At 43.3% G+C, this 72,089-nt stretch overlaps 1 long non-coding RNA gene across 1 annotated transcript; it reads right to left on the bottom strand.

The window, feature by feature from the left end:
* Nucleotides 1–48,823: 48,823 nt before the first annotated feature.
* LOC122459339 lies at nt 48,824–71,383 on the bottom strand. Its single transcript, XR_006279953.1, has 4 exons — nt 70,976–71,383; nt 53,513–53,597; nt 52,489–52,612; nt 48,824–49,521 (listed from the first exon to the last, which is right to left on the bottom strand). It is a non-coding gene; the product is annotated as an uncharacterized LOC122459339 (long non-coding RNA).
* Nucleotides 71,384–72,089: the final 706 nt, after the last annotated feature.

The raw sequence follows: 72,089 nt of genomic DNA, 5'->3' as shown, positions 1-72,089 counted from the left end.
TTAACAGTTTGTAAGTGACTGTAATTACCATGAAAGGTGATGGATGTACATTACTGGAGAAAAGTCCCCCCCGATATCAACAGCATGGGAACAGCATAGGAAACAATGGTGGAAGCGTCCACTACATCATTGAGCTAACGTGCATTCCTACTCTGCGCTTAACAGAGCATGTGCACAGGATATGATCTAAACATACATCCTATTATTTATTCATTATAATAACTTCATATTATTTTCCATGCAAATGCATTCACTTCAATGGAAGCAGATGGGATACAACAGACAGTGTTTGAAAGACAAACAAATCATCTCTAGGGAAATTCTTTCTTCTTCTGTCTTTGTTTAGATGACTTAGATTCTGTCTTTTTAATATGTCTAACCCTTCCAGCCCAGTTCTTGACCTGTCTTTATACCAGTTCAGTTACACAAGAGATCAGACTCAATGATCACAATGGTCCCTTCTGGTCTTGCAATATATGAAATCTATGAAATAGCTGTATGTATGCACATATGTACAATATAACCAACTACATTGTTGAATTGTTAAATTGAAACAGTATACAACTGCATCATTAATTTAAAAAGCTTCCACACCAAGGGTTAAATCCTCCCCTAAGACCCTCAGTACAGACATCAGAAAAAAACAAAAACAAAACAGAACCAACTGACTTATCCTGGTTACAGGACATAAATGTCAACCTTCTGGGCATTCTCATGCTCCAAACAGAGATTTGTTCAAGCTGCATATCAGGCATGCATTCAGGCAAACAATCCACAAAGGTGGAGCACGACTTGGTCAGAAAGAAGGGGGCTTGTTTATTATTTGTATTGTCATCCTGACGCATCCAGTTTAGATTCTAGTGTCCCAAAGCTGCCTGAAATAAAGAGCAGACAAATACCTTCTGTAGGATAACTGATATGCAGCAGCCTCCTCAAATGCACACTGTAATTAGATAGGTTTACTGTAGCTTTATTCACCAGAGCTGGCAGGAAAATGAGATTTTTTTCCCCACCAAAAAATGCCATTTTATCAAAACCGAAATATTTCATGAAACAGAATTGTTGTTTTCCAGCCAGCCCTATTATTCACTATTAGTTGGTGGTGAGTAAGTGCATGACTACTGAAACGGGGATTTTCAAATGACTTGGCATTGGCCTAGCTCTGCTCCCACTGAACTCAATGGGAGTGTTACCACTGACTTCAAATAGGAACAGAATTAGGCCAATGCTGAGTGCTCCTGAAAATCCTAACCCTACCAAGTTACTATACATGACTGGAAGAGAAAATTATAGAGCAGAGCACCTATGGACAATATACATATTGACACAACCCCTACCATAGAAGGTATGAACAGGGGAAGGAGCATGGCTGAAACACCCCTATGAATCCCCCACTACCAAATGGTCCCTTAGGTCACTGATGCAGCTGGGCATAACTTAGAGGAACGCCAAGGCTACTCTAAATCATGCCATGGACCAAATTGAAAATGATGGTGGACAATCAGCTAAACATGAGCATCCAGTGTGATGCTGTGGCCAAAAGGGCTAATGTGATCCTGAGATGCGTAAACAGGAGAAGTTTGAGTAGGAGAACAGAGGTTATTTTACCTCTCTTTTGGTACTGATGTGACTGCTGGAATATTGTGTCCAGTTCTGATGCCCAAAATTCAAGAAGGATGTTGAAAAATTGGAGAGAGTTCAAAGAAGAGCCACGAGAATGATTAAAGGATTAGAAAACACACATTCCAGTTATAAAGTCAAGGAGTTCAATCTATTTAGCTTAAAGAGACAGTTAAGAGGTAACTTGATTACAGTCTATAAGCACCTACATAAGGAACAAATATTTAGCAATGGGCTATTCAATCTAGCAGAGAGAGGTATAACACAATCCAATGGCTGGACGTTGAAGCTAGACAAATTAGGACTGAAAATAAGGAATACATTTTGACCAGTGAGAGTAATTGACCATTGGAACAATTTACCAAGGATCAATTGGATTCTCCATCACTGACGATGTTTGAATCAAAATTGGATTTTTTTTCTGAAAAGATCTGTTCTAGGAATTATTTTGGGAAATTCTGTGGTCTGTGCTATACAGGGGGTCAGACTAGGTGATCACAGTGGTTCCTTCTGGCCTCCAGCCAAGCACAGGTTCAGAAGCCACCTTTGCCCACCATTGGCCCTTGAGTCCTGTGCCAAGCATAGCTCAGCCAGACTTGAGGATTGGGCCAATATGAGTGCAAGTCTCTCTTGAGCCACTCCCCCCCACACCACCTCCCCCTCCCCACGAGTGCGCAGCATCCCCACTTTTCTTTTACAATAGCTGCTTTGCTTTTTCTGCTCTCCTAAGAAATGCCTAAAAAGCTCTCACAGATGAGAGCTGCACAAGACAACACCAAGAACGTTGCACAGAGCTCAGAAGATGAGGCAGCATGTGGCATAGTCTGTATTTTTCCAGAATATGAAGGGGTGTTCCTTTTAGCATCTGATTTAAGCCAGACAAACCACTTAACACCATGAGCAGGAACATAGCTGTGCAAGTTTCAGTGAACTACATGAGATTTGTACAACTGACTTCTTGTCTAGGACACTGAGTATTTCCCCACTCATCATCATCATCATCATCATCTCCTCTTGTTCATTCTGGCTTTATCAAAAATTCTCAGATATATGGAAAAATATCCGAGGACTAGGCAAGAGTTCTGCCTACTTAAACATAAGGGGCTTCACTACCAGGACTTTAAGAGACCAGATCGTTGGGCTTAACATTCAGGCCCTGAGACTGTTTTACTACAAGGATTCACTCAGAAACAGACTTTCTTCTGGTCACAAGCCATTCTCTGATTTTCTGCCCATAAACATTTAAAGGCAAATATTTGTTCCTACAAAATTGGGTAAATGCAAATCAGATACCTGTGTGTCAAGACAGCTGAGGTTCATAAGGAAATGCCACTTTGAATGTAAAAAGGGGGCAATTTGGTGGTGCATTTTTTGCAAACACACAAATTTGGAGGCCATAGATAAAAAAATGGTGTTTGGTGACAGAAATTGTCAAGGACAGTAAAGACCGGGGAAACAGTCAAATGATAGTGAGCTGCCTGTATTAGTAAATGGTATCAAGAAGATCATCATTGATATTATAAACACAACTACAAAAGAAAGCAAAGAAGTAGAATATACTGGTAAAGCCTTCCTGAGATTTCATACACAAGAGAAGATGCGGAACCTACAGATCTGGAAGAGCTGTATTTATCAGACTGATTTTGGATTGCTTATTAAAAGTGAATTGAAATAGATCAAGAGAAATGGCAATTCAGAACAATAAATCAAGTGAAATAATAGAACAGCGGAGGTGCAAAGGTGGTATATTTGCTTTGCACAGAATAATTTATGAATGCACCAAGATATGTTGCTTGAATAATAAACTTTCAAGAATTATGATTTTTTTCTATTAGCACAATTTTGGTTCAACTGAATTCAGGGCACATCACTCACACGCTCCTTAAAGGAACAAGTTCTGCCTCCTTTCAAGAATCTTTCTTTGCTATTCTGCATGTTAAGATTTTGTCACACAGTGCATCCGATGAAGTGAGCTGTAGCTCACGAAAGCTTATGCTCAAATAAATTTGTTAGTCTTTAAGGTGCCACAAGTCCTCCTTTTCTTTTTGCGAATACAGACTAACACGACTGCTACTCTGAAACCTGTCACACAGTTGAAAGCCTAGTATCTTATGTTTGTTTGTTGGCAGGTTTGGAACTGTGCTGGGAACAGTAGATGGTTTGAAATATGCATGTATCACTGCTACTGTTTGTGAAGAAGACCTATTTTGCTTCTTGATACTGAAAATGATATCTTTGGCCTCTGTGTTCTTCTGCATAAAAAAGCTTGAAAGCAAACAGATAAATTAGAAACCTGTACCTATTTGGCAACAGCAGCTGGGAGTCATTCTCTTCCCTTTTATGTGGCACCACTGGGGATGCATAAGAGAGAGAGAGAAAAAAAGCAGGATTGTGGAAAAACAGGCTGGGGAACCATAAGAAAACCTGTCCCAATTTCACAGATCCCTGGCCAGATGAATGGCAGAAGAACTCCATTTGCCCCCATCACACACATTCTCCTTCCATTTGGATTTTGAGAATGACACATTTATTTGTAGGCCTGGCTTGACATGAGTAATTGGACATGGGTGAGGCCTCATTTCTTGGGAGACAGGATTAGGGGAGGTAAATGGATCTGCAGGTGGGAAACAGAATGTCTGTGCTAACTAAGATAAAGGGGAACTCCCAGGGAACCATTTACAACAGATAATATAACAACAGATAAGATCATCCTGAAACATAAGATGAGGTAAAGAGTAAGTCGTGCATGGACAGTGTGTGCTGTACAGTGACTAAGCCAATCCTGACACGTATGATGCAATGTATAGTAAATCCAGTGTAATGTGTAAATGTATATAAAGAAAGAGGTTTGCTGTGCAATTTTGGGTGTGTGGTATGCCCTATATCCTATGCTTCAATCTGATCAACTCAATGTAGCTTTGCTGTATGCCAAATAAAGGAACCTGAGTGACAAGACTGGAGTCGAACTGAGTTCTTGGGGAACCAAGTGGAAGAGGGAACCCCAACAATTTATTCTTACAGAAAAGCTGTAAGAATTTCTGACTAACTATATGCCAGTTTTTACTTGGACTATGCACCCACACAGGGGAGTAAGGGGAAGAAAGATCTTCCTCACCCAACTACCTGAACCTTGGTTCAATGCACAGGAGTTAGTATGCATAAGAGTTACTCCCCTCCCAGAGCAGTGGGCAGGGGATGCGTGGGGCTTCAGATCCACCCCACAGCCCTCAAGATGCCAGCCAGTCAGTACCACTAAGCCAACACAGGTTTGCTATAATTTGCTGCTGGTACATACCAACAGTAAAATTATTACACCTCATTTCTGCCTCCCCTCCATCCCCTGGAATAAGAAAGGGAATTGTGAGTCAATGTACAATGTCTGCTGGGCCTATCTTTGGGTGGCTGAGCTCACACAGCTCCCTTTTCAGGACTTTAGCCCTAAAGGCCTGATTTTGCCATCCTTACTGACTATGATTACTACCTCACTCTGCAAGTAATTCAATTCAAATAATTAGGACAATCCACAGAGTAAGATACTACTCAACATGAGCAAAGTTAGCATGATCAGGCCCTAAAATAATTACACTGAATTGATTACAGGGTGGGGTTCTGGGCACCGCCAAAATTTCTACAAACCTGCCACCCCTGAAACCAGAAACTCCAAACAGAAGACAAATGTCATTTATGTTGAAGTAGAGATCACATGCTACAGTAGAGATGAACAAGCCAAGATTTGCAGATCAGAGTCCATTCAAGATCAGTGAAGGCTGGTTGAGTAGCACTCCACAGAATCCAGCTCCCCAGAATTTAAAAAGCATCTCAAAAAGTCAATTTGATAAATTCCTCTCAGCCTTTCCATCAGAGGGGTAATGAAAACAAGAAGGATAACTGACTCTGAGAATTAACAAGTAGCCCACTGCCATGTTAGAAATTTCTTTTAATTGAATCAATCAGTCTTTACTTTTAAGTTATATACCGATTCCTGTACATCTTAATAGCTATTGTTGGCTTGGGGCTGGGACAAGAGACAAATCCATGAGACCCAGGATCCGTTAACATGAAGAGCTGGTGGAGGGGAATAGGGCGGGAAAGATGACAATAACTAAGTCACCTTTCTTGTGAGTTTCTAATGTTCAATTTCCAGTTTCCTTCTCCATTCATTTGCGTTTGTGCAGAATACTCATACTTTTTGTTCAATATCTGGAATCTCCTGCGATCGTTTCTTGAACTTACATAATAGACACCCATGTATCAGGATGAAGAGAATGGTATAAATAAATACCAACACAGACAGAGAAGAACTGAGAAGCCAGATATGTTTAAATGATACATGACACCTTCCCTTGCCCTAACATATCCTTCATTTTATCTTCTGCTCACCAATAGATTCTCCCCTAAAACCTCCCTCAGAGAAACATGATGGAGGCTCTTCATACTAAATCCAAGCTACTGCATCTCTGCTCTGGCATTAAAATCCTTGGAGATTCAGCAGCTTGGCTGTGAGTAATGTATTCTAACTGAATATACCCATGAACAGAGGAGACCTTTACCATTTTTACATTACTAATAACAGTTTGAATAAGTTTTTGAAATCTTTGACTGTATTTTTTGAAAGTGTCCTCTGCCTTGCAGAAGACAAACATGGCATTTTGATAGGCTGCACTGGAGCAGTTCCCACAGCTCTTGAAACATGTGATTACAATTATGAATAATTATTGTCGCAAGGTACATTCATTTTGGTACCCAAAGTTCTCGTAGTCAGACTGGAAAAATATCTGCAAGGGATTATTAGATCTATTCTTCACATTTTGGTTATGAAAAAAGACCTCGACTGTTGCATACGTTAAAATATAGACATTTCCCATTACGCCTCTTCAAATTGATATTATCTGTTCCATTTCCTAATAGCAACAAAGTTTGACATTGGGTTTCATGCACACGCATATTACAATGTATAGTTTTAAAAAGAAACACAATATTGAAATCTTTTTCAAAGACTAGGCCATGAGCACAAACCATCCTGCCTCTCTCTTTCAGTAGTATGATTGCTACTAAATACGTAAGGAATATTTTGTACTTATAGAGAACCTTATATCTGAGACACTTGAAGCACTTTACTAGCAGTAACCCTCACTTGTGTGAATAATTATAACCATTCCACAGTCTGATAAACCGAGGCAGAGATGTCAAGGTCACATAGCAAGTTAGAGTTGGAGCCAAGAACAGAAACTGGGCTTGATCCCACAAGGTGCTGAGCACTCTAGCCCAATCCATCAGAAGACTTGTGCACATGCTTAACTGTGAACATTACTTCACATGTTTTACTTTACGCATGTGCTTTAGTGTTTAGTTGGATTCGGTTACAGTGCTCAGCACCTTGCAGGATTAAGCTCCGAGTCCCAATTCCTTGTTTTCTACTCGTAAAACAATTCTCCTGTACTTTGCATATTGTATAAATTTTGCATCAACAGTTCCCAAGCTGTGGTCTACAGAGCCCTTGCTGGTGGTCTGTGAAGAGTTAGCTAGTCATATGGCACAGGCCCCTGCTTCTTGTTTGCAGCTGCTTCTACAGGAGGTCACTGATATGTAGGAGGAAGAGAACAACAGGAGCCTACCTAATGGACTGGAGCCACCAGCATGACTGAAACTGGTAGCCAGTATCAGAAGAGGAATGTACAGCACAACAGAGTAAGGGAACTCAGTAGCAGGAAAGAAGAGAAGTAGTAGTAGCAGAGAAAGAGAAGAGGAGGACAGTGAAGCAAAGAGGAGTGGAGAAGCATGAGGAACAGAACGGATGGAAGTGGGAAAATTAAATTAAGAACAATTTAGTGATCAACTGTTTTCAACAGGCGCTAAAGATTTATTGGATTATTCGGGATAATTAAAATACATAAATTCTTGTAAGCACCTGTTGTAGTTGCCACCTGGAAGCACCTGTTGTAGTTGCCGCCTGGACGTTGCATGATCATGATTGGGAGAGGAACTTGGCAGCAGCATCGCAGGGAGGGTGGTCCATGAGGCAATCTCTTTAAGAAGATGTGCTCCATGCTATGAATTGGTTGAGAACCTCCAATGCTACACTGCTATGGTCACTATTTACCATGATGATTTAAAAATTACTATAAATAAAGCTTTCCATAATACTCTGGGCCAGATTTTACTCTGGCAAACGGACATCCTCAGATAGGACTAACCTGGTCTTTATTACAGTGAGGTCCTGTAACATCAGCTCTTCAATGTGTCCATTATTATTTGCGATCAAAGCCAAGTCCATGTTAACCTGACCTTTTGCTTCAGTTCTCCACCCTGTATAATGAACCCTGCTGTCAAAAGCATTGTCCACAACCCCATGAGTAGATGGCACAAAACAAATCTTCAAGCCTTTTTTGGCTTCTGCAAACCTTGTTGCCTAAATAACTTATTCACCTGTCAAGTCAATGATGTTCTCCATTAAGATGTACTCTGCCCACTTACCGATTGCTTTCTTAGTATAATGTAATCTACAGGGGAAAAAAACAACTGTTCAAATGAAAATGCCACAGCCCGAAAAGCACAGTCAGTTTTTTAGAAAAACAACATCTAACAACATTTAGTTACCAACTGCAGCACGATCTGAAAAACAATTTTAGTCATTTTTACATCTTCCCTGTTTCTTGTTTTTCTGATTTATAGAAAGGGGATCAGTTTCCTCCAGAAAAATGTGGCAACAGATACAGTGGCATTTTGTTCAGATACTTTATTAGCAATGTAAACATTTAAATTGGATTCCCAGTGACTGCATACTAAACGCTCACCTCAGTTAAACTTTGTTTTTTCTAGAGGAGTATCATTTTAGCTGTCATATTTTTGTGGCAAACATTATAAACTAACAACAAAGTGTAGTACTTCTGTGTCTAAAGCAGTTATCAGAAATGAGTTTTCCTGCTGAATGACAATCTTCTGCTGACACATAATTAAAAAATCAGTACATAACCCTATGATATTTCATCTGTAGCCTCCATTTGCAAGAGTTATGGTGCTCGAGTTTATCTTGGCTGAGCTGAGGATCCTGTGCTTTTCCACTTCCAGAAGAAAATATACAAAGATGTGTTCCTCACTTACATAAAGGAGGGGGTGCAATCACTGGAATGCTGCTCATTCAAAGCTACAGCTGTGTGAATAACTGATTTTTCCATTTGCTGGAAGTTATGAAAAAATTTTAAAAAATTGTTTCAGGTCAACCTAAAACTATTTTTTGAAATTTTCAGCAAACAGAAGAATCAAAAAAATTGTTTTGAGTCAAACAAAATGTTTGTTCAATCCAGAATGAGGCTGTAACGATGCTGCCTCTGGCAGGACACAACTCAGAGTACCAATTCAGGACAAATTGTTTAGAGCAGGGCAGTTACAGGCCAAGGCTAGGTTTCTCCACCTTTAAGGCACAACAAACCAGACTTGGTTTTACTCCACTGGCTAACCATAAGTCATACAAGCAATTCCCTTGGACACTCCAATTCCCCAGTATCACCACCAGTGCCACTCATTATGGGGATGAATGGTTATGAAAACCAATACCCCAATAAAAGAAAAAAAGGTTCTCACGATTCCAAAGGACCAAGCCCCAAACCCAGATCAATATACAAGTTAGATCTTACCCACAAATCACACTGTTGCCAATCCTTTAGAATCTAAAATCTGAAGGTTTATTCATAAAAAGAAAGATATAAATGAGAGCTAAAATTGGTTAAATGGAGTCAATTACATACAGTAATGGCAAAGTTCTTGGTTCAGGCTTGTAGCAGTGATGGAATAAACTGCAGGCATAATAAAAGTCTCTAGAGTACATCCACAGCTAGGATGGGTCATTCAGTCCTTTGTTCAGAGCTTCAGTTTGTAGCAAAAAGAAAAGGAGTACTTGTGGCACCTTAGAGACTAACAAATTTATTAGAGCATAAGCTTTCGTGAGCTACAGCTCACTTCGTCTCACGAAAGCTTATGGTCTAATAAATTTGTTAGTCTCTAAGGTGCCACAAGTACTCCTTTTCTTTTTGCGAATACAGACTAACACGGCTGCTACTCTGAAACCTGTCAGTTTGTAGCAAGATTCCTCCAGAGGTCAGAAGCAGGACTGAAGACAAGATGGAGGGATTTTTAGGGCCTTTCATATTCTCTGCCCATGGAAGGACCCCTCTTTGTTCTTATTGTGGAAAATTGCAGCAGCAAGATGGAGCTTGGAGTCACATGGGCAAGTCACATGTCCATGCATGACTCAGTGTGCAGACTGACTGCCATTGTTTACATGTTAGTTTGAATGTTCCCAGGAAAGCTCAGATGTGGATTGGTGTCTCCCAAAGTTCATTGTCAGTTAAGCGTTTTTTGATTGGGCACTTACTGAGAATAGTCCTTTCTCAAGAAGCTGACCAAATGCTTCACTGAGACTATTTGGAATCAAATACATTTGAGATACAAGTACATAGCCCATATTCATAACTTCAAATACAAAAATGATACATACGTACAGCTAGCATAATTATAACCAGGAAATCATAACCTTTCATAGACACCTCGCACAACAACCTTTATACAATATTTGCAGCCACTATAAGATGTTGGTTGCAACAATGATCTATACAGTCACAGATCATGTCAATAAAGTCATACACCCCCCAACGCAAAATTGATGCAGAAAGGGATGACACAGACATCACTGACTGCATCCCAAGAGCTCCTCATCCTTGGTTCTGCTTACTACCGCTAATATGGGGTTAGAAGCCGTACCAGTGTCTAAGAGAAATGGTTTATCAAAGTCATGTTCAATAACATGTCTTTACAAACTCAAGGTAAAACTTGGTTAGAACAATAGTGGATTGGATCTGCTCTTTCAGCATGGTTCTTGTATGTTGAGCGTTGTGTGGGAGCAGTTTTAATGTAGGAAGGACTGGATCAGGAATTCCATCCTGTCGTGTTTCTCAGCAAGAAGATGTCTGAGAGGGAAAAACACTGGGAAATCACCGAAAAGGAATGTTACGCCATTGTCTACGCTCTGGAAAAGCTATGCTTGGGGATGTTTGGGGATGACGTTTCCACATGCAAACCGACCATGCTGCACCAAAGTGGCTTCATACTGTCAAGGACAATAACAAAAACTTCTTCAGTGGAGTTTAGCTCTCCAAGATTTTGATTTTGAAATACAACACATTTCAGGAGCTTCTAACAAAGTGGCTGATGCACTTTCCCGTGAATGTTTCCCAGAATCAACTGGTTAAAATCATCCTTGAAATGTGGAAAATATTGATAGTTTTTATATAACCAGTAGTATATCTAGAGGTGCATGTGTCTTATTAACTTTGTTTTCCCCTAGAGCTCCAGGAAGAAATCACAGCCAGTGTGGAGCAGGCGGTCCAGCACCATCTGTGATTTGGGGGGCATGTCATAAACATACAGCTAAAGGTAGCATAAAATCCCTCCTCTGCCTGTAAGGGGTTAAGAAGCTCAAATAACCTGGTTGGCACCTGACCAAAAGGACCAATAAGGAAAGAAGATCCTTTCAAATCTGTGGGGGGAGGTTTTTTGTTTATGCTCTCTTTCTTCTTCTCTCCAGGACAGAGAGGGACCAGGGCAGAAAAAAAAAACCCATCTCCTAAAAATGTACCTGAAATAAGCATCCAAGATTACAAAAATTGTAAGGAATAGCAAGGAAATGCGTTAGCTTATCTTTTGTTTTAGCTTGTGAATTTTCCCTATGCTAAGAGGGAGGTTTATTCCTGTTTTTGTAACTTTGAAGTTTTGCCTAGAGCGGAATCCTCTGTGTTTTTAAATCTTATTACCCTGTAAAATTACCTTCCATCCTGATTTTACAGAGGTGCTTCTTTTATTTTTTTCTTTATTATAAAGTTCTGTTTTAAGAACCTGATTGGTTTTTAGTGTCCTAAAAACCCATGGGTCTGGTCTGTGCTCACCTTGTTTACCTATTTGGTTGGCATATTATTCTTAAGCTTCCCCAGGAAAGGGGGTAAAGAGGCTTGGGGGAATATTTTGGGGAAACAGGAACTCCAAGTGGTCCTTTCCCTAAATGTTTGTCTAACTCACTTGGTGGTGGCAGTGATACCACCCAAGGACAAGGAAGAATTTGTACCTTGGGGAAGTTTTTAACCTAAGCTGATAGAAATAAGTTTAGGGGGTCTTTCATGCGGGTCCCCACATCTGTACCCTAGAGTTCATAACTTCATTAAGTTAAGTGTTTCTTGATTGGGCACTTACTGAGAATAGTCCTTTCCCAAGAAGCTGATCAAATGCTTCCCTGAGGCTACTTGGAATCAAATACATTTGAGATACAAGTATATAGCCCATATTCATAACTTCAAATACAAAAATGATACTCACATACAGCTAGCATAATTATAACCAGCTAATCATAACCTCTTCATAGATACCTCACACGACAACCTTGGTACAATATTTGCTGCCACTGTATGATCTTGGTTGCAACAATGATCTATACCAGGGATGGGCAAACTATCCAGTCCCTCAGGGCTTTGGATCTGGCCTGCGGATTTGCTCCCCCTACCCCCTGCTCCATGGTGCCGTGGGCCCTGCACCACTCCGGAAGCGGCCGGCACCACGTCCCTGCAGCCCCTGGGGGCGTGGGGGCAGACGGTTCCATGTGCTGCTCTTGCCTGTGGGTACCTCCCCCGAAGCTCCCTCTGCGCTCCCTCTCCCAGGGGCCGCAGGGACATGGTGCCGGACATTTCCTGGAGCCGCTGGGGCTGGGGCTGGCAGGGAGCCTGCCCTGGCCCTAGTGCGCGCCACTGCCACCCCAGAGCCGCTCCAGGTAAGCGGCGCCGGGCCAGAGCCCACACCCTGAACTCCTCCTGCACCCTGCACCCCAACTCCCTGCCCAGAGCTGCCTGCCACACCCTGCACCCCAAGACCCTGCCCTGAGCCCGTCCGCACCCTGCACCTCTCCTGCACCCCAACCCCTGCCCTGAGCTCCCTGCCACATCCTGTACCCCTCCTGCACTGCCCTGAGCCCCCTGCTGCACCTTGCACCCCTCCTGCACCCCATCATCCTGGCCTGCGCCCCCTCCCACACTGTGCACCCCCTCCTGCACCCCAACCCTCTTCCCTGAGCCCCTTTGTACACCCCACACTCCTCCTGTGCCCCAACCCCTTGCCCTGAGCCCCTTCCCACACTCCCTCCTACACCCCAACCCCATGCCCCAGCCCTACATTCATGGCCCTGTAAGCAATTTCCCCATCCTGATGTGGACCTCGGGCCAAAAAGTTTGCCCACCCCTTATCTATATGGTCACAGTTCATGTCAATAACGTCACAGGCATTTCAATTTCAAGCATTTTTTTTAAACTTTCAGTTTTAAACATTGCAGACCAGCAGCACGAAGGGGAAGAATGGTGGCTGCTCAAAGGACCCCCTCCGAGATGCTGTTCCAGTAGGATCCTGCATTCTGAGGCCGGCCTATTGGGACATCACAACCAGAAGGAACATCCCCACCGCTCCCCAGCAGCACCAGCCACCGAGGGATAGTCCCCCCACCTTACAGTAGCTGCCGACTGAGAGCCCTCCTGTTCTCCAGCAATACCAGCTGCCAATGGAGAGCCCCCCCCGCGCACTCTACAGGTGCAAGATGCTTTGAGGCAACCACCTCCCACCCCCACAGCTGCCCAGGTCCCTGATGCTGGTGGTGCTCTCGCTGCTCTACACACCATCAAGAGAGGAATCTCCATAGACGGGACCAGCATCTCTCCAGAGACCACCCAGAGGGTCACCAGCACCTCACCAGATGCCTGCGCAGCCTCAGAAACCACCCAGAGGGACCCCAGGACCTTGCTGGATGCCCGCCCCACCAGACCTCTCAACCTCACCCGCCCACACCAGGATGAACCAGCCATGGATACCACTGACGCTGCTGGAACCCCCCGCCCCCCCGCTGCAAGGTAATGAGGACACCATCTACCTGCAGTACCCCCTTGCTGCAGACATGCTCATCTGCCCCATCTGCTGTCCGCCCCGAAGTTACCACTTCCTCGGTGGCGTCACCAGGCACCTGAAGAGATGCCACAGCAAGCGGGTCGCCTTCAGCTGTGCCCTCTGCAGCTTGCCCTTCGAGATGTAGAAGCCATGCAAGATGCACCAAGTCGCCTGCAGGAAACGCATCAAGGGAACAACACAGTCTCCTGCCCCGGCTCCCAGCCCTCCTGCTGCGTGTCGGCCCACTGCTCCTGAGCCTCAACAAAGAAAAGCGACCTTGCAAGCTGCCGTCAAGAAGCCTGCCCCGGTCGCCAGGCCAGCGGAACGGGATGCTGCGATCGAGAAGGTACCTGCTGGCTTGGGGAACAATACCCAGGTCCTCGCCAGCAGAAGGCCCGTCTCACCCTCTCATGTCGCCAAGCAGATCTCCATACTGAGATGACTCAGTGCTACCTTGCCACCTGTCGAGCACGTCCCCGTTCCCAGAAGGATCAGCGCCCCACCACGCATAGCTGCTGGAGATCCTGTTGCTGGAAGAGCCAGCGCCGCCCCTCAGACGGCCCTGTGAGCTCCAGCAGCCGGAGGAGCCAGCGCCGCCCCTCAGACAGCCCTGTGAGCTCCAGCAGCCAGAGGAGCCAGCGCCGCCCCTCAGACAGCCCTGTGAGCTCCAGCAGCCAGAGGAGCCAGCGCTGCCCCTCAGACAGCCCTGTGAGCTCCAGCAGCCAGAGGAGCCAGCGCTGCCCCTCAGACAGCCCTGTGAGCTCCAGCAGCCAGAGGAGCCAGCGCTGCCCCTCAGACAGCCCTGTGAGCTCCAGCAGCCAGAGGAGCCAGCGCTGCCCCTCAGACAGCCCTGTGAGCTCCAGCAGCCAGAGGAGCCAGCGCTGCCCCTCAGACAGCCCTGTGAGCTCCAGCAGCCAGAGGAGCCAGTTCCAAGCCTCAGTCTGCCCTGCCAGCTCCAGACGTTGCTGGAGGAACCAGCCCCACAGCCATACCAAAGCACCAGGCCTTCATCGCCAGACGGCCCAGCACAGCCCCCCGAGTCCATTCTGCAGGACACTGCCTACAGGAGATCTCACACTCCAGCAGCAACCGCCCAGGCAGCAGCCACTCCTAGAAGGACCAGCGGTATTCCAGCAACCCCCGAGCTGGACCGCGTCTCTCCGACCACTGGCAACACCAGCATCCTGCCAGAGATCCTGCCCCAGCACCCAATTGAAGGGAATCCTGACCCACAAGACAGATGGCAGGCCGACCACGCAGGCTTTAAGCCTGCACCAGACGAGGTCGAGGACCATGAGGGCCAGCAGCCAATGGTGAGGGCTGCCACTCCGTGGCAGACTGCCTGGACCAAGGAGCTACAAACGGCAGCTTCCTTTGACGACTTGGACCTCCTCGTAGACAGACTCACCCAAGAACTGTCTGCGGAGATTGCTCCCAGGAGAAGTTCGAACGAGGAGAACGCCCCGCCTGCCCACAGAAAGCCTGCTCCAAACCACACCACCACTACCAGGGAAGCCAGAAGTAGAGATGCCAGCTGCCGCTACGATCCAGCAGAGGCTTCAAGGATCCAAAAGCTGTACCGGGAAAACCGCTCCAAGGCCATGAGGGAGATCCTAGATGGGCCCTCACCCTACTGCACAATCCCATCTGAGCATCTCTACAGCTACTTCAAAGATGTATTCGACCTCATTGCCTGGAATGATGCACAGCGCCCAGAGTGCCTCCGCCCCCTGCCCAGTGTCAACAAAGCAGGTGTCCTGGAACTGCCTATATGCCCAAGGAAGTGATGGTCAGACTTTCAAAAACAAAAAACACAGCTCCTGGGAAAGACAGCATCCCCTACAGCCTCCTGAAAAAGTGAGATCCCGGCTGCCTGGTCCCGCCACGCTCTTCAACCAGTGCAAGCGATTCTGCCAGAATCCCAGCTCCTGGAAGAAGGCCATGATGGTACTGGTGTACAAGAAGGATGAGCGGGATGACCCCAGCAACTGGAGGCCCATCTCCCTCTGCTCCACAATGTACAAGCTCTATGCCAGTTGCCTGGCGTCGAGGATCACGGAGTGGTCGGTGAGCGGGGGAGTTATCAGCTCCATCCAGAAAGGCTTCATGTCCCGCAAGGGCTGCTATGAACACAACTTTGTCCTCCAAACCACCATTGAAATAGCCAGAAGGACACGGAGGCAGTGCACGGTAGCGTGGCTTGACCTGGCTAATGCCTTTGGGTCCATGCCCCACCACCACATCTTTGCCATGCTCGAGGAGTTTGGGATGCTAGAGAACTTCCTTTGTGTGATCCGAGAGGTGTACCAGGGATGCAGCACCACATTCGCTCGGTCGAAGGGGAGACCGCCGAGATCCCGATCCGGAGCAGAGTTAAGCAGAGATTTCCCCTCAGCCCCATCATCTTTAACCTCACCATGGAGCCATTGCTGCGAGCAATCTCCAATGGCACAGATGGCTTCAACCTCCACGGTGAGAGGGTGAGCATCCTGGCTTACGCGGATGAGCTGGTCCTGACCGTGGATAACCCAGAGAGCCTCCAACGTATGCTAGATGCCACCAGTCAAACTGCCGACTGGATGGGGCTCTGCTTCAGTGCAAAGAAATGTCCACATCGACAGCAGCAAAAGGGACTCGGTGCAGACAATGGTGTTCCAGATCCAGGGCAAGCCCATCATCCCCCTGGCAGAGGAGCAGGCGTACCAGCACCTCAGCACGCCGATGGGTTTCTGTGTCCGGCAGACACTCGAGGACACCATCCAGGAGATCTTGCAGGATGCCGCCAAGATCGACGCCTCCCTGCTAGCACCGTGGCAGAAGATAAACACCCTGAACACCTTCCTTATCCCCCGCATCTCGTTCATCCTAAGGGGATCCGCCGTTTGTTTGATGAATAAAGTTCGTTTGATGAATAAAAATAATGTCCTTTATGATTGAGTATTCAATAATTGTTTGCCTTTTAAAAAATAAATAAAAAAATCCCTGGGTGAACACCCTAATGAAATGTACTGCGCACTCCTATGGTATGGGTATAGAGGAAGCCTAATGACATTGGATTGAAATTCTTTGGTACAGTTTCAGTGAGAGAATAGCAGGTTTGTGTGGGACAGAGGGGCTAAAAAGGGTGATCAACTGTACCTTATAACTTGCTACAGTTCAGATGCATGGATGCTACTGGGGAGTGTACCCCTGGTTAATAATTAAGCTAAGGAATTAATTTAATTAAGATGATGTTGAAGTAAAAAGAAAATGGTACAGAGCATAGAAGTTTCTGGTTATCGAGGGAATAAGGTACATAATATCAAGGGGTGCAAAATTCAGTTTAGGAACGGATGGCGTAAGGAATACATAATCTGCAATCTCCCCGACTGGAGGTAAAATGTTAACAGGTCAAAGTATAGACATTGAGATATGGGGGTATGTTGTTCACATAATGGCTATGTTCAGGTGTGGAGTATAATGAGTGGCTACAATGATGAGGATAGCTTTACCCTCATTTGGTGAGATTTAATGTTCAGTGAGTTTATGGTTCCAGTTCATATGGTCCAATGGAAAAAGTCTCTCAGTCCCTTTCCCATAGTTGATGCACGATGTCATACCGGCTTACACCTCCGGGTACTCTCAGTGGCCGGTGATGTGTTTGATATAGATGTCCCTGGACCATCAGATGGTGTCCGAGACCATAAGGTGCTGCATGAGCCATGCGTAGCGTCGACCGATCCCACATGTCCTCAGCACGTGCTTGTTACAGGGGTCCCAAGTGCCCAGGGCTCCGACAATCAGGGCATCCATCTGCACCTCGTAGCCTTTCGCTCTCAGGGTGTCTGCCAGGGGAGCGTATTTTTCCAGCTTACGAGCTCAGGCTTCGCGGAAGGCCGGGGTCTTGTTCTCAAAGGAGACCATGACGTCGACGAGGATGATCTTTTTCTGGGCCTCGTCGGTGACTACCATGTCAGGTTGCAACTGGCTGTCAGTACCGGGAATGGCGCGGTTCATGGTGACCTCCCCCAGGCGCGATGTGATGGCTTTCACCAGGTGGTTCTGGATGGCATTGTGGCGCAGCTGCCAAGCTCTGGAGTGGGGCTTGCAGCTGCACAGGACATGGGGCAGGGTCTCGTTGGAGTAGCCGCACTTCCTGCAATGCTTGTCTTGGTTCCCGTGGCGGATGGCTCCATTGAGCTGGATGCAGTTGAGCAGGGCATGGTGGATGAACCAACGGTCGGCAAAACGGGTGAAACCGCCCCTGGCAAGGAAGTGGTTGCTGGCGTCCCACTTGCTGGTCAATTCGAAGGCTTTACCCTGGTCCGGTTTACGCTTCAGGGTTTCCATGTACAGTGAGTGGATGGCTGCCTTCAGGGTCCTCTCCAGCATACACCTGGTGCTCAGGGTGACGATGGTGTTGTCGTCAGACCTGATCTGTGGCACCAGGATGCCCAGCTCCTGGCGCTTCTCGCACCACTCCCAGCAGCAGCCGATGTGCTTCCCCAGGCGACGCATGGCATTGCGAGTGCGGGACCACAGTGAAGTGACGTTGCACCCGTCCCATCTGAATTTGCCAGCCAGGGAACCGATCAGGAAGGTGACGATGTCTTGGTTGGAGGGTGCTCTGCCGATCCACTTCTTTGTTGCATCATGGAGGGCATTTGCCGCGATGTTCCTTACCATGGTGTTGGGACACGTCAGCAGGCGGAAGGCGTGGGTGATCACTGCAATGTCACACAGGTCACCCATGTGGGGGACATTGGCACCGCCGTGCCCGTGGGCGATGTAGACCAGCTAGTTGCTGGCTCTTTGGGGAAGGAACAGCCACTTCTTCACCAGCTGCCGGACGATCTTGTCTGCCTTGTTGAGGCAGTCGCTCACTAGGTGTTATGGACTTAAATTCCTCGATCACATCATTGTTATTAACTGACAAAGCCAATTATTGTTCAGTGTACAAAATCATGAGTGAGTAAGTACCATTGGGACATTGTACTTCTTAGTTTGTATTTTACATGCGCTAGTTTAGAAAAGGCTCTTTCACATGAACAGCTTGTAACAGGTAAAACTGAAAAGCATTGAATAGATTTGTAAAAGGCCAGGAACATGGAAGACCGACCTGATTCTTTTAGCCAATCAAGCCACTCTCTGGTGGTGTTCGTAGTGCTACCTTTAGGAACAGATCAGTCATAACCCCAAAGCAATCCGACTTCAGCTTCCAACTCATCCAAGGACACTTTACATTTGTTGACAATGATTCTCATATCATCCCTGCCAATGTCTAAGCTCAGCAGTTTTCCCATTGTAGTCACAATTTTACAAGTCTCCTGTTCAAATCACTGGTCAATGCCGGTAATCATTGAGTCTAGGAGTGGGTAAAATGAAGTTATTTTCTCCTGCTCCTCTTTATTTTATCAAAGTGATGCTGGGATTCAAACGCGTCATCAATACGAGTGGACGTTTTTCCTCTTCTTAACTGGGGGAATCGATATTTCATTCTCTACACACATTTTCACACAGTCATTGAAAATAGATTGAAAATATTCTGGGCCACTTCTCATCATAGCCAAAGAGTTACGCAAGCTTTTCACCCCACTCATTGCAGTAAGTAAGTTGAGATCTGGAGTTTGAAGAGCCTTACTCACTTTTACCACCATTTGGAGAATAGGGTGCATCATGTGAAGGGCAAAGGTAAACTTGAATGAATTTAGTTCATGGATAAGGCCCCTAGCTTTTATTTTAGTGTCAGCAAGGCGAGTTGTTTTGATAATCTCTTGTAAAGCTTGTAAAATGGTGGAGTAGTTTTGTTTTACAGCAGCCACTGCTTCTGCTCTGCATGCCCATCTTGTGTTTGATAGTAACTTCAATGTCTTCAACTGGGATCCTACTTCTTGCGAAATCTTCTCTATTACTGCATGTCACACAGGACTCCCGTCCATGAAAGCATAAAGAGTCTGAATAACACCAAAAAAAATCAAAGACAGTTCTGTTTTGTTTACTTGAAGTGCATGCATCTACTAGGACGAGGTTCAAACAATGAGCATAACAACGTACATAGAGTATTTCACAGTTTCTTTCTTTACATTTCATTTGAACTCCCGTTGTACATCCAGACATCACTGATAACCAATCAATTTTAAGAATGCCAAGGATGTAATTTAACTGGTCAAAATAGACTGAGCATCAACTGTTAATAGTCTCTGAACAGACACAAAATGTCCAACTGGACTATGTTTTTCATTATCAAAATACCACACCACAATGGACATCTGTTCATGGTGTCCACAGTCAGTAGTGTCATTGGCAATTATTGAGACCATTTTTCCATTTAGTGAAGACAAAATCTTTTGTTGCACAATGTTGTGCAAGGCTACAATTAAATCATTTTGGATGCAGTTACTCAGATGGGTAGCGTTTCGAGGAGATTGTTGCACATGCTTTGCCATTACGGGATCATATTTTTGGAGCATATTGACAAGATTTAGAAATAAACCTCTCTCAAAACTGTAAGCTTTTTCATTGTGACCCCTGAATGGTCTCCCACCTTTCGCCAAACACAGAACAAATGTCAATCAGTCACTCCATTACACTTCAGTTATGGCATAGTTCTTCTTGTTTAGACATATAAGCCTGCTTGCCCTCATCCAACAATACATTAAATAGGTTTCCCTTCATTAAAACTTGACCGTGAAGAATAGCTCAACACATGAGATTTTGACAGTTGGTGGTTTTTAAAATATTCGTTAGCCCTATGCCAGTTTCTGAATCCCTTATCAGTAAATGCTGGATCAGTGTGACCTTTGTCTGCTGCATCATTAGAGGAGAAGAAATGGCAGTAAAAGCAAAATGCTGCATCCTTTGATGGGCTATATTCTAACCACCTATACTTTTCATACCAATCGGACTGAAAACTTCTTTGTTTATTCCCTATTTTACTTCTAGGAAACATGCTTAATCTAGGCTGATAAGGACCTCTAGATAATCGATACCGGCGTTCTAATCTATTTTTTGGAATGTCACAAACCGGGTCATCAGATGGAAGGTTTGATGACTTTGAATAGGAACTACACTGACCTGAACTAAGAGACAAAATCTGTTTCTGTTGGTCATTATTCAGTTTATTGCACACACTGGAACTGGTGGCAGCATTATCTTCATGTAAGTTCTTAACCAAGGAGTCTGAGGTATTTGCACTACTATCAGCACATTCATTATACTTCAGTTTGTCTGTTCCTTTTCTTATCTTAACAACGAACCAATCCATATTTTAAAATTAAAAGCGGGTATCATGCGATTGAATTAAAACGTAAAGCCATGGGCTTTTTATGCTATTTCAGTACAGTACACATGACAAAGATTACAAACACTGTAGATACTGCGCTAGGCAGGCCTGACACGGCCGCTTATATAGATCAAAGAATTTTCTACAATAGTAGTCTGAGGGGAAGGGGAGGACCAATGGTAATGCGGCGCTGCAGTAGTGAGGACGCGTGCTGCGAGCGAACGTGGGCTTTCTATAGATTTCTACAACATCTATATTATGCAATTCGGCGCTTATTGTGTAACGCAACAATCCATACTTTAAAACTAAAAGAGCGTATTATGCGATTAAATTAAAATACAAAGCCACTTTTTTTTGAAAAAAGAAAAGGAGTACCCGTGGCACCTTAGAGACTAACAAATTTATTAGAGCATAAGCTTTCGTGAGCTACAGCTCACTTCATCGGATGCACGAAAGCTTATGCTCTAATAAATTTGTTAGTCTCTAAGGTGCCACGGGTACTCCTTTTCTTTTTGCGAATACAGACTAACACGGCTGCTACTCTGAAACTTTTTTTTGAGACATTAGGGTGTGCCTGGACACACCCAGCACACCCCGTACGCACACCCATGACCCATACTGATTGAGGTTAGCACCTTTTTCCACACCATTTTGGGAAGATGCTTATGCCTTTGACCAAGTGATCCCACGCTATCCGAGATCAGCGTCTGGAGTTTCTCAAAGAAACATCTAGCATTTTTTGCCTTCACTACTGCCAATGGACTGCCTACCACTGCCAACGGACTGAAATGCAGCAATGTTTATTTGACATGGATAATAAAAATTGAACCAATACAAAGGTGAAGCAGAATAAAACCTAATAGTATGGATACTGAGTCACAGCCTAACTAGACAGGCTATATATTCTGGTTATAATCTATCCGCTCAAGTAGGATTCAAAGTCTTACATCTTAGCAAAGTCTGTCTGCTCCTTTTCAATGCCATGCTAGTGTAAGCGGGGGAATAGTCCCGCTATTGTGGGGAACTTTCCTGGCTTCTGCACTACCCCAGTGAAGTGGGCTAGTGAAAGGATCTGAGTCCTCACTCCCACGTCCTTTACCCAGTGGCCTTCCTGCCCTTGAGGACTCCCCTTCCACTCTCCTGTCTGGCAGAGTCCTCGTAACCCCAACAAGGCTGGACCCAGGATTCCTGGGGGGCTCGACCCCCAATCCTGCTGTGGTCACCTAGGACAGGGGCTGGGTGTCCCCACTCTGGGGTACTCTCTCTGCACTGGGCACTTCTCTGACTCACTGATCATTACATAAAATTTGAAGCAAATGCAAGTTATTTAATCGACAATTTTAAAAAGAGCAAGGGGAAATGGGAAAGGTTAAAGGAAACACATCAACCGGCTCTGTGGCAGGGAACATCACAAACAGTGTCTCTGGAATGTCAGGGCAGTTCACAGTCTGTTCCTTGTAAGCCCCAGGCCTTCTTCTCAGGCCCTGGCTGTGCTGCAGGGATGCTGCGGGTTGGACACTCGCTCTGGTGGTGGCCACATGCTCTCAGGCTCTGAGTGGCAGGGCCCTTCTTCCCAGCATTGCCCCTGTCCTGTCAGGGTTACCAATCCCCCCCCGAGTCTGGCCTGCAGAGCCTCCTGGCTGAGGCATCTCCCTGTGCTGGGTCCGCTGCCCAGGGTCCCCCCTCGTTCTCCCCAGCTGCTCACGACACCCGGTTCTGGACTGCTCCAGCTCCAGCTCCACTCCGTCTTAGCTCCAGCTCCACTTTGCCTCAGCACAGCTGCTATTCTGCCTCCAGCTCCTTGGGCTGCTTCTCTTGCCCCTCTGGCTCTGGTTGCTGCAGCTCTGCTACCACGACAGGTCTGCTCTGCAGGCTGCTTCTGTGACTCTGCTCTCAGCACTGACCTGATTCATGGGCTGCTTTTCTGGCCCATCAGGCTCTGGTTGCTGCAGCTCTGCTCCAGGGCAAGTCTGTTCTCTCTGGGCTGTACCTCTAGCTTTGGGGCTGCAGCTCTGCTCCCAGGACAGGGTCTGCTCTCTCTGGGCTGCTTTTCTGGTCCCTCTGGATCTGGCACAGCTCTGCTCCCAGCTTAGCTTGGGCCCCTGATTTCTCCTTAGCTCGGCCCCACTCTGTCTGATCCAGGCAAATCCAACTCACACAGAGGACGGGACCTCCCTGGCCTCCTGACTCCCTGATTTGCCTGCCCGCCCTGTCATTCCGGGTGACCTGGAGCATTGACCTCTCCCCATTGTTCCTAGGGACTGTCAGTCTCAGGGTCCTGATTCCCCATCGACCCTTCCACCTTTTAGTCCTGAGAGCTAGCAACTAAAACACCCCCACTGAATGTTAGTAAGGGGGCAAAGTGCACTAGGGCAATAAATTGCAGCATCTTTTTCCCCATGTTCAGTTTCTCTCTTCTAACAGCACAGACCTCCAAGAAACATCCTTCTACATTTAACACTGGCAAAAGTTCTCCCAGTTACATTTTGGGATGTAACGAGCATATCAGTATTTGCTCACATCAAAGAGTTCTTTAGACCCTATAAATTGCCACTGTTAGCTTATGAAGAATCTGACCAACATCTTTTTGTGAAGATTTATTTTCAAATGTCATTTATGTCCCCCGTCAGCCTGAATTGCCAAACTCTCTGACTTTTTATACACACGGTTAAACAACTGGCTATCATTTATATAACAAATCATCAGGTCCACTGGTATTATTATATAAATTATTGACATCAGAAATATTGAATGAGGAACCAGATTATAGAAAATTTCATTCACACTAGAGAAAAGCATTAATACAAACTACAACCTCATGGTAAAGCTTTTTTTCCACTGTTACATCTTTGATTATTGGATAGTTGGGAGCTACAAAAAAAAATTCCTTAATTCACACCAGGGACAGTAGAAATCCACATAGTTAGACATGGGCTAGAAGTGGAATTTTTTAAACAATCTTTCCTAACTATTGTTGATTTAGGTAAAAAGGAACCTAGATTTAAAAAAAAAAAAAGTCAGACCACATTTTGGTTTTTCATATGTTGATTGAATTGATATGTTTTTGTAAATGCTCATTGACTCTTCTGAAACAATAAATACAAGATCACAAAGTTTTGGACAGCTAAGTCTCAAGGGAGAAGTATAGAAATTAGGTCAGGGCGTAAGACTAACCATGTACAAAGGATCTGCTTCAGCCTTTACAGTTCAGAATGTATTTTCAAAGAATTTACAATTAAATCTCTCAATGAGTTTATCAGCATTAAGCATTTTTAAATGGTCTCCTTAAGAAATTTTGTGTAAACCTCATCTTTTTTTTTCCAGATTCCTCTAGTGAAAAAATTATTGAATTCTGAGGTATGAAAATTGACTAAGTTCTAGATTGTATCACAACTTAAGGTATGGGCTACTCTTAATTCACTAAGATGTCAACTAGTAATTTATATAACAGAGAATAGCATCAAAAGGAGGATGTCAACTCATGTAAACTTTCAAAATACATGTCTGAACAAATTGTGCAATTTTTTTTAACAGCTTTAAAAGCTTTGGTTCACCAGTTACCAACATTTTGAAAGACAGGCTCCAAAATGATTTCTTCTTCTTTGTGAAATATAATTTAGCTGTTTTTACAAAGACTGACCCGTTGACCAATTAGTTCATCAATATAGCAAATATTGAATTAAATACATTAGGAGTTCCACTCAGAATATATAACTACATTTCCATAATTATGTTAGCTTTTCATTTTTAGAAGCATGTGCTGTTTTAGAAAGATCAAATCAGGTCACTAACTCAGTTTTCTTGTGAATACTCTACATTGTTTTCATAATTGTGAGGGTTTTTATAATAGTCAGTTACAAACATTAATTCTTCATTGCAATATTTTTTGGTACTTATCACTGAAAGAAATGCTGAAGAGTAATGGTTCCATACACAATAAATCAACACAATATAGAAATTGGTTGGACAGACTCATCATCCACTATTTTTGTCTTTTCATATGTAAGAGAATCTAATTCAATTCCAAGGGTTGGGGGGGGGGGAGGGCGGAATCAATCCTAACTCATGTTCTCTCCAAGTGTTTCCTTAGGGCATCATTCTGTGAACAATCTCCATCCCCAGTTAAGTCAATGGCATTTGAGGGCACTCACAGCACAGAAGGATCAAGCACTTAAGCCCCAATCATGCCTAAGTGCACAGGAGTCCAACAATGTGGACCAATTTGCAGGATAGGGGCCTTGACTTGCAATGCCCAATGGATGCTCTTTAATGTTTTTTGCTTTTTTTTTTAATGTACTTAAGACTTTATATACTAAGATCTATTATACCATTATACATTTGCATAGTCCCTAAATGCTATGCTATCAGAATATAACTTCCATTAATGTTGAAGGGAGATTTATGCATAGGTTGAATCTAGTGGATGGTCCTTAGTTTTTATTTAATAATAATAATTAGCACTTAAATAGTGTTTTTAAGTCTTCAAAGAGCTTTACAGTCTAACTCATTAATCTTCATTACCCTTTTGTGAATGAAGAAGGTAAGCATGACCAACTCCATTTTATAGATGGGGAAAATGAGAAAAACAGCTTCAAGGGCCACATTTTTTAAATGATGTGGACCAGGTCGTGTCCTTTTGTGCCATTCTAGTTCTGGCCTGAAAATCACAAGGAAAATGACATCCACTATTTATTCTGCCATTCTATACTTGAGTGTATTTTTCAAAATGGCAGCCAGATGGTTAGTATTTTGCTGTCCACTAAGAACTGTGCTCTAGGTTGACATTGTGACTTGTCCAGTACTTACAAGATAAACTTGAGGAAATTAATACTGTTTTATACATTACTATACATGATAACTATATTAAAATTAGAGTTAATTCCATTGGCATGATAATGGAGCATTCTTTCAAAAAGAGACTAATAGCACATTATGTGAACCACTGTACAGACACCTCCTGTTCAATTATACACCTTTGCTGGAAATGGGGAAACCCTTTTTAGGAAATGTAAGTCAGAAAGCAAGCAAAATATCAACAGGGGCAGAAATAATGAGAAAAAAAAACAGGGCTATGTTATAGCATTACTGTGTAGGACTTTTATAGCCACTAGAGACCCTCAAATATAAAAGGTATGTAGATTGGACAGTCCATTTTAGAGATTAAAGGAAAGAGAAAAGAGGGGAGGATGACAAGATACAGAGTTCCTTGCTGGGCTATGGCTCAGTGAGGGGAGTGATATGACACACAGACTTTCAGAGGGATGCTGAAACTCAGAGTTAACAAGCTGGGACAAGGCCCAAAAGCCTTCAGGTACGGAACTTTACTTCACAATGCTGTAAAGAATCACTCTCTACTTTGTAACAAAGGCTCTGTCCTATTTTTGTTATCATATCTGACCAGATGTGTTTACTTCCAATTGTCATTTGATAGTTTTCTCTTTGTAGTCTACCCCAGGACAAATACATGTAAGCAGCATCAGGATGAGCTCTACCCTGACATCTGGTGGTGAGTTGTGGAAAAAGACTTCGGGGCTGATCTCGTTTACATGGGCACACCCAGCCTGCCTAGCATGACGGGATTGCTTGCCCAACCGGTCACTTTGGCTGCTGTGGGATCCCCAGTCTCTTTGTTATTGGGGCAGAATGAATAAAGTGTTGTTATCGTGGTTATGTGACTCAAGGACAGTAGAATTGTACTGGGAATTTTATGATGGAGGGACTCGCCCTCAACTAAGTAGCACTCGCTAGGCAAGGGACATGGGTTCCAAAACCCAGTGAATTGAGAGAGGTTGGGGACAGGTATTTGTACCTGGTGGTATGGGTATTGGTCAAACACCAATTTCACCCTCCTCACCCCTCTGCCATATAACATCAGAGCTGATTTTGATTCCATTAGGAGTCTGGTTACAGGCTGTTGACCTGATTTCACTTTGGCCCAATGGTGTGCCAATACTGAGGCTCCCCCACTATGAGCTGAAATCACTAGAAGAGCTAAAATTACTAAGAGCTAAAATCACTGAGTGCTGTTAAATGGGGGACCTGAAGATATATTGATGAGCGACTAGCAGGATGTCTGCTGGAGAGGAGCAGCTCTTGGGGTGGCTGGCAGAGTAGAGCAGCTCACGGTGAAGGCTGCAGCAGACCCCCATGGAGAGGCAGGGCAGTTGGCCATCGACACGAGCAGCGGAGTATGTAAGGTGCCCCATACCTCCCCCCTTTTCCAACCAGGCTGGGAGGTAAACTCTGCAGATGAACTTTTGAATTTTAGGGTTGCTGGACTTCTGGGACTTTGGGTAACTTTTGGGTTGCTGGACTCAAGAACCAAAAGGGAAGGACATGGCCCAATCTGCTTGGGGTGGGTCTTTTGGTTCATGGTTTGTGTTACGAATCATGTTTGTGGTGTTTCCTCAACATAATGCCGTGTTGTTTTCTCTCTGTTATTAAGAGGCTTTTGCTACTCTCAGATTCTGTGCTTGAGAGAGGGAAGTATTGCCTCTTAGAGGCACCCAGGGGAGTGGTATGTATTTGTCCCAGGTCACTGGGTATGGGCTCAAGCCGGCATGGTGTTATTGGAATGGAACCTCTAGATTCTGAACCCAGCCCTTGTTGCTGCCAACTCTGATGGGCAGAAGGGTTACATTTGTTTTGCTTTTGTTTAAGGTAATTGGAACTGGTTGCATATGCTCTTCCATTGAGGACAACTGCCAGTAGGCATCCCCCAGAAGTACCCCGCTTGACTTCTGACCTTAACAGACCAGGAGCAAAGTTACTATTTGGCCACTTGATCAAAGATCAGGAAATTATGAGGGAGCTGACATAGTGTGAGCCTGAGGGGAGCTAAAACATCAAAGAGGCAAGAAGTCTGGTTACAGGTGCCCTTTGGGATATGCGTTCCTTTGCTGTTCTACCTGCGCCCATTTTTCACAGATCTGATCCAACACCCATTTAAGTCAATGGGAGTCTTTCTATCGACATCATTGGGCTTTGGATCAGGCCTCCTAGGCACAAATCAGATCAAAATTTGATCTCAAGAGAGCTGCAATACCTAGTCTCGATGGGGTGAGACAAGAACAGAATTCTCAGCTTTTCAGGGTTTTAAACAAAACCCTGATTTTTTTTCCTCTCTAACTCACACTCACACTATAAGATAGAACTCCAATCACAGAAATACATGCTCTATGTGACAAGTAAATCAGCATCTAAAGAACAAGAAAGCAAGATAATTGCTTCAGATGGTAAAAGGATCCCGTAACCCTTTCTACCCTGTACTGAGACACAGATGATTCATCTGAGCAAGGAAGCATATAGAGGCCATTATTCAGATAAGAAGCACAGAATTCATATATTACACTCACCAAGCTCTAATCTAGCAATGTTGACTCACCTCATTACCTTACCTTCTCTCACTAAGATAATTTGTTTAATTAATATAGGGAGATTGTAGAAGAGAAACAGACTTTCCTGACTCAGCTGCCATTGTTAAAAGTTTATCATTCAGTTCCTAAGAACATAAGAATGGCCATACTGGGTCAGACCAAAAATCCATCTAGTCAGGTATCCGGTCTTCCTACAGTGGCCAATGCCAGGTGCCCCAGAGGGAATGAACAGAACAGGTAATCATCAAACAGAGGCTAGGGACATCATTGCTGCCCACCCTAGCTAATAGCCATTGATGGACCTATCCTACATGAATGTATCTAGTTTTTTTTAACCCTGTTATAGTCTTGGCCTTCACAACATCCTCTGGCAAGGAGTTCCATAGGTTGACTTTGTGTTGTGTGAAAAAATGCTTCCTTTTGTTTGCTTTAAACCTGCTACCTATTCATTTCATTTGGTGACCCCCTATTTCTTGTGTTATGAGAAGGAGTAAATAACACTTCCTTATTTACTTTCTCCACACCAGTCATGATTTGATAGACCTCTAACATATCCCCCATTAATTGTCTCTTTTCCAAGCTAATAAGACTGGGACTTTTCAATCTCTTTACATACGGCAGCAGTTCCATACCCCTAATCATTTTTGTTGCCCTTTTCTGAACCTTTTCCAATTCCAATATATCTTTTTTGAGATGGACTGACTTAGATCACTACTTTATATGATGGATGGGCATAGATGTTATAACACATATGGGCTAATCCTCAGAGATGCTGATCACTCACATCCTCCATTTAAGTTATAGGAGCTTTATAGATCTTGGCAATTCTGGGGGAAGCGGGGGGAGAATCAAGTCACTAATACAGGGGTCGGCAACCTTTCACAAGCGGTGTGCCAAGTTTTCATTTAGTCACTCTAATTTAAGGTTTTGTGTGCCAGTAATACATTTTAACATTCTTAGAAGGACTCTTTCTACAAGTCTATAATATATAGCTAAACTATTGTTGTATGTAAAGCAAATAAGGTTTTAAAAATATTTAAGAAGCTTCATTTAAAATTAAATTAAAATGCAGAGCCCCCCAGTCTGGTGGCCAGCACCCGGGCAGTGTGAGGGCCACTGAAAATCAGCTCGAGTGCCGCCTTTGGCACGTGTGCCATAGGTTGCCTACCCCTGCACTAATGGATATGAATTATATAGAATATGTAAACTGTCCTTTTTATAACAATTAAGATGTATCGGAACAGAAAAGTTAGCTACTTCTAATTAAATTCTTTTCTTAGAGACATAGTGTCACGGGATGCACCACTCACCACCAGACTGGTGCCTCTTCCTGGTACTCTGGGGATTAGCTTGAGGCTGACACTGCCCTTCCACTGTTGGCACACCATCACTCTGTCTGCCTGTAGCTCCTCCCACAGCCTCAGGAATCACAGCATACTCTTAAAGGGTCGACCCCCCAGCCCCATCACTGTTTGTGTCCCCCCTCCTGCAGGGGGTTTAGCTCCTCAGTACTCATAGACACTCTTTCTTCTCACTGCCTCTGTGCCACTCGCCCACTAGCTGGTAGGGGAACCTGGGCCCACCCTCTTCTCCAGATTCCAGCCCAGGGACTCTCAGCTCAGCAATCTGGGCCTTCTTTCTCTGGCTTCACTGCTCTAACCCTGGGTTCTTCCTACTGCTGGTTCCCCTTGTCTTCCTGGGCCTACCAGTTCCCCAAAGCCTCCTCCCTCTTCCCAGGGAGTGACTGTCATCTGCAGTCTCCACTCACTCCTCTCTTTCTCCTGGAAATGTCTGCTTTTTTCCAGCAGCCCCCTTCTCCTTTCAGCTCCTGGGCTTTATAGGCCCTGCCTATTCCAGCCCAGCTGAGCCTCCTTAACCAACCCTGCTTATTGGGTTAATTGGCCCATCTGGGTAAGTGTGGGCAGGGCCAGCTCTAGGTTTTTTGCTGCCCCAAGCGGAAGGGGCCAGAGTGCCGCCCGAAGCACATGCTTGGTTTGCTGGTGCCTAGAGCTGGCCCTGAGTGAGGGATAGTCACCCCATCATACACAGCATATTCAATGAAATGTTTGATTTTGTCCTGATCCAGTGTTAAGATTCTTCATAATTCAGATGAATAGCCTGCAGCCCACATCAATACAAGAACATTCCCATAGTAACTGAGAGATGTGTATTGTTGTTTTTTTTATTAAATTCACTTTCTTTCAGAATTCTGACTTTTCCCACACACAAATGATGAGTCTAAGGTAAAGAAATGAATATTCCTGTAATGTATACAGAACAAAGCCTCACCTTCAAATTCTTTTAAACTTCTAAACCCCTTTAAGGCAAACAGCCATGAGTGAGGCCTGGTCTACACTACAGTTAGCTTGATGTATGGCAGCTTACATCAATCTAACTCTGTAAAAGTCTACACTAAAATGTCACTCCCACTGATGTAACTCACCCACTCCACCTCCACGAGAGGCGTAGCACTTAAGTCGATGAAGTTAGGTTGACACAGTGTCAGTGTAGACACTGCATTGCTTACATTGATTGTTGATGCCTTTCAGAACCAGTCCCACAATGCCCACACTGACAGTTAAATCAGTGCAAGCACTCCTAGTGAGGATGTGCACTGCCAGGATCATAGTGAGGATATGCAAAAGCAAATTAATTACTGTGATGGTCAGCGTAATTTAGGTTGACTTAATTTTGTAGTGTAGACTTGCCCTGAGAATTTTCAAGCTAACGATGGGAGGAAGAAGGGGGTGGATGAAAGCAGCACCTGCTTACTAATGCAAAAGCTTTATTATACCACTTGGAGAACACATGGATTACTTCAATTACTTGCCTAGAAGCCCCTGGGCACTCCAGCAATTTCACAATACAGAGAAGAGCTTTTGCCTGATGTTCACAAAAGTGTGACCACATCCATAATAAAAGTAATCACTCTTCATGGAAGCAGCCTTAAATCCTAATTGTGATTAGTGAAAAACTATACTTTCTCTGGGAACTTCATTAGTATGAGCTTTCACTATACTCGAGCTCTCCTGAGAAGCCATTTAAAGACTGTGTTAAGAATAAAGAACAAAGAACATGAAAGCTGCTCTTACTGAATTTTAAAAATTTGCTCTTCGCAGAGAAAAACAAACAAACAAAAAAACCCACTTGTCGGAAATTAAAAAACCACTAACCTTGTGCCGGAGTCCCTTCTTTAAAACCTAGATAATATCCTATTATAGCCTATGCCTGATGATGGGGGAAGTGATAGGATTAACTTTTCATTTCTGAACATCAAATGTAAATATTTGATTGTGCTAACACTTCAGCAAAAAATATTTGTATGAAACCTTCACATTTTCCTAACACTGCATCTTGCCTTCAGGAAAACTCTTACTCTAACAGAGGCTATAGTTTACAGTATACGATTGTGATAGCTTAAACACTGCCGGTACAGTAAATGCACAATTGATATCACACAAACAAACCCATATTTAATATAATTTATATTAGTGAATGTGACCCAGAGACCCCTTCATGCCAAATGGCAGAGGGCACAAGGGGTACATGGGGTTTTACAGGGATCCCTGGGTCAGATATATGCATAATCCTTCACCAAAAGTAGGCATTTGAGGTCTCTACAGAGAGCCAGTAGCCCACTGGTTATCATAATCATTGCAAAATGTATGTGCAGATAATATTTAAGGAGTTATTTATGGATGCTAAAACCTATCCTCTTAAGGCCTTAGAGTTAAGGCAGATCACCAGGAGGTGACATACCTCAGAAATGTTCCTTTCAGGCAGGAGGTAGCAGATACCGATTTCCCTGTCTGTTCATCTGTGTATTGTATGCCTCTCAATGGAGGTTTATTTGCATACTAAGCCAGGGCAGAATGAAAGACTGAAATCTACAACAGAGAAAATGTATAGGATGAAACACACAACAGGAGGATGTCCTGTTCATGAATAAATTACAAATTATTGTTCTAGCATATTCTAGAGTGCAAGGAAATACACAAAACCCTTCGCCTAGGAGGCAAGCTGACAGCGTGCAGATGTCATGAAAGGAGGGTCACAGCCAACCTGGCTGTAAAGCACTGCAACGATTTGGGATGGGCAATACTCTACAAGACATGAGAATACCTTGTTAATTAAGTTTAGACTCTAAAATGCATGTTATGATATTTTATATGTAATCATTTGTTTCCAGTACTTCTACTTGCCATTACTTGAGTCTCTGCACTTTGTTAAATAAATGTATTTTTATTTCATTGTAAACACACCCAAGTGCTGTGTGTTAAGCAAAGCGGTGATCTGAGGTGAAGCTAGTAAGCTGGGGTGTACTGCTTCTTTGTGAGCAGCAAATCGGTGAATACTGAAAGTATCTAGTGGATCAGGGGAGATCCAGGCGCTAGAGCTGGGGTGTTCCAATCACTAACCTGTAGAGAGGCAGCAGGCCCTACCAGGCCTAGAGGAAAGTGCTTGTGTTGCCTATGGCTGGTAGAGTTGGGAAGCTGACCCAAACTAAGGGTACATACAAGGCTCCTTCATGCTAAGGACAGATGGTAACAAGGTGCATCATAACTCTGGATGCCCCTGGAAAACATCACAGTAAACTCTATGGAGCTGGGGCTGTCATTTACTAACTCTTTGTAAAGTGTCTTTCTAGCACAATGGGGCCCCACCTCGTTGAGATACCTAGGTGCTACGGCAATATAAAAGTTCAATGTCAAATATTATTAAAAGTTCTATCATCTATCTTCATTTACTCTAGAGAGAAAGAATCCCTCCCCTCATTTTTTATATTTCAACCACATCTGCCAGTTGTAATCTAGTGGTATGACAGCAATTTTTCAGAGGACTAGCACTAAATTTATACTCCAGGAAACTGGATCTTCTCTGGAGAAAAGTCCATCATGTTTTACAGAGAAAAAATTGGTAATGGGAGAGTCCGAGTTCCAGGATTGTGGACTCTAGTCATCATCCCGAGACTCTGCTTCAGGAATGGAGTTATGTTCCAAGGTCCAGCCAGGGCTCCTGGAGTTGCAATAAATAGCTAAACTAGGGTGCCATCTCAACTTCTGTAGATGTTGAATCTATATGTAGGACCGGGTGAGAGAGGAGTGGGCAGGCTTAATCTGAGTAGTACCTGCAAATTACAGATGACAATTTCTTTTGGTTACAATTATTTTTGGTTCTTTTATTTAACAGATCCAAAACCTAAAATGTGGTGCAACAAAATATTATTTTGTTTATCTGAATTTATTTAAATACACCCATCCTCAGATTTGCAGGCACAAGTACAGTACATTTATGTACAGTAACTCACAAGAAGGACCAATGTCCTCCATCCCCCTACCTGAGAGTTATTTGGATATGGGACAAGATGGCTGAATAAGTGACTAGTTGTCCAAGGCCAAATAATGAACCAGGAATAGAACCTAGGTGGTCCTTGCTCTTATTCACTCTAGCCACTGCACTGAATGGCTTTCTAATATTACATGCTATGTTTTTAATTATGCTTCAATTTAGCCTCTAATTTTACAGGTATAGTTTTGTACTGTATTAACTGAAAGAAAATATTAGAGGCTTTATCAGCCTACCTGATTTGTGGGAGTGAACATGTTGAGATCTAAGTCTTATAATTGTGCCCAAAATTAATTGCACAGATAAAAATAGCTTTCAAAATGAGAACATACATTATAGTTGGCACTAGGAATAAAATAAATACAAGTAACAAAAATTAATTCCTGTTTGAGGGTTTACAGAAAGTGATTTAAAAGCCAAACAGCAACAGTGTTGGGAGATGCTCATCTTATTTTTTGTTGCATTTCTTCCACCAAATAGGACTTTCACCATATGTCAGATATTAGTTGTTGGAAGAATTGGTGTTAGAAATTCAGTACTATTTACAGCAATAATCAGTGTGTGTTTCATTCCTCAACCCCAAGCTGTTCCTCCAGCCAGAATGGAACAGAAGGTTTATAAGGCAGCTCCAAAATCATTTAGCTTAGGGCTTGTCTTCACTTCAGGCTAAATCAGTGCTGCTGCAATTGATTTAGCATGGTGAATTTAGTGGGTCTGGTGAAGACACGATAAATTGATGTGAGAGCACTCTGTTGACTTCAGTAATCCAGCTCAATGAGAGGCAGAAGCTATGTAGACGGGAATGCATTTCCCGCCGCATAGCACGGTGTAGACACTGCAGTATGTTTATGTAAATTACAGAACTTAAGTTGTCTAACTTACATTGACTTAAGTGTAGACAAAGCAGAGAAGCCCTCAGCATACCAGCTATATCCTGGATGAAAATGAACTACTATAAGATTCTTTAAAATCTGATCATATCATCTGCCAGCTCAGTACAAAGCTGTTTCAGAACTGATTAAGCCCTAAGGAACATAAATACATCTCTCAGATATTGCCAGGCAATAACCAGCCTTTACTGTGTACCACTGAGGAAACCCCAGCTGAGTTCCAAACGCTATTTTCAAAGGTGCATGCCCAAGCAAAAGCCCAATTTCTAGACATATTTTTCCCCCTTTCTCCTGCTGCCTTGCCTGCTCAGCTCTAAACTACTTGAGCAGTCACTGGACATAGGAATCCTTTCCACAACAACATACATTTTAAATTCTCCAAATAGTTACGGACCTAATCCCCAATTCCTATTCAATGGAAACTCACATTGACGTCAATAGGAGTTTTAGCTGAGTAAGGACTATAAGTTTTAGCCTTGTTACCTGTACTTACTAATTGCTTATAATATATGCACAGCACAGCACATATTGCTAAAGAACCAAAGCTAGATTGTTGCAAAGGACGAAGATTATAATTATAGGATCATGTTTAATGTTCACCTTTCCTGGATCATACAGCAATATTAAAAATCACTTATTAATTAGGATGAAATATCTCACAGCTGCTAAAGGCTGCAATTCTATCTGATATAATTTAGTGAAGAAATCCTAAATATCCGCAGGCCGTATTTTCCTGCCACAGGATATGAATAATACTGATAGCAAAGAGGGCTTAAGAGGGATTTAAATGGTGTATTGGCTCCATGTAGAGACGTGAATTTCATGATGGTGTGGTATGAAGATTTCATTGGCACTCATTTAGTATCAGCTGCATAACTCAATCATGACTTTATCCCTTTTAAGCAATATGGTCATTGCAAATTCATTCAGTACCACATCATCAGGTATTCTCTGTAATGTATATAAATATACTCATACGCATATATTCCAAATTAAACCTTTCTTACAAGCATATAAGTGGTTTCCTTTTCTGAACTATCATTATGACACAGCAAACATTTACATCTCCGTCTCAAACTCATTCACATCCAAGGGTTCCACTACAGGCAGAACCTAATGTTCCCAGCATGGAAACTAAGATTTACTTTCTCTTGGATTTCAAATCGTACACATTTTCATTTTCATTATGCAGTTCCTTATCTTAGCCAATAAATTCCATCACATCAACAATGCTAAGTGATTTGAATTCACAAATAATGTAAAATGATATAGCACTCTAGCAGGGCTATATGGTGGCATAAATTACCCCTTTATGTCACCATGCAGACTTGGATTTGGATGCTTAGGCAAAACCGGATGCTATGCACCCATTATTCCTCTCCCCTCAATCCTGGAGCAGATGGGCAAGAAGTGGGAAGGGAAGGAGTGGTACCTTGGCTCTGCATCCCCAATACACTAGCCAGCAGAGATGGGATACAGAGCAGGCAGAGATTTGCTATTGGCACAGGTAAGCAGCAAATCGGTCCCACTGGTTTAAGGGAGGAACAGAGAGAGAATTGTGGATCCCTGAGCCATGATTTCTTCCCTGGGATTCTTCTAAGGCAGCAACATTCCACCCCCTGCTGTGGGCTCTGTCTTTGTAGCATGATCTGGTACTGAATTACAAGTGTCCATGAGATCATCAAGGAAAGATCTGTAGTATATACACATTATAATCTCATATCCAAAGACATTTCTTTGGCATATGCTCAGCACTCACCATCTTTGACAAGCTAGTTGGAAAAACCCTGATTGATGGTGAACTCACATGTCTTTGCTAGCATCAGTCTGCTAGAGTTCCATTTTCAGAATCTGTTCTTGATGTATGCATTTTTAGAGTCATTCATGCTTGATTTAAAAGGAAGTCATATATCTGCTTTAGTTCGTAAAAACATGGACTTGCTTCTTTGATATCTTCTTCTAAGTAGTGAATGCAGAGTATCTTACTGTACTACGTATTTTCCAGACCAGACAACTGACAGAAGATCCAACTAGTTAAAAACGAGGGGGGGGGGGGAAAGTGTTGGCTACAGCTATTTAAGTACAAGAAGGTGAAACAGAACAAATGGTTGTGTGTTGCTTAATGCACTTTTGGTGCAGATCCATATTTTAAAAAAATTAGCCTCTGCTCTATAGTAAATTATTTTTCATATCTCTCTCTCTCACTCAGAGGGCAATTTCAGATGATATGTATTCTACTATATTAAAGAAATTAGCAAATGAACTTACTATCCCAGTGGTACTCACACCTCAGTGGTTCAGGAGCCAAATTAGTGATCAGCATTACCCAAAAGAGTCAGGAGCAGCGTGAATTCATTGTTTCATTTTACTATAATACTATATATCCATATTTAAGCAGTATGACAGGGGAAACATTTAGTTTTTATTTATATATTATTCTTACAGCAAGATGACTAACCAAGTATTATTATTTTATTAACTACAATTATCATGACAGAAATCTTAATGTTATTTAAAGCATGCTTATTCAGAATTATGTATTATCCATACTTCAAATGATAATTCCAGTGTTGCAAAATGAGATTCAGCTTTCAAAGCTGATACATCTGCAAAAAAAACTCCCAAAACACAAGTATTGACTCGGAGGGGGAAGTATGGAAGGCAGTAATGATAAAGGAAATGATGATAGTAGAGACCAAATAAAAAGGATTACCTTTTAAAAGTCAACATTTATCTGTAGTTATTACACAGTGGCAAATGAGATACCACAGTTATTTCCTATTCAAAATATAGGGAAATGTTACGTTCTCATAAATAACACTGAGCAATAACTGTTGATGTATGTTGACTTTGTGACCACAGTAAACAAGAGATAACAAAAAAGTTAGTCCAACTTTGGCCCCCATACATAGAAGTATCAAATCAAGTAAGTAACAGGCCCCCCTCTGAGAGTCTGTGGTACATCTGCATCTGGAATGTGGTGTTCATTTCTGGGAATCTCATTGTTAATATAAGTCTGGTAAACTGGAGTGCTAAGAGGACTACTGGGGAGAGGAGACATAACCAAAACCTGCAAATCTTTGATGACTGTGAACTCGAAGGAAGGGAAGATTGGAAAACATAATAAAAAAAATTGTAGTATAACTAGGAGCGATGGGATGAAATTAACAAAAGGAAAACTTAAACAGGAAAGATTTTTGAAAGAAAGCTATTAGCTTGCTGAGTAATCTTCCAGAGAGGTTGCTTCATCTGTTTAAAGCTAGACTGTACCAAACATTATTTGACCAACTGTTTTTAGTAAGCAAATTGATTTGTGAAAATTTTCACAAATAGTCATGTCTTGTTTGCTATGATCCTTGGAGGGTCATTTGATTAGTTGTCCAAATTTGCATTGCAAACTACCACATACTCATGAAAATACAAATTCAAGCAGTTTCACAAATTTTAGCACAAATGTTCATTTATCCAAATATTTGTGCTGGAAGGGTTTTGTTTGTTTATTTTTGTGTGTTTGGTGTTGGTCTCCCGTATCAAGGGTTTTAATCATCCAGGGAATAGAATACCACCATGTGATTTAGACGACCATTCACAAAACATCGGTGTTGAACACCAAACAGTAGAGGCAATCAGTTCATAAATATTCTGTAGGATGAAAATCACTGAACACAACTATGTACTTTTGAATAACACATATAGGGCCAGAATGGGTTAGTACCTGGCAATTAGGTATGCCTGCATTTCTTTCATGCCACCTTCTTGTTCTCCAGAATCTAAGCTTACTTTTTAAAAAAAAGAAAATGTGTAGCTGAGAGAGCCTCATAAATGTGACCTGAACCTCACTGATGCCAAGACCTCGGCCTACATTTGCAAAAACTGAAACAGTAAGTCTAAGAGGTGTGACCTGCCCTATTCATTTCAATGGATGCTAACTCAGTTGCCCAATACTAATACTTCAAAAATTAACATTAACTATTTTACTGTTCCTCAAATCATGTAAAAAAAAGAGGGAGGCGCATGCTGAAAAAGCTTCAAGTTAGGAAGATCTTCACAATCTATTCTGTGACAGCTCATTGTGTTATGGGTGAGAGAACTGAGGGTGGATGGAGATGGCAAAAGACAGTAACCTCCCATCAAGGATTCATATCCAAGGAGCCAAGAGGAGCCAAACAGGGCCATTGAGTCCCATCAAGGAGAAGCCAAACTCAGAGAGACCTGCAGAGTCCCTGGTTGTATTTGGGTCCCACTGAGGGCAAGCCATGCCCAAAGAGCACAGAAAGCATGCATAATAATATTTTGAACATCTCCACCATCTACTATGAGAAGTATCTCTTGTGGGTAGAGATTACAAGAATACATATATCTTTGCTTTTTCTAACTGATCCCTGAGCACAAACATTTATGGAAGGCAGACTTGCTCATGAATGATTCATTAACCAAATATGGGGGTTCAAATCTTGTTTGAAATAGATAATTATATTAGTCTATCAATAAATGAACAATAGGGGACATTTTTGTACTAATAGGCAGATAACTAGATGACCTAATAGGTCTTTTCTATCTCTGGATTCTATGGTTCACATCAATATCTTTCTTTGAGTTTGTCTAGATTTCTTAAATATCATTTCTGTTTTTATAGCACATTGGTGTGAAACAGCATAACCTGCATGAACTTGTAACTGCTGTGACATGATTAAACTTAATTAAAATGGATTGGTATGTGTATTCCAATCTACAGGGAATAGAAAGCATAAGATTAAAACTTTCACTCTTATGGTGCGCTAAAGGATTGTTTTTTGGAAATTACTTGCATCTTTCTAGGAATGCTTTAATGTAGGGTTTTTTTTAAGGAGCTTTCATCAGCTATGATGCAGCATTTCATAAACATCAAAATATAGACAGACACTGTAGTGAATTATTTCACCATTTCAAAAGGAATATTAGCAATTCAAATGAAAAAAAAAAACTGGATCAGCTTGATCCCAAAGGTACCTGCAATGAATAGAAGTAAGCAAGAAATATTCCTTATTTTATTTCTGTTTTCAGGATTTCTGATCTGCTCAAATACTTTATCAAGATTTTTTTTTTGTTAGCAGCAAAAAGCTTTGAAGACACAAACAAGTCAATACACATATCTTCATACTCCTAGTTCCTACACTGACACTGCAAACCCAAAAGGGATTTTAGTCTCTGTTGGAACAATTAGCATAGTCTACAGACTGAAAATTGAGTTAGTAGGGATGGCTGGAAAATAAAAATTCTGTTTCATGAAAATTTTGAGGTTTCGACATCTTTCATTCTGCCTTGGAATGAAACCTAGACCTTTTGAAATTTTTCACAAAAACAACCACTCACACCAAAGAGATAGATACTTAATAGCCCAGTGATTAAGTCACACATCTAGGATGTAGGAGATCCAGGTTTAAGTCCATACTCAGGTTCATTTGGAACAGGACTCAAATGTGTGTTTCCCAGGTGAGTAGGAGCTGCCCCCCCCGCTTTTTACCAGAATTTCAATCGTAGAGCTGAGAAACCTTCTCATCAGAACAGAGATGTTTTCACAAAAAGTTGTAGTGAAAAAGTTGCACAAATCAGTATTGCTGACAAAAAATAATTTTGTTGAAAAGTTCCTGACCATCTGTAAGAGTTAAAACCTTCTTGGTAATTCTAAGATCTATTATTTTTATTATTAGATTTTAAAATAAATCTATGGGAACTGAATGTGTCTGTAGATACTGGCTATACAGTACAGTGTATTGTAGCTCATTTACATACCAGTTTCATGTTAGGTGGCCAAAGGAATCAATGGATTTTGCATGTTTTTAGTCCTTTTTCTCTCCAGAAGCCAGTGTGGCGGTGTTTTGCTTTTTTTTTTTAAAAAAAAAAAAAAAAAACATTTGCGGGGGGAACCATCATAATGGATCCAGGGAAAGTTTCTCTAACTGCAGTTACTTTGTTACCTTTAGAAAGGAGAGGAAATTTTTGACTTGGTCAATAGACCAAGATATAAAAAAATCTCTTTCAGTCACAGATAGATGAAATTTTAAGATATATTTTAACCCACTGTTTGCATTAAAAATGCATGTTGATTTAATCTATATAGCATCATTGTTCATGACACAATAGTTCTGGACTTTCAGGATCAAATTTACTGTTCAGAGATTTATTTTAATTAATGTTATTGTATTATATTCCAATAAAGCAGAACAAATAATACTTATTGTTTACTTTCCCATATTTAAACAACTGAAAAATGACTAAATTTCAAAACTAAATTTGGTAAAAGGATTAGAACACAATAGCTTTGGAGCACTTTTGACCATTTTTGCATGGGGAAATTTGTTATTATATCTGATTGAGAAGTAATCTAAGGTACTTATGCCCCTTATTAATATAATATCTGAGCACCTCAAAACCTTTAATGAAAAGAACCTCACAGCACCCCTTCCTCAGATAGGAAAAGACTGCTAGCCCTACTTTACTGACGAGGCACTGAAGCACAAAAAGACTTCAAGTAAGTGACTTGCCCAAAGTCACCCAGAAAGTCTAGGGTGCCTTAAACCCAGGTCTTCAAAATCCCTAACTAACCCCCTAAACACTGGGCCATCAGCCCTATTTTAGAACCAACTGAGCCACCCTTCCCCACCACTTGAAGGGTAACTTTTTTCATGTGACCTTTCAAAAGAATTTTTAATTACATGAACCCAGACTACATGTGTGCTAGAACCTAACTGCTGCCGAAAGGATGGTAATAAGTGTTACAATCTTTTGATTCAATGATGTGAGAACCATGATGGATTTAGGCAATAATCAGTTGTCTGGAAAATCCACTTTTTAGTGAAAGGATAGAGGGTCTGAGCCATTAGGTGAATAAAATATATGTTTTTAACTCTACATGAAGAGGAACGTAGTATTCCTCCCCCCCCCCCCCCCCAGTAAACTGTAACACTTTCTTTGAAACCATTGTTTCCTGTGCTCTCAATTTCCACACACGCATTTATTGATTTCCTGGGTATGCTTTGGACCCAAGAGCCGCACCCATTTATGACAGCTTAGAGATTTTTTTTTTAAAACGGTAACTAGGGGGAACGTAACATACATCCTTAGAGCACTTTGTCACGCAATGGATCTGCTTAAGATATTGATTGTTTTGAAGAAAGAAACAATTCGGACTACAAACCTGCGGTGCCATTTTTCTACTCTTAAGGGCCTGTGGGAAGTTGGAGTCGAAATACAGTCTCTGCTCACAGTCAGCCTGATGTAGACTTGCGATAATCTTAAAATGTTCTTTCAACCTGAGGCGGGAGCTGTCCGTGGGCACGTTTTAGAGCCAAGAGAATCATTCCCGCAAATGCCACAGAATAACCCTGGCAGCCGAGTTGGTGGGATTTTTGCAGACGCGAATGAAAAGGATCAAACAGAAAGCGCATGTGGCTGGCCGTAAACAGAAGAGTGCGCGGCTCCGCGCTCCTTCTCCGTCCTTTCAGGATCCGCGGAAAGCATCTGATCGGCGTTGCGGGGGAATCAGGTCCTCTCCCCCGGTGTAAATTATCCCGTAGCACAAGGCGATCTGGGGCCGCACCAACAGGCAACACAACCGCCCTGGGCTCCTTCCCAGCACTTACCTGCCTCCCTTCCAGGCTAGGGAAGGAAGGATCTGCCCCCCCCCCCCCGCGGCTCCGGAGCAGCTCAGTTCCTGCTCTAATTGCTCCCCGTGTCCATCCCGGGCGCGGAGAGCCGCACCTGCGCCGGACTTCAACACTTGCCCCGCGGGGAGACTTTTCTTCAGCGGGCCCTTCACAAACCTGCCCGGCAAGGAACCCAGCGCGCCACGCTCGGCAGGAGCGAGCCGCTCCCGAGCTGGGAGCCGCCAGGGCATCCCCCCTTGTGAGCCACAGCGCCTAAACCATATGGGTTTGCCTGGAAATCACCGGCGGGGGCGGTCAGCGCCCCGCGTGCAAGACTGGGAAGAATCAAAGTATTTAACAACAAAACAAACCCACGACTCCAAACAGCTCAGCCCAGGGGCAAGCTCAGTCACGTGGCGCCGGGTGCTGACAGACTGCGGCGGTGGGTTTGAAGGGCGCCCTAAATGCAAATCAGAACCCGCCACGCAGCTGACCTTAAAACCAGGGGAACTTTGGCATGTCCCAGCGAGAAGCCCCCCGACTCACCAGTAACCCCGCGGAGCAGAGGCACGCAGATGAGCTCCCAGCGGCGATCAGAGTTTCCCCGCTTTGCCCCCTGACTGACACAGCCTCAGGCTTGCAGCCTTTCCTGGCCAAGGAGGGCACCGCTCAGATAACAATCAGGGAGGAGCAGCTCACCCTCCTGTGCCAGCTGCAGAAATGAACATCGACGCGAAGCGAGGGAGGGAGTTATGGGGATGCAGCCTCTCTCTCTCTCTGGAGATCCCACCAAAGCGCTCCCGTTAGGGCATGCTATCCCCTCCCCTTAACCCTTGAGACAGCGGCGAAGTCAGAAGCCGGGCCGTACCCATACAGCATGTAGCAAGAGGGGGCAGCCGCCATCGGTCCGGGGCTTTCCTGTCTGCTCTGACAGTTTCATTCAATCTGCCCTCTCCTCCCCAACCCCAGTGTCATACAATAGCAGGGTTGGAAGGGACCTCAGGAGGTCATCTCCTCCAACCCCCTGCTCAAAGCAGGACCAATCCCCAACTAAATCATCCCAGCCCGGGCTTTGTCAAGCCTGACCTTAAAAACCTCTAAGGAAGGAGATTCCACCACCTCCCTAGGTAACCCATTCCAGTGCTTCACCACCCTCCTAGTGAAAAAGTTTTTCCTAATATCCAACCTAAACCTCTCTCACTGCAACTTGAGACCATTACTCCTTGTTCTGTCATCTGCTACCACTGAGAACAGTCTAGATCCATCCTCTTTGGAACCCCCTTTCAAGTAATTGAAAGCAGCTATCAAATCCCCCCTCATTTTTCTCTTCCGCAGACTAAACAATCCCAGTTCCCTCAGCCTCTCCTCATAAGTCATGTGTTCCAGTCCCCTAATCATTTTTGTTGCCCTCTGCTGGATGCTTTCTAATTTTTCCACATCCTTCTTGTAGTGTGGGGCCCAAAACTGGACACAGTACTCCAGATGAGGCCTCACCAACGTCAAATAGAGGAGCACAATCACGTCCCTCGATCTGCTGGCAATGCCTCTACTTATACATCCCAAAATGCCATTGGCCTTCTTGGCAACAAGGGCACACTGTTGACTCATATCCAGCTTCTCGTCCACTGTAACCCCTAGGTCCTTTTCTGCAGAACTGCTGCCGAGCCATTTGGTCCCTAGTCTGTAGTGGTGCATGCAATTCTTCCATCCTAAGTGCAGGACTCAGCATTTGTCCTTGTTGAACCTCATCAGATTTCTTTTGGCCCAATCCTCTAATTTGTCTAGGTCCCTCTGTATCCTATCCCTACCCTCCAGCGTATCTACCTCTCCTCCCAGTTTAGTGTCATCTGCAAACTTGCTGAGGGTGCAATCCACACCATCCTCCAGATCATTAATGAAGATATTGAACAAAACCGGCCCGAGGACCAAACCTTGGGGCACTCCACTTGATACTGGCTGCCAACTAGACATGGAGCCATTGATCACTACCCGACAATCTAGCCAACTTTCTATCAATCTTATAGTATGTTATTAAATCCCAGGTTGATTAGAGGCGGGGCTGGATGAAGGGGGTTGTTGCTGGAATTTTTGAATTCCTGTGCTTAGGTGACAATGGGAAACTAGAGAAGGTAGAGATTAAAGGAGACCAGGAAAAGGTAAAGAGCTGGATCTGCAGGCAACCTGGAGCATAAGCGAGACAGACAGACAGACAGACACACACACACACACACAAAATGGATCTGACCCAGGTATCCTGCCTGAGCTGTCCAATTTTTGGCCCTCGCACCTCAAATTCCATGGCATGAATAGAGAATAAATTTAGCCATTCCTACTACACACACACACACACACACACACGATTCTGATGTAGACAAAAAAAGCACCATAAAAACCAATTTTTGCCCACAACCCAAAGTGTACAGTACGATATTAATAGACCACAAGTGCCACTGTATCTTGCATTAGTGGAAAAAAAATTGACCCTGGTGCATCTCCACCCAATAGCACCAGGAAAATATACCTGTTACTTGCATCCCTCATTTTTAATTTCAGTTCACCAAATTCCACAGTCTTTGTACAATCTGGAGGATATTGGCCAATCAGAACCAATAGTACATCTTCTGGATCCTACACGATCAGAAACTTCAAACACATTCTTCTGCATGAGCAAAGCAAAACACAAATAACTGGCACTTAGATGTTGCCAGATCCAGCCTTTTTTGGGGGTGGGGGGTGGCACAAACTGCCACAGTCTACTACCTGTACTATGAAAATCTAGCCTCTAGCACATCCTAATACACAAAAACTTGAAAAGTCCAAATATGGACCCACCTGCTTCCAGCAAAGTGTAAATTATTTTTTCACTTAACCCCCAAATCTCCCCATTCCCCCAGATAGACAGTAATTGCAGCCATCCTTTAACATCAAATAAACCTATATCTAATTCATTGTGTTTCAGTGAAATCTTAATAATGGAGATCCTCACATCTTGATCTTTCTCCAGACAACCAAATTTCATGCCAACAGAACTTGACTAGGCAGATGTGGATGACATGAGAGTTTAGCTGATCAACTCTTGACGGAGATTTTCAAAACAGTCTCAGGGATTTAGACTCATCTCTCATTAATTTTAAACACATTAATGGAAAATGTGCATCAAAGTCCCCCTAGACGGCTTTGAGAAAATCACTGCATTGGATACAGGTTTTTCTGATGTATTCCTCCTCTGTCTGTTTAGATCCAGGTGCAGTTGGAGCAATTAACTTGTTCTCTATTTACGCCATGAATTTTGTAGGCATTAGTCCAGCAAGACTGACGTGCTTGATCTGCATTCTTGCAAAGTTCACACTCCAGAACATGTCAGAGTGTGAGTGTGAGTGTTCTCTATTTTGCTGAAGTTTGGGGGTTTGAGGCCAAAAACCAGCAGGATTCAACAGTATTCAGAATTTACCATTTACCCTTTTCTGAAGTGAGCTGGTATTTTAAATACTAGGATGATCCTAGAATTCTTAACTTTATTGTACTAGGTACAACACTACATTTTACTCCATAGCTAGCACAAATTGTAACACCTTATGTTGTGATCACTTAAACTAAGCAAGGAAAGGCTCGGTCAGTGTTTAGGGTGTGTCTTCACTGTGGAGTTAACTTGGGCACTTTACTCCTGTTACCTCAATCCCCTTCCTTCCCCCAACACACACACACACACACACACACACACACACACACAAAACTCACTCACCCACTTTTAATAACTCTTTCAGCCTGGGCTAGCTGGCTTATTTGAGGCTGTAGGCTAAAACCTGAGTGTAGCTTTCATTTGGGCTGGTAATCCACCCGTTTAGCACTGAGGACACAGGCTAAATCATTCCAGTGTTGATAGTCCTCCAGTGATATTCCACAATTTCCCTTTGTGCCCAGAAGGACAAATTCTCCCACAATTCACTAGGGGGAAATGATCGAACAACTCATTTTACTGCAGCACAAAGAATTTTGGGATATGCCCTCAGAAGTCCTAGTGACACACATGGGAGAGTACAGCATCAGTACTGTTTGCACACCCAGTCCAGGCTAACTTGGGGCTTGGCCCTGTTTACTGATCAACTCCAAGAAAGGAACACTTATTACCATTGTCTGCAGCACCTAATGGTGAATCAGTTGGTGGCACTCTCCCATCTGATACAGACTTTGTACTTTCTTAGATTCATAGATTTTTAAAGCCAAAATGGCCCATTAGATCACTTAATCTAATCTCCTGTGTTTCACAGGCCATTACATTTCACCAGTTACCCTGTATTGAGCTCAATAACTTGTATGACTAAACATATCTTTTTCACTGAGACTTAGGCTCCTAAGTGCCTATGTCATGTTTGAAAATAGAATTTAGCCATCTAAATCACTTTGCAATTTTGAGTGCATCAGTGCCTACCCATCTTTAAAAAATCTGGACCCAAGTGCATAAATCACTTCTAAAAATGGGCCATGTGCTCACTGAGGTAAAATTTTCAAAAGCACCTATCTTCAATCCTGTTATTTGTTAAAGAATTATCTGTATGATCTTATATTGATTGGCTTGGAGTTATTTTATTCCTCTTACGTATTAAAACGTGTTTTGCTTAGAAGTCATGTTTCTGTTCTCAGCAAAACCTTTTCCTCTTCTGGAGGTGACCTATTGTATCATTTAGTTTTATTGACTCTTCCCTTCGTCTTTTGATTTTATAATTTGGGCGTGCCATTTGGTTCCTTAGAAAGACTTATGTGACTGACTGCATTGTGCTATTTTTCTTTACTTATGCAGACTGTGACAGGTTTCCCGCATGCGCACACACACACACAGGGTGCCACATGATGTACTGGGGTACCACTGAGCCCACCTGTTCCACCAGCATTGGCTCCCTTACTGTCCTGTTGAGCCAGGCCCTCAAGCATCCTCCAGTACACACACAGTTAGGGAAACACCCAGCTGCATAAAGACACAGATACGGAAATGAATTCTGCATGGGAGGATTCAGGGAATTGCCCAGCACTCAAGTGCACACACACCCTGGAGTGTAAACCCCAAATTGTACTGTCTTGCGTTTCACAGAGAACTATACAATGTAAGCTCATAAAATGTTTTCCCTCCTTCAATGTGGAAGAAGAAATGCACAGCTTTTTGCCCCCCAGTTCTCTGGTTTTAGAGAAAACAAAAACAAGTTTATTAAACTACAAAAGATAGATTTTAAGTGATTATAAGGGTTAGCAAACAGATCAAAGCACATTACTGAGTAAATAAAACAAACACACAAGCTAAGCTTAATATACTAAAGAAACTAGTTACAAGTAGTAATTTCTCACCTTAACTGTTGTTTTAAACAAATTGCAGAGGTTCTTGAAGGCAAGCTGCTCTTGCTTGCATCTTAAAACTTTAGGTATTTCTTTCACAGACCAGACACTTTCCCAGCCTAAGCTCAGTCCTTCTCTCCCCCAACCTCCTTTGTCTTTGTTTCTTAGATGTTTCCAGCAATCATCCTGGGTGGGGATTCAGTGGAGAATGAAGACTGATGAAGTCACTCCTTGGCCTTAAATATGGAAGGAACCCTTTGTTTTCCAGTGTGGTCCCCCCCCACCCCCAGAAAAATACTGGTATTCTATCATGGAGTCCAGTACCAGGTGACATGATCACATGACCCTGCAGTGTCAAAGCAGCCATGAGTCAAAAGTTGTTTGTAGCATCCCAGGAAATTTCTCAGGAAGGTGGGAGATTACTCTGGACGTATTACTCTCCCTAATGGCCCAACCAGTTGGATTGCATTCTGTCAGATAGGCGTTCTCCAGGTGTAAACCCACTTGTAATTGATACATAGTCAATTCCTAACTTCAGATACAGAAATGATACAGGCATACAAATAGGATAATCATATTAAGTGTGAGGATTATATGGGAAATTTATTCAAAGAAGTTAAAAAATACCTGTAAATTGTTCTTCCATGAAAATAATATTCAGATAAAAATTTATACTCACCCACTCATTTTCCCCATCCAGGAGCTAAAGATTAGTGAGATTTAAGTGTGACAGGTTAGATTGTACCTGATTCTTATGGGGGCACCTGAGGAATGGTGAGGTGAGGACAGGAGACTAGATCCTCCCCGAGTGTTGGACTGCTGGGCCAATGACAGGTCGTCCACTGTGGATAAATTCTTAAATACTCTTTGGGCCAGAGACAGAGACACAGATAGAGAATGAATGATTCTGTAATCCAGTGGTTAGGGCACCCAGTGGGAAGGTCAGAGACCCCAGTCCAGTCTAGGGTGACCAGACATCCTGATAAAATTGGGACTGTCCCAATATTGAGCAGTTTGTCCTGTGTCCCAACCAAAGTACAGTAGGGATGCCATTTATCCCGATATTTTGTTTCATGTGCGTCTTTTTTGGCAGCATTTTGGTGGTGGGTACTTCTTTCTTCGCCGGCAAGATTTATTTCCCGCCGCCAAACGTGCCGGGTGAGTGTAACAATTGAAAAGGCGCTCCCCCTGCGGCAGTCCCAATGTTTTGTATTTAGCATCTGGTAACCCTAGTCCAGTCTCCCTGCTCCAAACATTACTTATCCACAGTGCAACAGCTTCAACAGGAGGGATGGAGGGACCCCTGCATTAGAATATTCCATAGCTCAGTGGTGTGAGCATCCTCTTGAGAGGTGGGAGCCCCCTCTTCAAATCCTTTCTCCCCATCTAGTAGAGAGGGTGGCATTGAACCTGAGTCTCCCACATCCCAGGGGAGTGCTCTAGCCACTGGGCTAAAAGTTAAGGTGGGTGGCAACAGCACTTCCTCCTGCTGAATTTTGAATCGGATCTATGTTCAAAGGGCCCCTACCAAATCAGACCCTGCATGCAAATCAGGTGGCTGAATACCCGTCTTCCCCTGTTTTGTGGATCACTCTGGGGCTTAGGTGGGAGATTGACAGGAGCAACAGTACATGTGCTCAGATGTAGAAACACAGACATCTGGGGAACTTTTACCCTGAAACCTTACATGCCGAGTGACTAAGTGCCTATAGGGTTTGGTGGAAGGTTTGTGGATTGCAAAGGAGCCAAAACAGAGACTTAGGCATCTAAGTGCTTTCAGAGATCCCACCCATGGACCCCAATGACTATGGTTTTTCTTCAAGGAGAAAGTCATTTCACTTATGCTCCACTGTAGCATAGAGCTATTGAAACAAAATGGACAAGAGGGGTTTTCTTCCACAAGCAAGCCTTGAGAGAAGCATGGAGCATTACATTTTAGAACCGCAAACATGTTTCTTTATTACCAAACTGTTATTCCTTTGATTTCTTTTCAATAAATTTCTCTCTGTGGTGGAATGAATGTCACTTCACAAACAGATTTTAGATCTCCAAAGACTTGCCTTGAAACTTTTCATGTGCTGACTTTGTAATGTTTGTATATTTTTAGACACCTAGAGGATTAGGAAAAAATCCTAAGGTATTTGAGCAATACCAGTACCAAAAATGTCTTTACTTATATTATACTGTACATATTGTTGGACATTTTTGATGGAAAAAACACAGGTTTAAATAAAGACTGCTCAGTATTGTTTCAGCAAGTGATATCATGAAAAATCACACCCAATCCACCAAAGAAAGTACTAAGTAATAAGTGTTGTTGGGATTCTCTGCCCCACCCCAGGGAACTTCTCATCCGATACAAACTGTAAATTATTGTTCTTACTGACTGGGATCCATGATCCTCCTACCCAGGTCTGTATATGCCTGTGACAGTGTGAGATGGCTAAGATTCCTCTGTTGAAGGGGGGTTAACACACAATGAAACACAAAAACATAGTGCACTATCTGTCTCACTGAAGTATCCCACTTTTGCCACTTTCAGTTTAGTAACAATGAATTACAGCAAAGATCTGTATTTTTGGCTGAATTGGGAAACAAACAGTTGCGGAATTCAATACACCCTGCATCTATTTACACTTGGCTTGATTGTCTGAGTGGCTGAACAGCCACAGTTCCCATTGATGTGCATGCATAGCTCCAGCTGACCTTTAAAAATCAGGCTCATCTTTCAAACGGAGAGCAAAGGCTTGGTGGCCTAGTAAGGGATAGTCAACTCTCCCTACAGATATGTGTGTTCACAGAGAAGCTGGAATTTTGCCCTATTACAGCCATATGTTAACAGCTCTAATGGTGGCACCAGCAGCTCAGATGGTGTTCATTAGGAAAAAGGCTCATGGACCTAACTCATATGTCCCAGAGCCTCAGTAAGAAACACCAGCTGACATTCTGATTCTGCATTTTCCCTTCCACACATACTCGCTACCAAGGAGATAGATGGTTTGGTCTGAAGCTGAGCGATCTTATTTGCAAAATAATTTGCCAATTTCCCATTGAGAAATACTCTACACTGTCCCAGATGAAAATAACCTGCATTAACCAGATCTGGATGCTTTGCCTGCAGCACAGACATGATAAGAATTTTTAAAACTCTGTCACAATTTGTTAGCCTCAGAAGAGGACTTCTGCAACCAGTGCTCTAGCAGTTTGCCTCCTGTTTGATCAGTAGCAGATCATCTGAAAACCATGGTGACTTGTGAGAATAAAGTCAGGGTAACAGCATTTAGGAGCATGGCTGAGTTCTAGAAAATGTACAATAGGAAACAACTTTGCATAGAATGGAGATAGAGATGGAAAAGACCTATTCCGTATTCCTGCCTAATTTCTATGACTTAACAACTCTGCATTATTGACTTATTTTCAAAATTCTGAGTATCCTATACAGATCACGGCTACACAGAAATATTGTGGAACAGCAACACATTTATTTCAGTATGCACTGAAGTTACTTGAAAAACAATCTATGATTCTCCTAGTTCAATTAAACCATGGGCAACTTTTCTGGGAACTCCATGTGACATTATGTTTATCTTGCTAAATGCTAATTTAGAGGTTCTTAAAAGAAGTGATACTGCAGGGTTTGAAAAACTACAAAACAGACCTTAGCCTGCTGTAGTGTTGAGTCCCCTCCAATTTAAAGGAATAAACAGCTATATGCTGCTTAGTATGTACCATACTTAACTATAACATGTTTTTCAGTCCACCTTCTACTCTGTATATTTTTACATGTAACTTACTACACGTTTCTTGCCTTCTTGTACTTTCTTTCCCTTCCTGGCTTCTTGCCAAATTTTCTTTCCTGGAATAACTCCTGCGGCCTGATTTCCACAGTTGCTGAGCACCTATCACTCACATTGACTTCTCCCTCCCCTCCCCCACACTCTCCTGCTGGTAATAGCTCACCTTAAGTGATACTCTCATTACAGTGTGTATGGTAACACCCATTGTTTCATATTCTCTATGTATATAAATCTCCCCACTGTATTTTCCACTGAATGCATCCGATGAAGTGAGCTGTAGCTCATGAAAGCTTATGCTCAAATAAATGTGTTAGTCTCTAAGGTGCCACAACTACTCCTTTTCTTTTTGTGGATACAGACTAACACGGCTGCTACTCTGAAACCGTTCATTTGGAGAGTGGATACTCAGCATTTGTGAACATCAGGCTCATAGCATTTCATTTCCTGTGCTGCCTTAAACATCTGTTTCCTCTATTCCTTCTCCCCCGCACCTCACTTAACTCTTTCTTTCTGTACATTGCGTTCTCTATCTCCTCTTTTATATATTCTCCCTCCTTCTACACATAACATCTTTCTTTATATACCATACTTCTCTTGTGTATACAATCTATCACTCATATCCTTTCATACATAGGGATTAGAATTTAACCAGACAAATACTAGCCAGAAGAATACACCTACTAGCCAGAAATCAGTGTAGAAGATGAAGGACTCATGATCCATGTGAAAAGTCAACACATCCTACCCCAGGCCCAATTTTTTAGAAAGAAGAGGATACTACTAGTGGTTCCCCTCAACTCTACTCAGGGCTTAGTCGGTCTTCCAGATCATCCCCCCATGTAGCAAATTTCTGATATTTTAGAAGCTCCGACCCCTCCAACTATCCCCAATCCATCTAGTTGTCAAAGGGAAAAGGAGAATTCTCTTTCTTTCCACTCTCATCCCAGACACTTCTAGCAACTGAGATGAGTGAGTGATATTTCTATTTCTCTACTGTTCCCAACCTCCATTTCAAGTCTTCTTCCCCAGTAAGCTGGTCCAGGATCTGACTCTGTTGCTGCTCATAGCTTTTCCAAGGAGCAGCAGAGTGTCTTATGCATGACAATATCACTGTTGGTATTCAGAACCCTGTAAGCAGCTGTGAAAATAAAGTTCTTGGTGGTTTTCATTGCTACAGCTTGACAAAGCTATAAGCAGCAACAGAGGAGCTGGAGCTATGTGTCTGGAGGTCCTGGAAAATAGTACTGCATCGGTTAAATCTGGTTCATATTTAAATATTACCTTTACAGTCATAAGGCTTGTAATCTGTGTCTCGATGATGGCTTAGATAGCAGAAGTTTACAACACTTGCCTGAGAAGGCTTCCTATTCTCCATAGTCAAGCAGATTCTTCAAGCTCTCCAATACTGGATTTAAAAACAACAAACAAACAAAAACTGGACTTTTTTTAATAAAATACTGACATCATCATCACAGCACTGTGGCTTTGAAGTTTCTGTAGTTTAAATGATGCTGAACAGTAAAATCTAGGAACAGAAATTTTTTTTTAAAAAAATCTCTCTATCAATTAATCAGAAACATCAGAGTGGCCAGATTCTTATACCATAACAGCCCTCCCAGAAACACACAGAGCCTCATTCTGATCTCACATGGGTGTAAATCAAGAGTAACTCCATTAAAGATCAACAGTGGTGAGAGACAAAAGTCAGGCCTATATTGCATGAGGTACACCCACACATATGCACATCTTGAGGACCAAGGATACTGTCTTTTATGATTTACAATTAGACATCACAACTTGCTGTGATCCAAAGCAGAACTGACTACTATATGTATAAAAATATATAGGAAGGGATTACATTGCCCAGATTAAGGTGTCTACCTAGAGTATCTGGAGATGAAATTCACATTTGTACCAGAATGACAGAGCTGGAGACTGGACTGCAGTGTTGGTTTCTTAGTCAGGAACTGACACTGACAGGTGGCATGTGAGAGGTGCCCTGCAGCCATTTTCTTCTCGTTTCCCTCCCATCCTCATCTCCACACTCCCACACATGTTCACGAAAGCATAAAAATATTGAATTCACCTGGATGAAAAGCTATAGAGAAACTCGGATACAATGTAAATTACATAACCTCTTGGCACTATTTGGATCACACCAGCCCTAGACTGGTCTACATTTATTCTAAGCATGCCTCATTATCATTTCCAAACCAGCTCTCTTTTGATGTTTATATTGCAAATTGCATGGTTTTCGTTTTTATTAGTTGATGTTTTCCTTCCTCAATTCTATTAACATTCTTACCAAGTCTCCTTAAGTAGCTAATTTCCATAATTTCTCTGATCCTGTTCTGTGTTTGATCTTCAACTCTTCCAAAGAATGTAAATAACTGTAATAAAAAAAATCAAGATAAAAAAAAGAGAATCTTCTATCAAGTGAGCAGCCTCATAACAAATGCTTATTAGAAAAAAATAAAACGTCAAGAAAGGGTGAGCAGAAGTTCCAACCCACACTATTAAACAGGCAGCACATGGAAAATGAAATTTTGCAAGTTCCATCAGATGGAGAGATGATAGAAAAGAGGACTGGTCAACATGGTTATATGAACATGCTTAGGGAGTCTGTCCATATTGAAGAAAAAACATCCTGATGTAACCCACTGTTTGTTGTGTGAATTACAGGTCTTCCTCTGTGCCAAATTTGTTAGGAGTGAATTGGATTTACTACTCAGCCACCATAAGATGGAAAGAAGAAAACCAGAGTCAGGAAAAATCTGGCCTTGGCTTAGGCAGACATAACAAAAACATCTGCACAATTGCAGTGTTACTAAAAAGGACAGATTCATGAAAATGGGGAGGAAGTGTGAATAACTGACCTTGGTCTGTGTTTGTAATGATAAGTTTCTTGCTGAAGTTGCTTTGCTGATAAGTAGAATAATGAATTATTATTTGCTATTGCTGTGGAGATTTTTAGCCTATTAGAGTCCATTATGAGTTATTTGCTTGATCCAGAGAAAAACCTATAAAGAGTTTAGTTAGAAAGTGTACTTTGGAGAAGTTTGGATTTTCTATGAGCCTGGAGTCACTGGCATAAAACTCCCAGCAGCTAGGAGAAATGCTGGAAACTGGAAATCTGTTGCTGCCACTCACCACCTCAGACTTTGGGTAACTATATTCTGGTGTGTTCTAGACCAGTGCGTCTCAAGCTATCTGATGTGGGGGACCAGCAATTTTTTTTTCTCCCAATGTGCGCGCAGACTGACAGTCGATGGCTTGCAGACCGGCACCGGTCCGCGGACCACCACTTTGAGTAGCATTATTCTAGACTACTGCATTTTGATGTATGCTTTGTACTTAAGAAAAACAAATATTTTTGGGCAGAAGCCCTCATGTGTACCAATCATTCATCAGACGGAGGTGCTGTGTCCCCCACTGATTTATTTCTTGACACCGCCTGGAAAACAGAATAAATTACCATAGCTTTGGGTTCAGATAACCCCAGGTAACAAATCCACAGAGGACGTGAATCTGTTACAGTTCTTAGCTTGAGAACCTGGCTCTTTAGCTTATGCGAAAGCCACTCATGTTTTTAGCTCTAGCCCCAGTTCAATCATTGGGGTCAGCCAAGATAGTGGCCATCACGCGGAACCAGTTACAGGAAAAACTACCATATATGAGACTAGGAAAGAACAAAACACTGTTGGTTTCCACTGTTACCAACCAAGGTTTAACAGTGTGGTGTGTGGACATAAATGATGCTTATAGCCGACAATATCACTAACTGGTTACAAATTTGATTAAAAGCTGTAGCCTTGTCTACATGAGAGAAGTTTGGGGTTCTACCCATTGTTTGGTCCTCCTGCTATGCCTGTAACATATCCATCCACAGACAAAATGGTCCCAGTGATGCGTAGGAAATCAGATCACCAGTGGGTGACAAAAATATAGTTAGTGATAAAGATATGCTTTTAAAATTGTTGCTATGGTGAATAGCCATATTCAGAACATATATTTAAGAATTATTATCGCCAGCTTAGCTCAGTCTCACAGTAAAATGAGGTTTCTAATTGGTGATACCATAAGTATACCTACGCATCTAACTCAAATTGAATTCAATGGGAACTAGGCTCCTAAATGTCTTTGAGGATCTGGACCTTTGCACTTATTTCCTGCTGAACTCTGATAAATGTAAAACCAACTGAGGTTAATTGGCAACAAGCACAGCTCTGCAAGAAGACATTAGAATTATAAAAACACCTCATGTTTGCAATCAACATTTTTTTATGGCAGCACTTGTAACTGACGTATCTAAATATATTCACAAATTCCTTGGTGGCCTCCTGGATGAAAGTTCACTGAAAGAATCAATTAAACAAGTGTATTTGATCACCAGATGTGCATGTCCTGGGTTATGTTTTACATCAGCCAGAGACACAATGCTATGGTAAGTGATGATTAATGCTCGGCTGACTATTTCACAGAGCAACAGACAAACATTTGATCGATGTGAAGGAATACTGTCCAACTGAAAAAGCAGAACTCAGAAATTGACCTAATTAGAATTAAAAATATGGAGGCAAACACAGAGTTATAACCAAAAGGTGTTCAAAAGATACAAAGTATAAAATTATATGTGTTTAGTTATACTAGACAACCATTCAATAATTCCATACATAAAGTGAGAGAGGAGAGGAAAGATTTGCTTTGCAGATCTATCAGTGTAAAAACTCTTGATTAGAAGTGACATTGCAAAAGTAACAATGCTATCAGGTTCCTATTCCCCACTATGATGGAGGCATGGGGGAGTCCCAGAGACGGCATGCTACCCCCCCCCAAAAAAGGGGTGGGGGTACTTTCTGTACTGCAGCCTGACTTACTGGTTCAGAGAACAAACCCAAGTGGGTGTATCTCCAGAGTCATGTTGAGTGCACTCAACTCCAACTGAAATATAGGCAGCTCACTGAGGCCCCAATCCTGCAAACATTTAAGCATGTGCCCATCTTTACTACTAAGCGTAGCCATCCATGATCAGGGCCTGATAGTACAGAACTATCAGCACTACTGGAAGAAGCAGGTTAATGCACACTTCTCTTTACCAATGTTAGAAGAATCCATGTTCTAACATTTTTTAATTGTGTTTGTAAACAAAAAACATGTTTTAAACTGTTTCCTTTAGTTATAGAACAGTGTTTTTCTAGCCACATTGCTAGTACTGTTTTTTTAAAATTGTGATTGCATTTAAATAGGTGTTGAAGTCAAGCATGACAGTCTAAATGTTTAACCATTCAATAGCTGAGGGAAGTGCATTGGGAAAGTCCATGAGGGAACCAGGCAGCCCTTGCAAGTATATAATCTACAACTTCTCACTGGCCACACTGGAAAGAGGAGAGTCACAAAGGCTCCATGTATAGCCATTCGCAGCATATCTGATCACTCTACATCTGAAGCGATAGAGCTCTGCCCGCAGAAGGTCAAAACCAGGAGGCTGAACTATTGGATCTGTCAGAAGATAGGCAATATCTATGTTTGAAGCTTGTTCTTGCCACTTAGCATGTCAATTCAGAGGCAATATCAAGGTTCTTTAAAGGAATTGTCCAAATGAGGTGCCTGGAGCCAAGCCAGTAGATCAGTGAATTAGACACACCTTTAAAAAGGGATAGATGTGACTGATCTTGTACCCTAAGGAGAAGTTTTCACAAGGTGACTTGTCACTTGATGTCAGAAGGGGCAAGTCTGAACGAGACCAGCAGCCAGGCCAGGTTGGTTGGTCAGTCTCATGGTACCAGTTATTATACACTGTGTCATTCAGCTGAGCATCCACTAGTCCTTTGTGAAAGGAACTGACCCACACCAGGGAGCAATACTCTGCCACAGAATAGAACAAGGAAAGCCCAGAGCTTCTCAGTGTCTGTGCATTGGCTCCCCAGGTTGAACCAGCTAGTTTGATGATCAGGTTGTTTCTTCTCTTTATTTTCAGTAAGGTCTTGGTCTTGAATGTCTAGGTGAGGTCCAGTGTAACACCTAAATGCACAGGCTTTGGGTTGTGGGCCAGCCTGTGGCCATTCAGGAAGATGTTAAAATGTTTGTTGGCTTTCATGTGGTTTAGATGGAAACAGCTGGACGCTGTCTTTCTGGCACTTGATTTAAATCATCACCTTTAACAATAGAGGGCCATCTCTTTTCTGCATCCAAGATTTCTTCTAGGTGACTGAAATCCTGGGCCTGCACTACCAGACAGATGACATTTGCATAGATTAAAACACCTGGCTGTGGTGATGAGAAGGTCATTTGTGAAAAAGTTGAAAATCGTTGGTGCTAGAACTGAGTCCTGAGATCAATTTTTTTGGGACCTCCACGAGCTGTTCTTTTGTCTCAGCCCAGTCTACATTAGGCATTGAGGTCGAATTTAGCAGCATTAAATCGATGTAACCCTGCACCCGTCCACATGATGAAGCCCTTTTTTTCCTCGACTTAAAGGGCTCTTAAAATCGATTTCCTTACTCCACCCCCGACAAGGGGATTAGCGCTGAAATCGGTTTTGCTGGGTCGAATTTGGGGTACTGTGGATGCAATTAGATGGTATTGGCCTCCAGAAGCTATCCCAGAGTGCTCCATTGTGACCGCTCTGGACAGCGCTCTCAACTCAAATGCACTGACCAGGTAGACAGGAAAAGGCCCGCAAACTTTTGAATTTCAATTTCCTGTTTGGCCAGTGTGGCAAGCTGCAGGTGACCATGCAGAGCTCATCAACAGAGGTGACCATGATGGAGTCCCAGAATCGCAAAAGAGCTCCAGCATGGACCGATCTGATCGCTGTATGGGGAGAGGAATCCATGCTATCAGAACTACGTTCCAGTTTTCGAAATGCCAAAACATTTGTGAAAATCTTCCAGGGCATGAAGGACAGAGGCCATAACAGGGACCCGAAGCAGTGCCGCGTGTAACTTAAGGAGCTGAGGCAAGCCTACCAGAAAACCAGAGAGACCAACGGCCGCTCCGGGTCAGAGCCCCAAACATGCCACTTCTATGATGAGCTGCATGCCATTTTAGGGTGTTCAGCCACCACTACCCCAGCCATGTTGTTTGACTCCTTCAATGGAGATGGAGGCAACACGGAAGCAGGTTTTGGGGACGAGGAAGACGATGATGATGAGGTTGTAGATAGCTCACAGCAAACAAGCAGAGAAACCAATTTTCCCGACAGCCAGGAACTGTTTCTCACCCTAGACCTGGAGCCAGTACCCCCCAAACCCACCCAAGGATGCCTCCCAGACCCACCAGGCAGAGAAGGGACCTCTGGTGAGTGTAGCTTTTAAAATACTATACAAGGTTTAAAAGCCAGCATGTTTTATGATTGATTTCCCCTGGCATTCATGGCTCTCCTGGATATACTCCCAAAGCCTTTGCAAAAGGTTTCTGGGGAGGGCAGCCTTATTCCATCCACCATGGTAGGACACTTTACCACTCTAGGCCAGTAGCACGTACTCGGGAATCATTGTAGAACAAAGCATTGCAGTGTATGTTTGCTGGTGTTCAAACAACATCCGTTCTTTATCTCTCTGTGTTATCCTCAGGAGAGTTATATCATTCATGGTCACCTGGTTGAAATAGGGTGCTTTTCTTAAGGGGACATTCAGAGGTGCCCATTCCTGCTGGGCTATTTGCCTATGGCTGAACAGAAATGTTCCCCGCTATTAGCCATGTGGGGGTGGGCGGGAGGCAAAATGCAACCTTGTAATGAAAGCACATGTGCTGCGTATGTAATGTTAACAGCAAGGTTTACCATGAAAGAGTGTACCCATTGTTCTATAAAATGTGTCTTTTCAAATACCACTGTCCCCCTTTATTTTTCCACCAGCTGCATGTGTTTCAAGGATCACAGGATCTTCTCCTTCCCAGAGGCTAGCAAAGATTAGAAGGCGAAAAAAATGCACTCACGATGAAATGTTCTCTGAGCTCATGCTGTCCTCCCATACTGACAGAGCACAGATGAATGTATGGAGGCAGACAATGTCAGAGTGCAGGAAAGCACAAAATGACCGGGAGGAGAGGTGGCGGGCTGAAGAGAGTAAGTGGCGGGCTGAAGAGAGGGCTGAAGTTGAAAGGTGGCGGCAGCGTGATGAGAGGAGGCAGGATTCAATGCTGAGGCTGCTGGAGGAACAAACTAATATGCTCCAGCGTATGGTTGAGCTGCAGAAAAGGCAACAGGAGCACAGACCGCCGCTACAGCCCCTGTGTAACCAACCGCCATCCTCCCCAAGTTCCATAGCCTCCTCACCCAGATGCCCAAGAACGTGTTGGGGGGGCCTCCGGCCACCCAGCCACTCCACCCCAGAGGATTGCCCAAGTAACAGAAGGCTGGCTTCAATAAAGTTTTAAACTTTTAAAGTGCTCTGTGGCCTTGTCCTTCTCTCCTCCACCACCTCTCCTGGGCTACCTTGGTAATTATCCCTCTATTTGTGTGGTGAATTAATAAAGAATGCATGAATGTGAAGCAACAATGACTTTATTGCCTCTACAAGTGGTGATTGAAGGGAGGTGAGGAGGGTGGTTAGCTTACAGGGAAGTAGACTGAACCAAGGGGCGGGGGATTTCATCAAGGAGAAACAAACAGAACTTTCACACCGTAGCCTGGCCAGTCATGAAACTGGTTTTCAAAGCTTCTCTGATGCGCACCGCACTCTCCTGTGCTCTTCTAACCGCCCTGGTGTCTGGCGGTGCATAACCAGCAGCCAGGCAATTTGTCTCAACCTTCCATCCAGCCATAAACGTCTCCCCCTTACTCTCACAGATATTGTGGAGTGCACAGCAAGCAGTAATAACAGTGGGAATATTGGTTTCGCTGAGGTCTAACCGAGTCAGTAAACTGCGCCAGCGCGCTTTTAAACGTCCAAATGCACATTCTACCACCATTCTGCACTTGCTCAGCTTGTAGTTGAACAGATCCTGACTACTCTCCAGGCTGCCTATGTATGGCTTCATGAGTCATGGCATTAAGGGGTAGGCTGCGTCCCCAAGGATAATTATAGGCATTTCAACATCCCCAACGGTTATTTTCTGGTCTGGGAAGAAAGTCCCTTCCTGCAGCTTTTGAAACAGACCGGAATTCCTGAAGATGCGAGCGTCATGTACCTTTCCCGGCCATCCCACGTTGATGTTGTTGAAACGTCCCTTGTGATCCACCAGTGCTTGCAGCACTATTGAAAAGTACCTCTTGCGGTTTATGTACTCGCTGGCTTGGTGCTCCGGTGCCAAGAAAGGGATATGGGTTCCATCTATGGCCCCACCACAGTTAGGGAATCCTATTGCAGCAAAGTCATCCATTATCACCTGCACATTTCCCAGGGTCACTACCCTTGATATCAGCAGATCTTTCATTGCATTGGCTACTTGCATCACAGCAGCCCCCACAGTAGATTTGACCACTCCAAATTGATTCCCAATTGACCGGTAGCTGTCTGGAGTTGCAAGCTTCAATAGGGTTATTGCCACTCGCTTCTCAACTGTGAGGGCTGCTCTCATCTTGGTATTCTTGTGCCTCAGGGCAGGGGAAAGCAAGTCACAAAGTTCCATGAAAGTGCCCTTATGCATGCGAAAGTTTTGCAACCACTGGGAATCGTCTCAGACCTGCAACACTATGCGGTCCCACCAGTCTGTGCTTGTTTCCCAAGTCCAGAATTGGCGTTCCTCCGCATGAACCTGCCCCATTAGCACCACGATGCCCACATTGGCAGGGCCCGTGCTTTGAGAGAAGTCTGTGTCCATGTCCTCATCACTCTCGTCACCGCGCTGATGTCGCCTACTCTCTGGTATTGCTTTGCGAGAAACTGAATGGCCGCCTCAAGGATAGAACTCAAAACCTCAAGGACAGAACTCAAAACTGGGTTTAGCAGGCTGTCGATTTCACAGAGGGAGGGAGGAGAAAATGAATACAAAACAATTCTGGTCTATTTCTTGTTTTGAGCCACTTCATCTATCTTTATACATCATGCAGGCAGCAGACTGTGCAGTATGACCGCTAGCCATCGTCACCTCTTGGGTGCTCGGCAGAAGATGGTGCAGTATGACTACTGGCCATCGTCTTCTGCTGGCTGCAGATTAAAAGACTGCCGGTAGGACTCAATCGCCATGAGACGAAACAAGGGAAATGACCTGGCTGAGTCACTCCCATGTTTGCCCAGGCACCCGGTTAAAAGAGTACCCAGGACTACATCGACGATGGCTACCAATCATACTGCACTGTCTGCTGCCAAAAGGCAATAAACTGCTGCTATGTAGCAATGCAGTACCATGTCCGCCAGCACCCAGGAGACATACGGTGATGGTTAGCTGAGTGGGCTCCATGCTTGCCGTGGTATGGCGTCTGCACAGGTAACTCAAGAAAAAAAGGTACAAAACGATTGTCTGCCCTTGCTTTTACGGCGGGAAGGAAAGGGGGGCCTGACGATATGTACCCAGAACCACCCACGACAATGTTTTAGCCCCATCAGGCACTGGGATTTCTACCCAGAATTCAAATGGGCGGTGGAGACTGCGGGAACTGTGGGATAGCTACCCACAGTGCAAAGCTCCGGAAGTCGACTGTTGCCTCGGTACTGTGGACACAGTTCGCCGACTACATGCACTTAGAGCATTTGTGTGGGGACACACACACTCGACTGTATAAAAACGCTTTCTACAAAACCGACTTCTATAAATTCGACCTAATTTCGTAGTGTAGACATACCCTAAGTGAAACTTGAAACCAGTGGCCTCTGGGCAGCAGTTCAGTCCAGAAGCCATTCTTGATGTAGATTGGGACACTGCTGGATCACAGGTGCTGCAGTCTGGTCTGAAGCCTATTTGATCTACACTCAGTATACCATCAATGGTGGGGGCAATTCTTTAAAGTAAATGCCTTTAAAGTAATTTTTACATGCAGCTTAACAAAGAGATGGGGTGGTAATTTTCTGTAAGTCTATAATTTTTCCTCAGATTTTGGTAAGGCTATTACTTTTGCTCTGCACCAGATCTTAGATATTTTATCTCCTCAATGACTCTAGATAGAAAGATAGTTCAGTGTTTACTAGTTCTTCAGGCATTTGGGGGAGATGTTATGAAGCCCACATGCTTTACCTGTTCTCAGTGTTTTGATCACCCTTTCTATTTCATCTGCAGTCTTCTTTGGTTTCAGGTATGCACTATTTTTATTGCCACCATTTTTCTTCACCCCAAAGTTTTCTTCAAAGTTTTTGTCCTTATCCACCTTTGATTAGGTGGGTAGCAATGCTTTTTGGAGAGACAGGAGACGGCACTATGCTGGAGACTTCTGAGCAGCACCAAGTTTTCGGATGAGTGCCTAGGCTTTGTGGCTGTATCAAGATACATGTTTAGTTCCATGGTGTCAGGAATACAGCCCTGCAGCTGCCGAGTACTCCTGATACCCTAACAAGCCATCTGGCTACCTGATGGACCACCCTGCCTGATTGCCTAAGGAAGCTAGCAGGCCAGTTCTTAAGCTCAGCAGCAGCTTGCTGGCCATAGACTCTCCATCTCTCTGTGCTCACCTCTCACCAAGCCCTGCTCTGTTCCTTTGCTGATCCAGCCCAGATCCTGCCCTGCACCCAGCTTTGTTCTCATCCTGTCTCAGACTTGTTCCTGCCTTCCCTGACTCACTGTAATCTGGTTCTGACCCTGAACTCAGATTCCAACTGAGTCTTCACCCTTGGCTCTGGCATTCAGAATCTGACTTCAGTTCTGACCTTTGGCTCTGCTTACTGCCCTATCTTGACTCCTGGCTCTAGCATCTGGACTCTGGCCACTAGGCCTGACTGCCTACAACCAAGTCTCCTGACACACGGTAGCCTGCAGTTATCACAGAAGAATCCTAAGGCAAATGTGCTGCAGTGTCGAATTTTGGCAGCACAAGGAAAATCTGACTTCAAGCAGAGGAAAGACACAACCCAGATACATGAAAAGTATAAACAGTCTGTTTTAGAACTGTAGGAAAAATCATTGTTTTTGTTGTGTGGAATTTCTCAACAGTTTGGGCTGTTTTGTTATACATGTTTTCACTGCCCCCAGTTTTGCATTGTCTACAGTGAAAGAATGGCTATATTTTGCATCCAAGACTTGTGGAAATGCAAAATTTGATATTTTTAATGTGAAAGACATTTTTTGTTGGGAAAAGGCCTGGTTTCTCTCAAAAGTTAGCCCTTGTTCACTATGAAATGAGCCTATTTTTGTGTGGGGGAAAAAATCACATACCTTAACAAAATATTCCATGAACATGTCCCCATTTTTGTGATTATAACATAATGTAAAAGCTCTTACATTTCAATTAGTTCTGTATTTTATTACAAGTATTTGCCACACTTCTTATTTGTCCTACACAAACTTCCCTCCCTGCAATGAGTGCAGCAGCTATTGAAGGGAAAGCTGTGCTGAGGATAGTTACTATTTATTACACACAAAAATTATGTTAAAAGAACATTAATAAAGTCAACTCAAGGACTCAAAAGATAGGAAATGCCAGATTTAAGATTGTCCATGCAACTTTAATTTGGCCCCCAGGTGCAAATGCATGATACAGTCAATACATGAGTGCATACTATTTTTTTCATGAGACACCTGTTTTCATTCGGTGCACAGCATGGACAGTGCTCAATTAATGAACACCTAGTCAATATTTTATTTTCTCTTCCTTATTCAGTGTGTGGGCCCAGGTCTTATTTTTTGTGCACTATTCAAACCATGCTCTGAAGACAGAATTATTAATTTCCTCATGGAATTTTCTATGGTGCTCATCACTAAGGTATCCGAGTGCTTCACAAACATGTATTTATTTTCACAACACCCATGTCAGGTGATCAGGTAGCATTATGCCCATTTTAGAGATAGGGAGCAGAGGCACAGAGAGATTAAGATCAAATTTGTCCACTAATTTTAGGTGCCCAATCTGAGATGCCCACATCCTGATTTGTCAGAGAACATAGCTTTGTATAACATTTGACATATTCAGAGCACAGCTCCCATTGACATCAATTGCAGCTGGGAGCACTTCACACTTCTGCAAATCAGACCCCAGGGGACGTTCACAGTGGCCGTTCCTACTGGGCTGTTTGCCTGTGGCTGAAAATAAATCCTCCCCGCAGTTAGCCATGTGGTGGGAGAGGGGGCCATTGGCGCGGAGCTGTTCATGTTTGGCTAGCAGGGATCTTCCCTGATACCAGCCAGGCGGTGGGGGGAGGGGAAAAGCGATCATCCCAGAGAACTGGATGGGGGAGGGGGTTAGTTTGGTTTCTGCTGCTGCACATTAACAGGAAAACTGAAGCAGTAAATGGCCAACTCAACTGGCTTTGCTTGGTATGGGAAAGGAGGGGGCTGCTGTTATGAAGGTTGCAGAAGCCGAAAGACTATGGCTTACCATGGCCGCCTGCAAGCCGAATTCTGTTGCCAGGCCCTGTGTGTGTGATCTCCAACACCAAAGCCGCAGGCACTCAATACAAGATGCAAAATGCAACCTTGTATCAAAATCATATGCTATGTAACGTGAATAGTGTTGTTCACCGTGAAAGGGTATAGCCATTGTTCTGTAAAATGTATCTTTTTAAATACTTCACTCCCTTTTTTTCCTCCAGCATCTGCAAAATGTTTCAAGCCTCCCCTCCCCCCAGAGGCTATCTCAGATAAGATGGCGAAAAAAATACACGCATGATTACATGTTCTCTGAGCTCATGCAGTCATCCGGCACTGACAGAGTTGTGTGGAGGGACACAATAGAGTACAGGACGGTGGCCGATGAACCAGAGGAGAGGTGGCGGCAGGAAGATCAGAGGAGGCATGAGGAAACACTAGGGATACTGGAGGATCAAACGGACATGCTCTGGTGTCTGGTGGAGGTTCATGAACGGCAGCAGGATCACAGACTACCGCTGCAGCCCCTGCTTAACCGCCCTCCCTCCTCCCCAAGTTTCATAGCCTCCTCGCCCAAGAACGCAGGGTGGGAGGTTCCGGGCACCCAACCACTCCACCCCAGTGGACAGCCCAAGAAACAGAAGGCTGGCATTCAACAAGTTTTAAAGTGGCCTTTTCCTCCCTCCTCCCACACCCCACCTGGGCTACCTTGTGAGTTATCTCCCTATTTTTATAATCAATTAATAAAGAACACATGTTTTTTAAACGATAGTGACTTTATTTCCTTTGCAAGCAAGCTGTGATCGAAAGCGGGAGGGCGGGTGGCTTACAGGGAATTAGAGTAAACCAAGGGGGCAAGTTTTCATCAAGGAGAAACAAAAAGAAGTGTCACACAGTACCCTGGCCAGTCATGAAACTGGTTTTCAAAGCTTTTCTGATGAGCACCACTTCCTGATGTGCTATTCTAACCACCCTGGTGTCTGGCTGCACGTATTCAGCGGCCAGGCGATTTGCATCAGCCTCCCACCCCGCCATAAACATCTCCCCCTTACTCTCACAGAGATTGTGGAGCACACAACAAGCAGCAATAACAATGGGAATATTGATTTTCCTGAGGTCTGAGCGAGTCAGTAAACTGCGCCAGTGACTCTTTAAATGTCCAAATGTACACTCTACCACCATTCTTCACTTGCTCAGCCTATAGTTGAACAGCTCCTGACTACTGTCCAGGGTGCCTGTGTACGGCTTCATGAGCCAGGGCATTAAGGGGTAGGCTGGGTCCCCAAGGATAACTATCAGCATTTCAACATCCCCAACCGTTATTTTCTGGTCCGGGAAGTAAATCCCTTACTGCAGCCGTTTAAACAGACCAGAGTTCCTGAAGACGCGAGCGTCATGAACCTTTCCCGGTCATCCCACATTGATGTTGGTGAAATGTCCCTGGTGATCCACCAGTGCTTGCAGCACCATTGAAAAGTACCCCTTGCGGTTTATGTACTGGCTGCCCTGGTGGTCCGGTCCCAAGATAGGGATATGCGTTCTATCACCCCACCACAGTTAGGAAATCCCATTGCAGCAAAGCCATCTAGTATGACCTGCACATTTCCCAGAGTCACTACCTTTGATAGCAGCAGCTCAGTGATTGCATTGGCTACTTGCATCACAGCAACCCCCGCAGCAGATTTGCCCACTCCAAATTGATTCCTGACTGACCGGTAGCTGTCTGGCGTTGCAAGCTTCCACAGGGCTATTGCCACTTGCTTGTGAACTGTGAGGGCTGCTCTCATCTTGGTATTCTTGCGCTTCAGGGCAGGGGAAAGCAAGTCACAAAGTTCCATGAAAGTACCCTTACGCATGCAAAAGTTTTGGAGCCACTGGGAATCATCTCAGTCCTGCAACACTGTGCAGTCCCACCACTCTGCGCTTGTTTCCCGGGCTCAGAATTGACATTCCATGGCATGAGCCTGCCCCATTAACACCATGATCTCCAAATTGTGAGGGAATGCAGTTTTAAAGAAAAGTGTGTTCATGTCCTCATCACCGCTCTGCCGTCGCCTCCTCGCCTGGTTTTTCAGGTGCTGGTTCTGCTTACACTGCATGATAATGCGCGAGGTGTTTACAATGGTCATAACTGCTATGGTGAGCTGAATAGGCTCCATGCTTGCTGCGCTATGGCATCTGCTCCTGCTCGGGCAATCCAGGGAAAAGGGTGCAAAAGGATTGTTTGCCATTGCTCTGGTGGAGGGAGGGGCGACTGACAACCTGGCTTACAGGGTTGGCTTACAGGGAATTAAAATCAACAAAGGTGGCGGCTTTGCGAGAAACAGAATGGTCCCCTCAAGGATAGAACTCAAAACCTCAAGGATAGAACTCAAAACTGGGTTTAGCAGGCCGTTGATTTCACAGAGGGAGGGAGGAGAAAATGAATACAAAACAAATCTGGTCTATTTCTTGTTTTGATCCACTTCATCTATCTTTATACATCTTGTTGGCAGCAGACTGTGCAGTACGATCGCTAGCCATCGTCATCACCTGGGTGCTCGGCAGAAGATGGTGCAGTATGACTACTGGCCATCATCTTCTGCTGGCTGCAGATTAAAAGACAGTGCGTTGCCGGTAGGATTGAATCGCCATGAGACAAAACTTAAAAGGGAAATGACCTGGCTGAGTCACTCCCATGTTTGCCCAGGCACCCCTGACCTCATCGAGGTCGGTTAAAAGAGCACCCTGGACTACATCGATGATGGCTACCAGTCGTACTGCACTGTCTGCTGCCAAAAGGCAATAAACTGATTGCTGTGTAGCAATGCAGTACTGCATCTGCCAGCACCCAAGAGACATACAGTGACTGTTAGCTGAGCAGGCTCCATGCTTGCCGTGGTATGGCGTCTGCACAGGTAACAAGAAAAAAAAGGTGCAAAATGATTGCCCTAGCTTTAATGGAGGGAAGGGGGGCCTGATGATATGTACCCGCGACAATGTTTTAGCCCCATCAGGCACTTGGATTTCTACCCAGAATTCAAATGGGTGGTGGAGACAGTGGGAGACTGCTACCTACAGTGCAACACTCCGGAAGTCGATGGACACACTCTGCCGACTACATGCACTTAGAGCATTTGTGTGGGGACACACAATCGACTGTGTAAAAATGCTTTCTACAAAACCGACTTCTATAAATTCGACCTAATTTTGTAGTGTAGACAAGGCCTGAGTTATCTAACTATTCTTCAACTCGTTCTTTCCCTATTTTGGCTTTCTTTCCTTCCCCCTTGTTGTAGATGTCAAGAGCAGTGATGAGCTGCCAAAAGCTGAAGAACTGGTTCCTTCAGTCACTCCGCGTCTTTGGCGGCACTGAAGGACCTGCCACCAAAGTGCCCCTGAAGGCCTGGAGTGCTGCTGGGTGAGTAAAAATTCTCAGGGCAGCTTCCCCAGACGGGACGCAAAGGACGGTCCCGTGGGCCGCATGTGGCCCGCAGGCCACAGTTTGCCCACCCCTTTAACAATCAGTTCTAAACTGGCTTCAAAATTTAACAACTGGTTTGCGCGAACCAGTGCGAACCGGCTCCAGCTCACCACTGGTCAAGAGTGTGATCGGTTTACCAAAGTGATGAGCTGGTAACCAAGCAACCATGTGGATTTTATTTTCTTACTTAGGGCTAGTGCAACACTTTACTCACACAAGTAATCCCATAGACTTCAATGGGACTACTCAGGTGAGTAAATCCTCGCCAATATGAGCCAGGGTTGCACAATCTAGCCCTTAACATTTGTACTGAACTCCGAATATGTTCAGTGCTAGGTATTGTGTTATATTGTTACTCCCTTTAGTTCATGAAACCCACCAGAACATGAATCTCCATTGAAAAGCCATAGATGTGGGCTATTGCAAAAAAGTGATGATTAGCAAGCATCATTCTCCGTTGGCTCCTTCATTCCATTTTCTTAGTTTTGTGGATATTGAATTTGATTCTCACAAGCAATAGGAGAGAAGAATAGCAATTTTTAAATCAGCACTGCAGAGCTGAAAAGCTACAAGTGCAAAACCACAAGCATGCTAGCAGTCTTGACACTGAAATGTAGAAATTTGACTTGAAACACAATAGCTACAACTAGAACATGATTTATTGATTACCACCTGTCACGTGATGAATTCCTTGTTTGTTTTACTACAAATTCTGTTTTATTGAGTCCTATGGAGTCAAATTAAAAAGAATATTATAGGCAGAAATGAAATATTCGAAAGTAGAGCCTTCAAACATCCCATCCTTTGCTGTGCTTTTGTCAGCTCTCACAAGAGAAACAGCAGTAGCCATGGTCAACACTTGGATGGGAGATTCTGTGTGAAAACAACATTACAAATGTCTGCACCTGGTCTATACTAGAACCTGTACTATTGCTATCACTGATGAAACTGAACTGATGCTAGACTTACTGATAGACCAAAGGCTGTCTACACCAAGGATTATTACAATGTTAGTTTCATCTCTTTATTGACTGGTAGACCCTGGCAGGGAATACAGATGGTCCTGGTGCTTGCATACTTGTAAATGTAATTTAAAAAGAGAAACAAAACAACCCTGAGTTGTAGTGAAGGATGATGATGCAACTATTGGACTGTTCATTAGGGCTGGTCAAATTATTATTTATAAATAATTTAGCCAATGTTGGGATTTTGACAAATTATTCATGAATAATTTTGCCATCGTTTGACCATCTCTACTATTTACCTTATTGCATGCTATGAAAGTTATCAGAAAAATAATGCCCTGGATTGCACAAAGTGCATTTTACTGGTTATTCAGTGGAAAGGGAGGGACATTTGTTCTATGGGTCAAAGAGCTCATTAAGAAATCTAGAGTGGATACTGGTTCCTAAACCTGACTAAAAATTTGCCACTAGAGCATTTTTAATGGAAAATGCTGTTTTCATGTGAGGTTGTTTTGTTTTTTTTGCAAAACATTCCATGTTTGTTTAAAAATTTCAAGTTTTTGTTGAAAAACTGAAAACGATGTAAACTTTGAAAAATCTTCAGTTCTGCAATTTTCAGTTTTTATATGAAAAGCTGAAAAATTTAACAAGAAAAAAATCAGTTTTGTTGAAACTTTGCATGGGGAAAAATTATTTTCAGAACTGTTTTACTTTCTGTGTATACTGTAGCACAGCCCAGTACCTACAGAAGAGGCCTGACAGGTTCCTATTCAGAAGATGTGTTTAGGAAAGATGCTGATAAGATATCTCATTACATGATTTTTAAGAGGTTCCTGTTTAAATGTGCAAAGAAAGTAGTTTTAAGTGCTCTCACCAATTGTAATTATTCTGCTACTTGAAGTGTTAATCACCCAATCTTTCACATATCCAAGAAACAGGAATTTGATCTTAGCTATTTGAATTACAGTATATCTTATTTGCATTACTTGAATTAATATGCATGATATTCTTTGATTCAATCTGTAACTAATACATGTAACAGAAGAAAAGTTCATGCTGAAAGTAGTAATAGTTTTAATTTGCTGCCATGGAAGCTAAATTGCAAAATCTTCAGGAAGGGAACATGGGCAAATAGTACTTGGTACTATATACAATATAAACTAGGTGAAGCTAGGCTAGGCAGGGCAGATCAGATGTATATTCCTATTTGCACTTTGTTTTCCTCCTCATTCATTAGATATGGTTCTTTCACTTCAGTTTCCATTCCACATCAAACATAGCTTATAAGGGAGGTGAGCACCATTGATGTGCTAGCTTAGTAGTACAAAGAATCTATAGTTCACTCCCGAGGAGGAATTCTTTAGATCACTTACGGCATAGGTGTTTCAAGGAGTGACCTTTTTGCTTTTTGTGCACAGCTTTAGAAATCTTTCGAGTAGGTCTGTAACAGTTAGTTATTGACATAACTAGACCTCCAGGCTAATCTTTAAGGTAGTTCCTAGTCCCTTAAGGTTGAGCCACAGCACAAGCACTTTTAAAGAGACAAGAATAATTTATCTATTTTGCCATTATAGGAATAATAAGAATCTAAATGTTCACTTCTCCAGTGTTTGTCATTCATAGTTATCTGAAAATGTAACATATTAACTGATTATCGTAATAATCTATCAGGCAGGCAAATGTATTTGTCTTCAACTAACTCAATAAAAATAAAAATACAAAGATGCATATTACATTTGTAAATCAGTTATAAAACCTGTTGATAATTGCTGTAATATTTTATTTAAAAGAAAACATTTTGGAGGGGACTGAAAGGTTTGTGTCTTTAGAAGAGTGCTGTCAAGTACTTCAGGCCCTATAGCCAGGTGCAACCATTTAGTTTTCTACTGTGAATAATATGGTTCAGTAATATCAATACAAGCTGTGTATATAAACTTAATTTTACCTTTCTTTCCTCTTCATTTTTCACTTCAGCAGCCCACTGTACCTGAATTCTTGCCTTGCCAAGTCCCCACTTCTTTATAATTATAGTGCATCTGTATTACACAGTGCTGAAAGGGGTTATGGGGACCAGCCTTCAATAAGAACTCCACTGGATGCACCTGGAGGAGGAGCACATGAGAATGCCACTGATTAGAAGTAGGCTCAGTTGGCCAGAAATGGATAGAACCAGGATAAAGCCCAGGATCAGTAAACAGCAAAGAAGCTGTACAGCAAAGCAAGCTGCAGTCATTCCCTGAGTGGAGGAATTTGCAAGGCTAGTGACTTCAGGGAAAAGGGAAGTTAGTTATGTAGGAAGTAATCCAGGGAAACAGCAGCAAGGGCTGGGACCATACAGAGCCTTAGCTGCTTATTATAGGGTCCCTGGGCTAGAATCCAGTATAGAGGAGAGGCCTGGGTTCCCCTACCAGCCTCTTGTGAGTGTCAGAGGGTGTTGGAGAGGCCAGCAAGTGGGTTGGGAAGGACTTCAAGTTCCCCAGAGGGGGAGGACCTTAGTGACATACCATGAAGAGGAGATTGCAGTCCCTGGAGTGAGATGGTTGCAGAGAGACACCGCCTTGGGGCAAGACCCTGCCAGAGTGGGAGCTCAATGCTTGGCAGAGCTAATTTCCAGGACAGCTAGCAGAAGATGCCACCATCGGTGAGTGTGCCCCTGACACATCCATTCATATATTTGAACATGTTTCAATTTCATTCTTTCTTCAGGTTTTTTTTTCCTAAATGCTCTAATTTTTTCCCACCTTCATTCAATCACCATCCCTTTCCTAGCCAAAGTCAGGCTTTCAAAAATCCACACAAGTATTTGCCCAGGGTGAGTAGGAAACATTCTTGGGCCTATGTCATCACTTTCTGCAGAATTGTTTTTCATAACTCTCCACCCCAAAAAAGCTCCCAGGGCTCTGTCCCTTTTGTTTGCAAAAATAACTTTCCAAACATTATTTTAATGCATCCAGTGCTGTCAAGGTTCCTTCCCCACTCTGAACTCTAGGGTACAGATGTGGGGACCTGCATGAAAACCCCCTAAGCTTATTTTTACCAGCTTAGGTTAAAACTTCCCC

Source organism: Dermochelys coriacea, chromosome 3, assembly GCF_009764565.3.
Source record: "Dermochelys coriacea isolate rDerCor1 chromosome 3, rDerCor1.pri.v4, whole genome shotgun sequence".
Taxonomy (NCBI): Eukaryota; Metazoa; Chordata; order Testudines; family Dermochelyidae; genus Dermochelys; species Dermochelys coriacea.
This window is presented reverse-complemented; position numbering and strand designations above follow the sequence as displayed.